Genomic DNA, 72,089 nt, shown 5'->3' with positions numbered 1-72,089 from the left:
CAAAGTTATGGGCCTCGGAAAATATTTACCCAACACCGGTCAAAAGTGTTCTTTGTTATTTACTGAGCTTTAAAACAAATTGATATGAGTCGATATTAAACAAACTAATTATAGTACATTACTACATACTACATTATTCAAAAGTGTAACTTACAATAACACGGGAATAATAAACGGAGTGCTCTCCCCCTCTCCTGACAGCCCGTCAGTATCATGCAGCTCGCGGATCAGTAATGAGTGACCAGCAGGAGAGGACTCTTTAAAGTAGAGACACTACATACTGATATACACCTGAACACCAGCAGGAGAGGACTCTTTAAAGTAGAGACGCTACATACTGATATACACCTGAACATCAGCAGGAGAGGACTCTTTAAAGTAGAGACACTACATACTGATATACACCTGAACATCAGCAGGAGAGGACTCTTTAAAGTAGAGACGCTACATACTGATATACACCTGAACATCAGCAGGAGAGGACTCTTTAAAGTAGAGACACTACATACTGATATACACCTGAACATCAGCAGGAGGGGACTCTTTAAAGTAGAGACACTACATACTGATATACACCTGAACATCAGCAGGAGAGGACTCTTTAAAGTAGAGACGCTACATACTGATATACACCTGAACATCAGCAGGAGAGGACTCTTTAAAGTAGAGACACTACATACTGATATACACCTGAACATCAGCAGGAGGGGGACTCTTTAATGTAGAGACACTACATACTGATATACACCTGAACATCAGCAGGAGAGGACTCTTTAAAGTAGAGACGCTACATACTGATATACACCTGAACATCAGCAGGAGAGGACTCTTTAAAGTAGAGACACTACATACTGATATACACCTGAACATCAGCAGGAGAGGACTCTTTAAAGTAGAGACACTACATACTGATATACACCTGAACATCAGCAGGAGAGGACTCTTTAAAGTAGAGACACTACATACTGATATACACCTGAACATCAGCAGGAGGGGACTCTTTAAAGTAGAGACACTACATACTGATATACACCTGAACATCAGCAGGAGAGGACTCTTTAAAGTAGAGACACTACATACTGATATACACCTGAATATCAGCAGGAGAGGACTCTTTAAAGTAGAGACACTACATACTGATATACACTGAACATCAGCAGGAGAGGACTCTTTAAAGTAGAGACACTACATACTGATATACACCTGAACATCAGCAGGAGAGGACTCTTTAAAGTAGAGACACTACATACTGATATACACCTGAACATCAGCAGGAGAGGACCTCTTTAAAGTAGAGCCGCTACATACTGATATACACCTGAACACCAGCAGGAGAGGACTCTTTAAAGTAGAGACTCTACATACTGATATACACCTGAACATCAGCAGGAGAGGACTCTTAAAGTAGAGACTACTACATACTGATATACACCTGAACATCAGCAGGAGAGGACTCTTTAAAGTAGAGACACTACATACTGATATACACCTGAACATCAGCAGGAGGGACTCTTTAAAGTAGAGACACTACATACTGATATACACCTGAACATCAGCAGAGGGGGACTCTTTAAAGTAGAGACACTACATACTGATATACACCTGAGCATCAGCAGGAGGGGACTCTTTAAAGTAGAGACACGACATACTGATATACACCTGAACATCAGCAGGAGAGGACTCTTTAAAGTAGAGGACACTACATACTGAATACACCTGACATCAGCAGGAGAGGACTCTTTTTAAAGTAGAGACAATACATACTGATATACACCTGAACATCAGCAGGAGAGGACTCTTTAAAGTAGAGACTCTACATACTGATATACACCTGAACATCAGCAGGAGAGGACTCTTTAAAGTAGAGACACTACATACTGATATACACCTGAACATCAGCAGGAGAGGACTTCTTTAAGTAGAGGACACTGACATAACTGATATTACACCTGAACATCAGCAGGAGAGGACTCCTTTAAAGTAGAAACAACTACATACTGATATAACACCTGAACACTCAGCAGGAGAGGACTCTTTAAAGTACGAGAGGACACTACATACTGATATACACCTGAACCTCAGCAGGCTGAGGACTCTTTAAAGTAGAGACACTACATATGATATACACCTGAACATCAGCAGGAGAGGACTCTTTAAGTAGAGACACTAACATACTGAATATACACCTGAACATTCAGCAGGAGAGGACTCTTTAAAGTAGAGGACTTACATACTGATCTACACCTGAACATCAGCAGGAGAGGACTCTTTAAAGTAGAGACACTACATACTGATATACACCTGAACATCAGCAGGAGAGGACTCTTTAAAGTAGAAACACTACATACTGATATACACCTGAAACATCAGCAGGAGGGGACTCTTTAAAGTAGAAACACTACATACTGATATACACCTGAACATCAGCAGGAGGGGACTCTTTAAAGTAGAGACACTACATACTGAAATACACCTGAACATCAGCAGGAGAGGACTCTTTTAAAGTAGAGGACACTACATACTGATATACACCTGAACATTCAGCAGGAGAGGACTCTTTAAAGTAGAGACACTACATACTGATATACACCTGAACATCAGCAGGAGAGGACTCTTTAAAGTAGAAACACTACATACTGATATACACCTGAACATCAGCAGGAGAGGACTCTTTAAAGTAGAGACAACTACATACTGATATACACCTGAACATCAGCAGGAGAGGACTCTTTAAAGTAGAGACACTACATACTGATATACACCTGAACATCAGCAGGAGAGGACTCTTTAAAGTAGAGACACTACATACTGATATACACCTGAACATCAGCAGGAGAGGACTCTTTAAAGTAGAGACACTACATACTGATATACACCTGAACATCAGCAGGAGGGGACTCTTTAAGTAGAGACACTACATACTGATATACACCTGAACATCAGAAGGGAGAGGACTCTTTAAAGTAGAGACACTACATACTGATATACACCTGAACATCAGCAGGAGAGGACTCTTTAAAGTAGAGACACTACATACTGATATACACCTGAACATCAGCAGGAGAGGACTCTTTAAAGTAGAGACTCTACATACTGATATACACCTGAACATCAGCAGGAGAGGACTCTTTAAAGTAGAGAAACTACATACTGATATACACCTGAACATCAGCAGGAGAGGACTCTTTAAAGTAGAAACACTACATACTGATATACACCTGAACATCAGCAGGAGAGGACTCTTTAAAGTAGAACACTACATACTGATATACACCTGAACACAGCAGGAGAGGACTCTTTAAAGTAGAGACACTACATACTGATCTACACCTGAACATCAGCAGGAGAGGACTCTTTAAAGTAGAGACACTACATACTGATATACACCGGACATCAGCAGGAGAGGACTCTCTAAAGTAGAGACACTACATACTGATATACACCTGAACATCAGCAGGAGAGGACTCTTTAAAGTAGCAAACACTACATACTGATATACACCTGAAACATCAGCAGGAGAGGGACTCTTTAAAGTAGAGACACTACATACTGATATACACCTGAACATCAGCAGGAGAGGACTCTTTAAAGTAGAGACACTACATACTGATATACACCTGAACATCACCAGGAGAGGACTCTTTAAAGTAGAAACACTACATACTGATATACACCTGAACACCAGCAGGAGAGGACTCTTAAAGTAGAGACACTACATACTGATATACACCTGAACACCAGCAGGAGAGGACTCTTTAAAGTAGAGACATACATACTGATATACACCTGAACATCAGCAGGAGAGGACTCTTTAAAGTAGAGACACTACATACTGATATACACCTGAACATCAGCAGGAGAGGACTCTTTAAAGTAGAGACACTACATACTGATATACACCTGAACATCAGCAGGAGAGGACTCTTTAAAGTAGAGACACTACATACTGATATACACCTGAACATCAGCAGGAGAGGACTCTTTAAAGTAGAGACACTACATACTGATATACACCTGATCATCAGCAGGAGAGGACTCTTTAAAGTAGAGACACTACATACTGATATACACCTGAACATCAGCAGGAGAGGACTCTTTAAAGTAGAAACACTACATACTGATAATACACCTGAACATCAGCAGGAGAGGACTCTTTAAAGTAGAAACACTACATACTGATATTACACCTGAACACCAGCAGGAGAGGACTCTTTAAAGTAGAGACTCTACATACTGATATACACCTGACACATCAGCAGAATAGGGCCCTGTAATAGAAATGAAAGACTGTCTTCACAGTATCAGATGGTCTCATTGTAACGTCCCTCTCCTCTCCAGGTGAGGTGGAGCTGGAGGAATATTACCCCCGCCTTCCTGGACATGGTGCGCAGCCTGCTGGATGGAAACCTGGACTCCACTCAGTATGAGGACACGCTGAGGTGAGATGTTCACCATCCACGCCTACATCGGATTCACCATCGACAAGGTCATCCACAACATCATCCGCCAGGTGAGTTAACTGAGCACAGATACTGACAACATTCACTGATACCAACGAAGGCTGCAAGGTACCACTGGTGCAGGATGGAGTCCTTAACTGGTGTTAGCATTATAGCCATTCCAATGGTTTTCTGAATTTTTTTTTGGTCCTGAAATAAGGTCTGTGGTTAACACAAGCTGAAGAAATTTAAAAATAGTTTTCATGACATAAATGTGTCATTAAATACTCCACTGGTGAATTCAAAAAACCGCGGTTGCTAACAAGTGTCTAAAATGAGACGACTAAACATCATCACGCCCAACATTAGCCGCCTTTAGCTTAGCGGTGGTGACGTGAAGTCATGCGACTGTGCTGTAGTTCCTTTATAGCCCAACATTAGCCACATTAAGCTTAACGGTGGTGACGTGAAGTCATGTGACCGTGCTGTAGTTCCTTTATAGCCCAGCATTAGCCACCTTTAGCTTAGCGGTGGTGAAGTCATGTGACCGTGCTGTAGTTCCTTTATAGCCCAACATTAGCCACCTTTAGCTTAGCGGTGGTGACGTGTTGTCATGTGACCGTGCTGTAGTTCCTTTATAGCCCAACATTAGCCTCCTTTAGCTTAGCGGTGGGGACGTGAAGTCATGTGACCGTGCTGTAGTTCCTTTATAGCCCAACATTAGCCTCCTTTAGCTTAGCGGTGGTGACGTGAAGTCATGTGACCGTGCTGTAGTTCCTTTATAGCCCAACATTAGCCTCCTTTAGCTTAGCGGTGGGGACGTGAAGTCATGTGACCGTGCTGTAGTTCCTTTATAGCCCAACATTAGCCTCCTTTAGCTTAGCGGTGGTGACGTGTTGTCATATGACCGTGCTGTAGTTCCTTTATAGCCCAACATTAGCCTCCTTTAGCTTAGCGGTGGTGACGTGAAGTCATGTGGGCTCTGTTCTTGGTCCCCTCCTCTTCTCCCTGTACACAAACTCGCTCGGATCAGTCATTAGCCCGCATGGTTTTTCTTACCACTGCTACGCTGATGACACCCAATTAATTCTGTCCTTTCCCCGCTCAGAGACCCAGGTCGTCGCACGCATCTCTGCTTGTCTAGCTGACATCTCTCAGTGGATGTCTGCTCATCACCTCAAACTCAACCTTGACAAGACTGAGCTGCTCTTCCTTCCGGGAAAAGATTGTCCCACTCTTGACCTAACAATCAACATCAGCACCTCAGTTGTTTCCCCGACTCAGACTGCAAGGAATCTGGGTGTGACCCTAGATAACAACCTGTCCTTCACTGCAAACATCGCTGCTACAACCCGTTGCTGCAGATACACGCTTTACAACATCAGGAAGATACGTCCCCAGCTGACTCAGAAAGCGACTCAGTTTCTGGTCCAGGCTCTCGTCATCTCACGGCCTAGACTACTGCAACTCCCTCCTGGCTGGTCTACCTGCATGTGCCATCCGACCTCTGCAGCTCATCCAGAATGCAGCGGCTCGTCTGGTCTTCAACCTTCCTAAATGTTCCCACACCACTCCGCTCCTCCGCTCCCTTCACTGGCTTCCGGTAACTGCTAGAATCCACTTCAAGACACTGGTACTTGCGTACCATGCTGCGAATGGATCTGGCCCTTCCTACATCCAGGACATGGTTAAACCGTACACCCCAGAACGTGCACTACGCTCTGCATCAGCCAAACGACTCGTTGCGCCCTCGCTGCGAAGGGGACCCAAGTTCCCATCAGCAAAAACACGTGGGTTTGCTGTCCTGGCTCCAAGATGGTGGAATGAGCTCCCCATTGACATCAGGACGGCAGATAGCTTACACATCTTCCGGCGCAAACTGAAAACTCATCTCTTTCGACTCCACTTCGAGCGATAGAATTATTAACAAAGCACTTATATACTAATAAAGGACTGGCTTATCTAAAGCCAGTTGAGTAGCACTTGAAATGTTTTTGCTCTATGAAACCTGATGTACTTATATGATTCTGTTTTCTTCAAGTTTGTATTTTGTTGGTCGAACGCACTTATTGTAAGTCGCTTTGGATAAAAGCGTCAGCTAAATGCAATGTAATGTAATGTTGATTTTAAAGAATTCAAAGCTATAAATAAACAGCAACAGGCTCTTTAACCAAGGCAGCCTAACATGTAAACTAGTTGTTCACACTAATCCTAATATTATCACTTAATATTAGCATTTTGTTGAACGAACGCACTTATTGTAAGTCGCTTTGGATAAAAGCATCAGCTAAATGCAATGCAATGTAATGTAATGTGATGTGACCGTGCTGTCGTTCCTTTATAGCCCAACATTAGCCTCCTTTAGCTTAGCGGTGGTGACGTGAAGTCATGTGACCGTGCTGTAGTTCCTTATAGCCCAACATTAGCCACCTTTAGCTTAGCGGTGGTGACGTCATGTGACCGTGCTGTAGTTCTTTTATAGCCCAACATTAGCCGCCTTTAGCTTAGCGGTGGTGACGTGAAGTCATGTGACCGTGCTGTAGTTCTTTTATAGCCCAACATTAGCCTCCTTTAGCTTAGCGGTGGTGACGTGAAGTCATGTGACCGTGCTGTAGTTCTTTTATAGCCCAACATTAGCCTCCTTTAGCTTAGCGGTGGTGACGTCATGTGACCGTGCTGTAGTTCAGAAATCATTAAGTGGTGTTAATATGTGAATAATTTCCTGACATAATCGAAAATCACATGGAGAAAATCCCATTGGACCACGGAGATGCTGCCTTCAGGGTCCAACCGAGAAATGCCTGCAACACTCTAAAGCAGTTCTATCAAATGTTGATGATTCATTCATCCCTAACCCCAGTGTCTCTCCGTCCTCAGCTGCAGCACCTGGTGAGCGACGAGGTGTGTCTACAGGTGGTGGATGTTTACCTGGCGGAGAGGAAAAGGGGGGCAGCGGGGGGGAACCTGTCCTCGCAGTGCGTTCGCTCAGCCTGGGAGACCAGCTACCAGTGGAAGGCTGAGAGAGTCATGGCGGAGGAGAACTGCTTCAAGGTGAGTCACGCTGCTGCTGGAGGAAGTCCCGTTCGCTTTGAGGCGTTTCTGGCGTTTCGAGGGGAAATGTACATTTGTTACAGAAAAGAGCCAAAGAGTGTTACCTCACTGCATGAGTGTAATCTAGCATATTTATCATCCACAAACAATTTGACCAAAGCTTTTTATTTTTAGATTTCAGAAGCTTATTCTCCTGGTTTTGTTCTGCTGTTGTAAGTTGATTTTTCTTTTGTGATTTAAATCTTTATTGTCACATTATACATGGCAATAACATGCTGGTGACAACAACATTTTAATATTGTAACAAAAGGCAATACAAAATAAAAGGTTAGGGATATGTCGTCATGTTATTATATTCTTGAAGATACATGTATCTATTAGCTATTGTTCCAGTCTCATGTCTTTCTGTTCAGTTGTTTTTCTTGCAATCTCAATTTATAAGTCAGTTTTTCCAACAAAAGTATTTCTTCCATATTGTTGTTGTTGTAAGTTAATTTAAATCTGTTTCTCTGTTCAGGTGATGTTTCTCCAGAACACGGGTCAGGTGACGATGACGGTCGAGCTGCTGGACACCGAGGAGGCTCAGGCCGACGACCCGTTAGACGTACAGGTAAACACACACACTGACACACACACACTGACACTGACACACACACTGACACACGCACTGAAACACACACACACACTGACACACACACTGACACACACACACTGACACACACACACACACACACTGACACACACACACTGACATACACACACTGACACACACACACACACACACACACTGACACACGCACTGAAACACACACACACACTGACACACACACTGACATACACACTGACACACACACACACTGACACACACACACTGACACACACACTGAAACACACACACCACACACACTGACACACACACTGACACACACACTGACACACACACACACTGACACACACACCGACACACACACTGACACACACACACACTGACACACACACTGACACACACACACTGACACACACTGAAACACACACACACACTGACACACACTGAAACACACACACACACACTGACACACACTGAAACACACACACACACTGACACACACTGAAACACACACACTAAAACACACACACACTAAAACACACACACACATACATACACACACACACTGACACATACACACACACACACAAACACACACACACACACTGAAACACACCCTGACACACACACACACACACACTGACACACAGACACACACACACACACACACACACACTGAAACACACACTGACACACACATACTCTCATCCACACACTGAAACACACTGAAACACACACTGAAACACACACTGACACACACACTGACACACACACTGACACACACACTGACACACACACTGAAACACACACACACACACACTGAAACACACACACACAGAAACACACACTGAAACACACACTGACACACACACTGAAACACACACTGAAACACACACTGAAACACACACACACTCTCACCCACACACACTCTGAAACACACACACTCTCACACACACAAACACACACACACACACTGACACACACACTGACACACACACACACTCTCACACACAGACACACACTGACACACACACACACACTGACACACACACTCACACTGACACACACACACACACTGACACACACACACACACTGACACACACATACGCACACACACACACACACACACACTGACACACACACACACTGACACACACACTGAAACACACACTGAAACACACACTGACACACACACACACTGACACACACACTGACACACACAAACACACACACACACACACACTGACACACACACACTCTCACACACACACTGACACACACACACACTGACACACACACACACTGACACACACAAACACACACACACACTGACACACACACACACTGAAACACACACTGACACACACACACACACTGAAACACACACTGACACACACACACACACTGAAACACACACTGACACACACACACACTGAAACACACACTTTCTAAATAAAGGGTCACATGTATTAATGTGAGTGTGTGTGTCCTCAGTGCCTGTCGAGCTACATGGAGCAGTTTGTAGGAACGGAGTCCAGTCTGTGCTCTCATGAGGGATACTTCTTCAAACCTGTGTTCCTGCCCAGGTACAACACTCGTCTCATGTTAACATGTGCATGATCAAATACTACAGCTCATGTCTTTAGGCGATAATACGCCACTGAGTTTCCTGTTATCTGCACAGAGGTTATTGAACGTTCAATGTCTGATGGTGGTGTTATCCAGTAGTAGTAGTTTAATTTATCCCAACATCAAGTTTTTAACAATCCAAAATATCTATAAAACCCAATTGTATGAAATAATAAGAGACAGTAAATAGATCCCTCACATTCATTACATAACAGTACACGTTGAAAGCAAATAATAAACTAATACAACTACTACTGTTAACTGTGGGAGGCTGTGGCTCAGTGGATGGTGCGCTGATCTTCGAATCAGAGGGTAGCAAGTTGGAGTCCCACTGCAGTCAGCATGTCGTTGTGTCCCTGAAGACTCTTCACCCCAAAGTGCTCCTGTGGGGATTGTCCACAGTATTGAGTATGTTAGTCGCTTTGGATACAAGCGTCTAACAAGTGACATGTCATGTACTGTTAACATTACCTGAGTTAGCAGAGATATGCTCCCCCTTGTGGTCACTGAGTGTATGTTCAAATGGAGGTATTGCAAATGTTAGATATTAAAAACACTGCATTTGATGATGAGTTAAACCAAAATCAGCCCTCATTAAGAACATGGAGTTAAATTAAAAACCTATTTTTGACAAAGGGCTGATGTGTGTGTGATTCACTGAAATACCACAGATCTTATAATTTAAATGTGTCGGTGTTAATCTAAAACACATGGAATTTGCACATTGTAAGAAGCATGTTAAAAAAATCTATTTCTTATACACTTGCATTGATTTGATTAAGGGACAGTTGAGCCATCATGAATCCTACGTTCAGTGTTCTCAACAAATATAAAAATGAATATTCAAAAAGTATTCTACAGTAAATAAACAGGTGTTTTCATGGGCTGCGTTCCAATAGTCCGTTTAGCTTAGGAACCTTCCTCACGGAGTGAAATGACCCGGAAGTCCCTCACTGGCAGCCATGATAAGTGCCGTTCCAATTCTCCAAATGAAAGGAAAGGAGGTTTCAAACTTCCTTTATAACCTCCTTTAGCTTAGGAACCACTGGACCTCCCTCACCGAAAGGAGAGGAGAAAATGCTGCCCCACAATGCATTGCAGCCGCAGCATTTGCCGTCACTCAACAGTCGGCCGTTCACGGAAACAACCGATTATGACGGAGAAATGATATCATGAAAGTTACGGTGCTTATTAAGCTTTTTAAAACGTATGTGGTAAGTTGCCAAAGTGCTTTGTTTTGAACGTTCATCAGTATTATAATCAAAAAGAGAAATATGAACGTTAGTTTTTACTGAAATGATCAAATAAAGTCAACCTCTCACAGTCTTTACTGAGCTGTGTGGAGTTTGTTCAACTTTTAAAAGATGTTTGAATGGTGATATACACAGTGATAGATGTTAAGGACTAACGTTTATAATAAATACATCTGTATTGATTTATCTTTCCATCAATCATACGTATTGGGATCATTTGTATTAACGTGGACCGGAGGGAGAGGGAGACGAGCAGAAGCTTCACTTTCCTTTTTTATTTCAATTCCAGCTTTGGTCCTGAAGAATCTGTTTCTCTGTTGTCCACGTTCATAAAGCATAAAGCAACAGCGTCAGAGCACAGAGTCTCTAGATGAGTTCACAGGAGTCCCTCGTTCTTATTGAACATCCATGTTGTAGTCCGCTGTATAGAGAACTGTAGTTTCCATAGTTTCCCCACAGCAGCAGACGCTCATTCAGGACGTCCGCTGGCGCATCAGAAACACGTCGGATTCTCTAAAGTACCGCAGTCTCTTCTCCTAAGTCCTTTTGAATTCTCCTATCCACTATCCCTTAACCCCGTGACGTTTCACTCAGAGGTCAAGGAATAGGAGATAGGAGGTGATTTTTGGACTATTCGACTGCTGCCCTGGTGTTTTTAATTGACCGGACTTCTTTCTGCGGATTGATACGACTGCATATAGTCCCTTTTATCCTCCTTAGCAACAGTCTGCTATCATTTGCAAATAATAACAGACCTCTGGAATCTCCGAACTGACCAATCAGAATTGAGTAATCAAGCCAGCTTTTATTTTTTGTAATTAAAATCTGTATTGTCACATCATACGTGGCAATAACATGCTGGTTACAACAGCATACAATCATGTAACAAAAGGCCAGACAAGGCAATGCAAAATAAAAATTAAATAAAAGAGTTATATCTTCATGTAGTAGATGTACTCTTGAAGATATATGTATCTATTAGCTATTGTTCCAGTCTAATGTCTTTGTTTTCAGTCTTGTATAGAGTCCATTTTTCCCACTTCCTGTTGAGTTGTGTTTCTTGCAATCTCAAATCAACCCAGCTTTTAACACATTTAATTTCTCTCTTCTCAGGAATCTGCGGCGTTTCCGGCGCTGGCAGGTGCGTCAGGTGGAGGCGATGCGCTGCCGGAGGGAATGGCACCGGCAGCTCGGAGTGGAGAACGCCGGCAGCCTGGACTGCCGCTTCAAACTCAACACTCACAAGATGGTGTTCGTCATGAACTCCGAGGACTACATGTACCGCAGGGGGGCGCTGGTCAAGGCCCGCAAGGTATGAGGACTTTAGTTTAATAACTACGAATGTGTACTTCATCTGCTTTTTAATCCCGTTTGTCCTGGTGGTCATCATTTGGTTATTTTTCAAAATCTTTTTATTTGTTTTTTTGCAGACATGGCACTTTCAGCACATTATACAAAGTACAGGACACTTTGTCTGTTAACCTCTTAAGCCCCACGGACCCGGTTCCGGGGCCGAAATCGCGTCATTTGCAGGAAACAACATCTAAGGAACCTTAATATTTAATAAACTATTAATATTTTACATCCATATAACGGGAAAAAAACTCATTTAACTGATCTTTTTCATTTTTTTCTCTAAAAAAAAACACACAATGTTAACAGTGAGCCTCTGAATTAGCCCCGAGCGAAAAATGCTAACCTATTACTGCACCGAAAATCACTCCTAGCTCCCTTATCACTTATCCTAGCTGCACATCCAACACATGATCGTAAAGACACAGAATCTAACGGTGCCCACCTCAACACTGAAAGATACAAACTCGCGACGTTATCAACAAAAACGTACATCAAAACAAGTGGCGCTAGGTAGCCCACAACGCTAACATGGCTTACCTTGGTCTTTGTCTGGTCAAAACTGGTCTTCAATGGCATTAAAACGATAACAACGATGCTATAGTTAATCCATAGGTTAATCCAATGTGGCTGTGTCCCCTTTGAAATGTTCTGATAATCTATCAGCAATAAAACTGCAATTCCGTTTTAAAATATCAGAGCAGGCCATTCCTACGCTCTGTAGCTTCATTGAATGCGAAAAGACGTAACCTTTTTTTTTAACATGAGTGTGTGCGGGACGATTCCCCTTCAATTCTATTGGCTCTAACGGTCAGGAAGAGATGTCACATGTCAAAATCCAGCAGGGCGGCCAGAGATATGGAAAATCCACCCAAATGGCCCCAGAAGAGGTTTTTTTGCTAAATCTGTCTAAAAAGGTCAAATATCACTTGTTTTGCATCAATCTTGATACAGGGTAATTATTATCTGTTGTACTTTGGATTCCTAACGCTTTTAGTCTACTAACCCATCATCCAAGGTTAGTTTCACTATAAGTACAAAATATCTTTTGGACGGACACTATAATTTACAGTTTTTTCTATGTTCAATCTGAATTTTCTTTAAAATAAAAAACATCTATATTGATTCTGACTTTTCTACATCCAACTCACAGGTTTATCATTACTTTGAGAAAAAAGATTATTAATTTAACCCTTTTAGAAGGGAAGATATGGTCATTTTGTTCTGGGAATGTCATTTTCGAGCCTGAAACAGGAAATAAAAATACCCATCCCCTATCCCCACCCCATTAGGTCATGGTCACAGAAAAAATTATAATAATACAAATAAATAAAATGATAACTCATCACAAAGTCACAGGTAACAGGAATACCAAAATTCACATTGAGTCGAATAATAAGGGATCCTTTTAGCCAGAATCTTAGCTTCTCAAATCATTTGTTTTTAATGACAATTATTTGAGAGCGTACCAACGTTAACATATCACTTTTTATTTGGGCAAAGGAAATCTTATTTGATTGACAAAAAAAAAGTGCATTTTCTGCTATTTTTATTTTAATAGTTGCTAATTATTTTCCTACAATTCGACTGATCACACAGCTGTTTGAACACTTCCTACCTGTTGGATCCTCTTCAACACTTTCTCCTTTTTCTCTTATTTTTGATTTTTCGGGGACGTTTTGTTTTGACTGGTTGTTTTTTTGGGAAGATTTTGACTGAAGAAAATGTTCCTTTAAAAAAAAAATGTAATACATTTTTGCAGTTAACTATCATCAAAGTTGCCAATTATTATCCTGTGATTTAACTTATCCTTACAGCTCTATTTGCACACTTTCTACCTCTTATCCCCTTCTCCCTTTCCTCTTATTTGGGATTTTTTTGGGGAGGTTTCTTTTCAGATTTTGGCAAAAAAAAAGTGGAAAATAAAATTAGATTTAAAAAAAAATACCTCCAATCAATAACCATAAGTCTTGTTCTATTGATCTCCACTGCAGCTCTTCAAAGGTTCAAAGGGCTTTGTTGTCATATCCAATGCAATGAAAAACATCCCAGGCTCCTCCAGGAATGAAACCTAAATATATATATATAAGACATAACACAAATAAAAAACAATAAAAATAGCGCAAGACTAACGAGCAGGAGAAGTTAAATACACGCCAGTAAAATAGAAAATAAAATACTGCTTATTGTAATAATAGATACATTTGTGAGATGCCGACAGATGACACTTTCTCCTCTTCCTCCACAGTCGCAGCACAGAGTGGCAGCCAATCAGCACGACCGCTTCGACAAGTGGCACCAGGGCTGGCTGGCCAATCACGTGACGGCGCCGGCGGATCGGGTCGTGCAGAACTGGCTTCTGGGAGAAGAGACGGACGACATGATCCCCTGCAAGACCACCTGCCTGCAGACCAAGCTGAAGGGCCAAGCTGTGAACAGATACCAGGTTCATTACAGCGGTAGCAAAGCCCCCGCCTCCCCGTAGACTCACACACACTCACTAACACACTTACACACACACACACACGTAAATGCATGGACGTACAGGACATTCACACACTAAACAGACAGTTCTCTCTAAGAAAATAACGGGACAAACACAGACAGTGAAGTAATCACGGAGAGTGGACTCGGCCCTGTTTACGGCACGAGTCGGCACAAAATGGCGACCTTCATAATCCTCCTCATCGTCCGGCTTCTCTGGCGGCACTCAAAGTTGACGGACACACAGACGAGAAGTTATGAAATCATGAAATCATTGAAATTTGTTTCAGAAAATGTGAATGTCTGTTTCTTTTTTCTCCTTTTGTTTTGTTTTATTTTTTTAAAGTCGTGTAGTTTTTAGCTTCTAAAGCCGGAGAGCCTTCTGTGTGTGGGTTGGTTGGTTAATGCGTGTTTATATGGAGAGATAATGGTAAACGTGTGTATGTGTGTGCTGCTCTCTTCCTCTGTCTGTTTGTATGCCCAGTACAGGCTCTACAACTCTAGTAATTGCATTATTACTGTACTGTATGTGCATATATATATATATAACAGGGATCCTGTATTTTTATATATGCATCTACACATCTTAAGATCACGTGGTTCTTTACAGTGTTTGCTGTCAGCCAACTCTTGATGTTTTGCATTCTTTTTGTTTTCCTTTTTTGTGTTGTAGCTAAACAAGTTATCACCAAGGCAACAAGGAGTCCTTAAAATGATTGGTTTAATATGGACGACGCAGTCAAATTATGTATCATGTTCATGATACTCAATGTTTACTTTGTATTGTCTTTTTTTTGCATACTGACATTGAAAATAAAAGCAAAATATCAGTGTTAAAATAGAATGTATAACATTTATCCTGTATCAGTTATCATGAAATAAACAACCTGGTTGTGACCTTCTTAGACGTCGACTGGCAGGACCTTTGTTTGTTGGCGTGAGAAAGATTTAATGTACAAATGCAAAACTTTTCACTTTTCAGGGGGTCCGCGGGGTCTTACAAAGTATTACAAGTTGATAAATCAATTTAGCGAAAATGAAGGCTATTAAAAAGTATTAAACGGCATTTTCCAAGGTATCACATTTTGTATCTTGTTTTCAATAAGTATATAAATGGTCCAAAGAGGTTGTGTTCTACAGTCTGCCTGAATGTAATCATGGCGTAGGTGTGTAGTGTGATTCTGTGTAGTTTATTGATGGCATCCCGTTGGGTTTGACGTCATCTGAACAGGACATCGCACGCTCACTGCTTGATAGCGCGAAGGTCCGTTTACGCCGGTTGTTAAACAACATCGTTATGGGGAAATGCAAGTCTGCGTCCAAATGGTTGGAAGATAAGGAGGAAGGACAATCAATACTGTATATAGTCAATGTGAGGTAAAGTGTGTCGCCAAGGTAACCGGTTAGAACTCCAAGTGGAGATGAGGTCTTAAAATGTGTGGAAAGGGTCCAAAAATACCGTAAATTCCAAAAATACTTAAGGGGGACCTATCATGGAAAATGCACTTTTGTATGTCTTTTATACATGAATATGTGACCCCGGCAGTGTTATAGTCAAGTCACCAATTCACGAGTCCAAGTCACTCTCGAGTCACCACTCTTCAAGTCCGAGTCACCAAGGGAGAGTCGTAGTCGAGTCCAAGTCTGAGTCACCCAAGGAGTGTCCGAGTCGAGTCCGAGTCATCATTACCTGTGTTCGAGTCCAAGTCCGAGTCACCAAGGATTGTCCGAGTCATCATTACCTGTGTTCGAGTCCAAGTCCGAGTCACCCAAGAAGAGTCCAAGTCCGAGTCACAGGTCTTCATGTATTAATCTTTGTGGATATATGTGTTGAAATGTAGCTGCTCCTCTACATTGCTTTTATCCTGTCACGCTATACTAATCTGTCGATTGAACTACTGTGACGTGACGCTACAATTCTTGTAATAGGTACTATACAAATATAAAGCTTATTACTAATATTATTATTATTATATATAAATAAACTATATTTAAAATGAGTTACCTTTTAGAGAAGTGATTATATTTGTATGCCAATATTTTCCTATGGTAAAGTTTTCGTTTTGCATTTTTATTTTGATAGTAATAAGATCGGGACTCTTATTTTGAAGGAACTTTTACCGGTCAAATCGGTTTACTAATAAAGATTTAGCCCCAGAAAGCACATGGCTACTTAGCATGCAAAATGACGTCATTCTGCATGTTAAGTAGCCATGTGCTTTCGTGTTATCGGCTGAATCTTTATTTATTGATTAGATCACGTTACTCTGATCCTTAGAGTAATGTGTTACGGAGCCTTCTCTTCAATATTGTTTCCACATAACGAGCATTTTGCGCTGCTCTTTTCCAATGTGGAAGCAGAATGTGTGAAAGCATACAGCACGATGCGGGGGGTGTCTCTTGACTGGAATAGCGGGCCCAGTATGTGAATTCACCTCGCAGGTGCACACGCCAGGATAGAGGACTCCAGAGAAAACTTCCGAGTCCGAGTCCAAGTCATCGTGCGCGAGAATTCACGAGTCCAAGTCCGAGTCGCGTCAATCAGTGTGTGAGTCCGAGTCGAGTCCCGAAAATCGGCACTCGAGTCCGAGTCCAGGACTCGAGTACTCCATCTCTGGTCCCAGGTGTGTCAGGGAACTCACCAAGTGTCAGAAAACACAACCCTCTCTCTTTTCCTCCATACCCAGATCTCTAAAAACGGGGCTGCAACGGAGCTGATACAGACGGGGTGCTCCGCCTATATGGGCAACTCTCCACCTATCAGGGGAATGGGGGGTTGGGCCACGGCCATTGCCGCTCGAAAGCGCTGGAGACGCTGTAGTACATATGCCAGGCCTGTAAGTGGCACTGTAGTCTGCCACAAAAGCAGTGAAGAAGACTTCTCACAGAATCAGCCCTTGCAAAAACAGGGCTGGAAAAGAGCAAATAGAGCGAAATGAGGCATGGCTAAAACGCATGATCTGTTTGGTATTTAGAAAAAAAAACTTCACAGACATGTTTTATATAGGTATGGCCCTACAATATATTATTCAAATATAGCATGATAGGTACACTTTAAAGTTCCAAAAATACCGCAAATGGTTGGAAGATAAGGAGGAAGGACAATCAATACTAGTCAATGTGAGGTAAAGTGTGTCGCCAATGTAACCGGTTAGAACTCGAAGTGGCGATGAGGTCTTAAAATGTATGGAAAGGGTCTTAAAAAATGTCTTAAAAGGTATTACATTTGACTTCAGGATTCCTGCATAGACCCTGTACAAACACCCGGGTTCAAATTATTATATTAACTGACCATATTTCGTTTTTGGATTGTTGAATGAACAAAACAATAGAAAACATTTTTTCCGTAATATTTTTCCCAATTTTCCAATATGTTTTCTATAATTTCCAAACTTTAGTGTCGTTGAAAAAGTCAGTGTAGTGCATCATAAATAAAAAACATTAACAGTATGCCAAAGAAAATTACATAACATACAATTACCTTTTGTATAAAAAGATATAACTTTTATGGCATACTAAACAATGATAAAACAAAAAAGTATATTTATATAATTTTTAATTGTATTTTTTTGATGTGATTGTTAAGGAATAATTTGCTTAGGTATTCAACCTTCGACCCAGTTCATAATTTTCTCCTCTCACTGTCTCCTTTCCCGTGGCATAAGTCGACGGCCTTGGGTATTGCTGCTATCTCTCTTAAGGGGGAGGAGCTTGGGTATTGCTGCTATCTCTCTTAAGGGGGAGGAGCTTGGGTATTGCTGCTATCTCTCTGAAGGGGGAGGAGCTTGGGTATTGCTACTATCTCTCTGAAGGGGGAGGAGCTTGGGTATTGCTGCTATCTCTCTGAAGGGGGAGGAGCTTGGGTATTGCTGCTATCTCTCTGAAGGGGGAGGAGCTTGGGTATTGCTGCTATCTCTCTGAAGGGGGAGGAGCTTGGGTATTGCTGCTATCTCTCTGAAGGGGGAGGAGCTTGGGTATTGCTGCTATCTCTCTGAAGGGGGAGGAGCTTGGGTATTGCTGCTATCTCTCTGAAGGGGGAGGAGCTTGGGTATTGCTGCTATCTCTCTGAAGGGGGAGGAGCTTGGGTATTGCTGCTATCTCTCTTAAGGGGGAGGAGCTTGGGTATTGCTGCTATCTCTCTGAAGGGGGAGGAGCTTGGGTATTGCTGCTATCTCTCTGAAGGGGGAGGAGCTTGGGTATTGCTGCTATCTCTTTGAAGGGGGAGGAGCTTGGGTATTGCTGCTATCTCTCTGAAGGGGGAGGAGCTTGGGTATTGCTGCTATCTCTTTGAAGGGGGAGGAGCTTGGGTATTGCTGCTATCTCTCTGAAGGAGGAGCAGCTTGGGCGCATTGTTGTTGCCAGTCTGTGACAGAGCACAAGCCGCCATGAGGTAGTTTACTGTTCAGGGACGAAGGTTCCCTGGCACACATTCTTTCCTATGGACGAGAGCTCTAGTTAGATTCAGGGTCCAGGGTCTCGCTGATGAAGAATGTTGATTATTACACTCTGAAATAATTAAAACCTCGAGCTGCAGAAAGAGTTCTTCAGAATTGGTTTGGCAACCGCTGTGTCAACTCGTGACACACCACCTGTCTCGTCAATTCTCCGGCCGAAGCTCCAAATAAACCGTCAGTGTTTGCCATCAAAGCTCCAGCTCTCCTCGTGTCTCTCTGAGTCCTGACTCTACATTGCTACAGAACTTTCCCCCACAGTGATTATTATTATATTATTATATATACTGTTTTATGTTTTAGAAAACTGAATATATTTAGTTTTTGGATTGTTTAATGAACAAAACAGACTTTTCTCCCAATTTTTCAAATATTTTCTCTATAATTTCCAAACTTTAGTGTCATTGAAAAAGTGGAAGTGTAATACTTAAAAAAATTGTAAAAAACATAAGCAGTATGCCAAAGAAAATAATATACAATTACCTTTTGTATACAAATATATAACTTTTATGAGATACTGAACGATAAAACAAAAAAAAGTATATATTTATATAATTTTTTATTGTGTTTTTTTTTAAATGGCAATTTCATTTGGACTTTGACAGTTTAAGAACATATAATACTTTGACATTTGTATATATTATTTTGTATGGCATACCATACTCAATGTTATGACATTTAATGATATGCTTTAATATGACTTAGTCATGACTTTTGTGTAAGAGAAGCAGAAAAAACGAGTCGAGAGACAGAGCGAGTTTTAAAAATAACCGTGGTTTATAAAACCCAGATATGACAGGATCACCAAAGTGTTTACAGAAATACAAATACCATCAGAACCATCGCAGGACGGAGTTTTACACGCAACATGTACAAACTGGAAAAACTGACTCTTTAAAATCACATTTAGCCACGATGTATTTATCTAATATCTGTCTTATCAAAGTACAGCCTACCAAACTACAGTACTATCATTACTGGATTAGAGAAACAACATCGAGAGAGGAAACATCGAGCACTTTAACATCATAAAGGGGGAACAACTGTACAAAATAACCCTGTTTTAGTTTAGTCACAGGGCTACACACACTTTGTTTTACAGAGAAGCACCTTTAGAAATGCTTCAGATAAAATCCAGGCAGGTTTTTTGGAGTTGACGGCATGATGTGGGTCAAAGTGCTTCTGCTTTTACAACACAGTATATTTTTTTCATGCACATTCACAGATGTACACACAGTATCACAGCTCCTCCTGGACGTAAAAGCTTTGAAAAAAGACAACGAGAAAAACAACCAATCACAGTCTCCACTTCTCCATGGATCTTTTTTTTTTTTTATACAAACACATTGTCAACAGATTTCCACATGAGTGCAGGATCAAAAACAGAAAAACCTCGTTCACCTTAAAAAATACTGCTTGTCTCGAAGTATGAAATCAACCATTGTCACGGTGGCCACAATGATCGCTAATATACATGTAATAAATTAAGAACTATGTACAATGGGGAACTAAAGCAGCATGCAGGCAAGACAACAGCCTTTGTACAAAACTATCTGCTGTGTGTGTGTGTGTGTGTGTGTGTGTGTGTGTGTGTGTGTGTGTGTGTGTGTGTGTGTGTGTGTGTGTGTGCAGTGTGTTATAATGACGCAGGAAGCTACCCTTCTACATTTTTTACATTTTTCTGGCTCTTTGCACACAGAAGCTGTTCAGTTTTCTACAAACAGAAGTATTGTCGTGCTGCAGCTGGGGGGGGGGGGGGTCAAACAGGAAGTCAAACAGCATTTAAATTAGCATCTTTAGCCAGATAGCAGGACAACACTTTGAAATGATAAGAAACAGCTCTTTACGTTTGAGCAGCTGGTTTAAAAATAACTTATAGGGCTTATAATGGATATCAGATGTACAGCACGTTTCTCCTGGTTCCTTATCTTTAATCTAACATTTAACAACACTTAAAATAGTTTAAAAGTGCTAACATGAGTGAACATTAGCGACAAACAACAAGATGTGGTGAAAACGTGTCACAGTTTATACATATTTTACTGTTAAAGAGAGATTGGATTGCAACCGACCGCATGTATTGAAAAAGACCCTCAAAGTTGCCAAATCCTCAAAATATTAACCACATTGTTTTGTTTCAAATATTGGCTGGGAATATTGTGCATGTGCATTTTGTTTAAAATCGAATAAAATTTCACATTTTTTATTAATTAATTAATTAAAGTTTTCCGCACTCTCGCGGGAATATCTCCGCAATGGAGCGAGTTTAAGTTTCACTTTCGATTGCATGATATAGCCCAGATAAACACCTTCATCACACATGTTGCCACTTGTTTGTACAATTTTCAGGCGATTTGTAAAAAACGATGTGTTTTTGGATATTTGTGGAGTTAGGTGGTCCTCGAGTGTTTTTTTATTGGTTAAGTGGTCCTTGGTATGAAAAAGTTTGAGAAACACTGTTAGAGGTACGTTTTGTTGGAGCCACCCATGTGCTACACAAATTAGCCGTAATTAGCATTAGCTTCCCAAATACGTTTTTTTAATACGTATAATTAAATAAAAAGTAGCCCATTCTGGCAACACACACTACAGTCTTAATATATAAATGGCTATTTTCTGTCATGTCACACTTTGAAGATTCATTTTGGGGAAATTAGGGATAAAATAGGCCAATTTCAATGTAATTGCTAACAAGGCTAGCTAACTTATGCTAGCTAGCCTTGATAGCTAATGCTAACAAAGCTAGCTTGCTTTGGTCGGCTATTTAAACCTTAATTAATCAGAATAATTCAATAAAAGCGCTCCAAATGTGTGAACCATTGGCATGTTAACAATTAAACTAAACATTTAAAGCATTAAATCACATAATATTTGACACATTTCTCCTCATATTACTGGGATTTCCAACGACACAGCTGCGAACATTAGTAAAAACAACAATCATAAACGAGCGTGTACAGTCTGCATGGACACATTCATAAAAATAAAGCTTTGGTAGTTAATGCAAAGTAAAAGCTAACGGGCACTTTAAGATGATTCACAGGTCGCTTCAATCTGAGGTCTAACTATGAGCTTATTAAAAACGTGGCGGAGAAAAACATTCAGAAGTTTAAAAAACACATCGACAATCATCGTATGGACGCTCTGCACAAGTCTCTCTAGTACAAACAACACAAGAACAACAGAGTAATAATGCATGTTAAAATGTATTAAATATATTACAAAGCAACTTCTCAGACATGTTTGAAGCAACCGTTTGTGTACAAGTTGTTGTTTGTTCGTGTATTAAATAAACCTTTCCTGCAGGGTGTGATTATACTCTGAGGTTAAAACTCAAGAAGAAACAAAGATGGAGTATAAAAGAATCAACACGCTGAAAGCAGTTGATTGGTTTTGATATGCTGTAGTTCTTCCTCGGGTGTTTAGAGGTTAATATCCAGTGTTTTGATTGGCTTGACTTCTCCCTGTTGATCCTAGTGTCGTTAGAAAAAAGGCGTGTAAACAGTCGTCTTTCAGCTTCAGGAAAAGAAAAGGAAAAACCTAAAGAAATACAAATATCTCAAAATTAACGTAATAACAATTCCTTTAAAAACCCAATCCCAGGCAGTGTGTGTTTCCCTTCTGTCCGTCTGTAGCTATTACACCGTGTTTGTGCTTCAGCAGGTTTATTTTCATGTGTTTCTACTTTAAAGTGTGTGTGTGTGTGTGTGTGTGTGTGTGTGTGTGTGTGTGTGTGTGTGTGTGTGTGTGTGTGTGTGTGTGTGTGTGTGTGTGTGTGTGTGTGTGTGTGTGTGTGTAGTGTTGACTCAGCTGAAGGCCTCATCATCCGTATCTTCGATTAGCACCTTTGTGTCCTTTTTTGATCTAGAAGAGGGAAAAGCATTATTATAATCTGGCATTTCAATGCATATTATTAGCATTTCTACAAATATGCGAAAGGGTACATTTGCTACCTTGAATGTGGATAAAGTTATATATATATTCAAAAGTGAAAGTAGAAGTACTGACTAAACTTCTTTACTCAAGTCAAAGTAAAGAGGCTTTGAAATGTACTTCAGTAAAAAGTACCCATAACTAGCAGCTGTTTTAAAGAGTACCTGACCTCCCTTTATATTAATAGAACAATAATGTCATTGTTAGCTAATGAATGTTTCCATGCTGAACAACGGCAACATGACAACGTTTCCATTGGTCCCTCTTCTTTAGAGAAGACCAGGAAATGATGGATACACGGATCGTGTTCAAATCAATAGGCACGCAATGACTCTAAAGAATAATGATCACGCATCAAACACACATTCAGACTAAAGGAACCAGCTGTTTGGAAAATGAGAGAAGAAGAAAGTACAGGTATTTGAGTTCAACATGTGAGAAGTAGAAAGTACAGGTATTTGAGTTCAACATGTAAGAAGTATAAAGTACAGGTATTTGGGTTCAACATGTAAGAAGTAGAAAGTACAGGTATTTGTGTTCAACATGTAAGAAGTAGAAAGTACAGGTATTTGTGTTCAACATGTAAGAAGTATAAAGTACAGGTATTTGGGTTCAACATGTAAGAAGTAGAAAGTACAGGTATTTGTGTTCAACATGTAAGAAGTAGAAAGTACAGGTATTTGGGTTCAACATGTAAGAAGTAGAAAGTACAGGTATTTGAGTTCAACATGTGAGAAGTAGAAAGTACAGGTATTTGAGTTCAACATGTAAGAAGTAGAAAGTACAGGTATTTGGGTTCAACATGTAAGAAGTAGAAAGTACAGGTATTTGTGTTCAACATGTAAGAAGTAGAAAGTACAGGTATTTGGGTTCAACATGTAAGAAGTAGAAAGTACAGGTATTTGTGTTCAACATGTTAGAAGTAGAAAGTACAGGTGTTTGTAAATCTATCAACATGTTGACAATAATCTAAATAAAGTGTGCTCTGTCTTACAGTGATGTGCCCAGCAGGGGGCGCCGCAGCGACAGGCTGTACGACCTCTTCCACGTCTTCTTCCCGGAGCGGTTGCGGACGCCCTCCTCAGAGTCCATCATCTGCTCCAGCAGCGTCTGGTCGTCTGCGTTCAGAGGAGCCACCGAGATGTCCCTGACGGCCCTGAACTCACCGCAGTTATTCAGGTGTTCGTTCTCCAGCCGGAAGAAGTTCCACACGAAGCGCCTGCAGGGAGACAGAGAGACGGTATGTTTTATAGATATATTATATATCAGGGCTGGGAGGGGCACTTTAAACATGTTTAATGTATCGTGATGACATAATGATGATACATGTATTCCATTACCTGGCAGTTATATCCTGCACAATAACCAATAATTCAATTGTATGATTTCCGAGGTTTGAGAGTCACTGTGTGTGTGTGAATGTGTGTGTGTGTGTGTGTGTGTGTGTGTGTGTGTGTGTGTGTGTGTGTGAGTGAGTGAGTGAGAGAGAGTCACTGTGTGTGAGTCACTGTGTGTGTGTGTGTGTGTGGTGTGTGTGTGTGTGTGTGTGTGTGTGTGTGTGTGTGTGTGTGTGTGTGTGTGTGTGTGTGTGTGTGTGTGTGTATGTGTGTGTGAGTGAGTGAGAGAGAGTCACTGTGTGTGAGTCACTGTGTGTGTGTGAGTCACTGTGTGTGTGTGTCAGAGTTCCCGTTAGAATATTTCTTCGCCGGTCAAAATGTCCGTTAAAGTTTAAATCTTCCGGACAAAATGAGAAAAGTGCCGGTCAAAGGTCTTCTTTCTTATTTATTGTGCTTTAAAACAAATTGATATGATTCGATATTAAACAAACTAATTATAGTAGATTTAGATTAACTACATTATTCAAAAGCGTACAGTAATTTACAATAACACGGGAATAATAAACGGAGCGCTCTCCCCCTCTCCTGACAGCCCGTCAGTATCATGCAGCTCGCGGATCAGTAATGAGTGACCTGACAGTAAAACTAAACATATCTATAACTAGTTACGGTAGTTTGAGAGGCCATTAAAATTGCTACGTGTGATATTCTAACCTGAAGTGTGTGTTGCTCCGCTCACCGCTGCATGTGATCATGCAGAGCTGCGTGTCGACTCGTCAGCAGCAGGGTTGCCAACCGTCCCGTATTAGCCGGGACGCCCCGTATTTGAGCCAAAAGGGGCGTGTCCCGTACGGGACTTTGTTTGTCCCGGACTCCCGTGTAAAGGGAAACATTACAAATATGTTTCTGTTTGCGCGCAATGCAGTGTGTCTGGCTGCGTGCCTGTGTGTTTGTGTGCTGTATCCGAAGGGCGCTAGGACCGCTCAGTTGACAGGGCAGGCACAATGCTCGCACGTGTGTGTGTGTGTGTGTGAGAGAGTCAGTCAGCTGATTGATGGGAAAATGCTGGGAAAATGGTTGGTTGAAGGATAACATTAAGTCTAATAATGATGTACCGTGCATGTTCACATCATGTATACTTTGCATTACTTAATACCATTTTTCAAATATTTTATTTTTTAACATTTTGGACAAAATAGCCAATTGTACATCGAGGTGCCCAGATGTCCCTATAGTGCCCACCTATCCGATTTGAACATGCTGATGTACAATGTGATGTAGTAGCCTAATGCAGGTGTAAGACCATTGTGTTATAGGTATGCATAGTTTTCTATGCATTTTGAGGGTTTTGGGGGGTTTGATCCCCAAAAACATTTTCGAACCCTAGGGGCTGGCTCCCCCAAAATAATTAAATAACATAACCCTAACCTAACCCTAACCATAAAACCGAAATAAAGTTTTTAAAAAAAGTAACTAAATCCGCCAGAAACCGGAAAATCTTCGCGCGCATGCGCGCGGGGGGGGACACGTGTCCCGTTTCTCCATTTCTGGAAGTTGGCAACCCTAGCAGCAGCTGATCTCTCTCTCCTGTCAGATTAGACTTCACTCGCGTTTATGTCCATATCGATCAGAGCTAGTTCTAGCTAATGATATGACTACCTGCTTATTAAAAGACACCTAAACAACAAGCGTCGCTATGCAACCGGGTGAGGCCGCAAAGTATAGCGCAGCATTATGCATTAGTTTACATGCCCACCGGAACCCCGAGGCATTACCAACAGATCAACGCACAATCAACCCATACAGGACATCTCTTTCTCCACATTAAGTAGACATTAGAATGAACTATTCTTGTCTGTCACATAAATGGCGCAACTGATGTGGTATTGCGCTAAACGGAAATTATTTTGAACGGACACTTTGACCGGAGAGATTTAGATTTGCCGGTCTTCATCATATTTGACCGGTCGTAGTCCGGTAATTACCGGCTAACGGGAACTCTGGGTGTGTGTGTGTGTGTGTGTGTATGTGTGTGTGTGTGTGTGTGTGTGTGTGTGTGTGTGTGTGTGTGTGTGTGAGTGAGAGAGAGTCACTGTGTGTGTGAGAGTCACAGTGTGTGTGTGTGTGTGTGTGTGTGTGTGAGTGAGAGAGAGTCACTGTGTTTGTGAGAGTCACTGTGTGTGTGTGTGTGTGTGTGTGTGTGTGTGTGTGTGTGTGAGTGAGAGAGAGTCACTGTGTGTGTGAGAGTCACAGTGTGTGTGTGTGTGTGTGTGTGTGTGTGTGTGTGTGTGTGTGTGTGTGTGTGTGTGTGTGTGAGAGAGAGTCACTGTGTGTGAGAGTCACTGTGTGTGTGTGTGTGTGTGTTTGTTTGTAAGTCACTGTGTGTAAGTCACTCATGGTGTGTGTGTGTGTTTGTGTGTGTGTGTGTGTGTGTGTGTGTGTGTGTGTGAGTCACTGTGTGTGTGAGAGAGTTAACTTAGCTTACTGCAGCATTTCTAGTGTTTCAGGATTTGTTGTCATTAACACGTCTCATTAATGTTTGGAGTGAAGCTGAATGGTGTCGTTGTCCAGTGTGATGACATAAAAGAGTGTCTTCAGGTGTGTGTGTCTTCTAGGTGTGTGTGTCTTCAGATATGTGTTTTCAGGTGTGTGTGTCTTCAGGTGTGTGTTTTCAGGTGTGTGTGTCTTCAGGTGTGTGTGTCTTCAGGTGTGTGTCTTCAGGTGTGTGTCTTCAGGTGTGTGTGTCTTCAGATATGTGTTTTCAGGTGTGTGTGTCTTCAGGTGTGTGTTTTCAGGTGTGTGTGTCTTCAGGTGTGTGTGTCTTCAGGTGTGTGTCTTCAGGTGTGTGTCTTCAGGTGTGTGTTTTCAGGTGTGTGTGTCTTCAGGTGTGTGTGTGTCTTCAGGTGTGTGTCTTCAGGTGTGTGTCTTCAGGTGTGTGTCTTCAGATGTGTGTCTTAAGGTGTGTGTGTCTTCAGGTGTGTGTCTTCAGGTGTGTGTGTCTTCAGGTGTGTGTGTCTTCAGGTGTGTGTGTCTTCAGGTGTGTGTCTTCAGGTGTGTGTGTCTTCAGGTGTGTGTCTTCAGGTGTGTGTGTGTCTTCAGGTGTGTGTGTCTTCAGGTGTGTCTTCAGGTGTGTGTGTCTTCAGGTGTGTGTTTTCAGATGTGTGTGTCTTCAGGTGTGTGTGTCTTCAGGTGTGTGTCTTCAGGTGTGTGTCTTCAGGTGTGTGTCTTCAGGTGTGTGTGTCTTCATGTGTGTGTGTCTTCAGGTGTGTGTGTCTTCAGGTTTGTGTGTCTTCAGGTGAGTGTTTTCAGGTGTGTGTGTGTCTTCAGGTGTATGTGTCTTCAGGTGTGTGTCTTCAGGTGTGTGTCTTCAGGTGTGTGTCTTCAGGTTTGTGTGTCTTCAGGTTTGTGTGTCTTCAGGTGTGTGTCTTCAGGTGTGTGTGTCTTCAGGTGTGTGTGTGTCTTCAGGTGTGTGTGTGTCTTCAGGTGTGTGTGTCTTCAGGTGTGTGTGTCTTCAGGTGTGTGTGTCTTCAGGTGTGTGTGTCTTCAGGTGTGTCTTCAGGTGTGTGTGTCTTCAGGTGTGTGTTTTCAGATGTGTGTGTCTTCAGGTGTGTGTGTCTTCATGTGTGTGTCTTCAGGTGTGTGTCTTCAGGTGTGTGTCTTCAGGTGTGTGTCTTCAGGTGTGTGTCTTCAGGTGTGTGTCTTCAGGTTTGTGTCTTCAGGTGTGTGTGTCTTCAGGTGTGAGTGTCTTCAGGTGTGTGTCTTCAGGTGTGTGTCTTCAGGTGTGTGTCTTCAGGTGTGTGTGTCTTCAGGTGTGTGTCTTCAGGTGTGTGTCTTCAGGTGTGTGTCTTCAGGTTTGTGTGTCTTCAGGTGAGTGTTTTCAGGTGTGTGTGTCTTCAGGTGTGAGTGTCTTCAGGTGTGTGTCTTCAGGTGTGTGTCTTCAGGTGTGTGTCTTCAGGTTTGTGTGTCTTCAGGTGTATGTCTTCAGGTGTATGTCTTCAGGTGTGTGTGTCTTCAGGTGTGTGTCTTCAGGTGTGTGTGTCTTCAGGTTTGTGTGTCTTCAGGTGAGTGTTTTCAGGTGTGTGTCTTCAGGTGTGAGTGTCTTCAGGTATGTGTCTTCAGGTGTGTGTCTTCAGGTGTGTGTCTTCAGGTGTGTGTCTTCAGGTTTGTGTGTCTTCAGGTGTGTGTCTTCAGGTGTGTGTGTCTTCAGGTTTGTGTGTCTTCAGGTGAGTGTTTTCAGGTGTGTGTGTCTTCAGGTGTGTGTAAACAGGTGTGTGTAAACAGGTGTGTGTAAACAGGAAGTAGTGTGACCCCACCTGAAGACCTCCATGGGGGCGAGCACGGTGGAAACGATGTCTCCCACAGAGTGGATCTTGGTGGTCGTGGAGAGGGAGATCTGGATCGTCCAGGCGAAACGCAGAATCACATCTTCGATTATCGCACAGTAGTAGTACGCCTGGAGACACAGGGGAGGGAGTATTATAGTATGTAGAAAAGTTTAAATACATGTTAAAGGTCTCCTATTATACTTTTCTTAGGCATATATTATAGGTTTCAGATATATATAAAACATGTCTCTGAAGTGCTTTGCTCAAAATACCAAACAGATAATTCTAGCCTCAAACCCCTCTATTTCAGCCCTGTTACTAAAGTGCTGATTCTGGGTCTGTAGCTTTAAATGTAACCAGAGCTGCTGCTGGCCACGCCCCTTTAGAGCGTCCACATGCAAGCAGTGAGCTCTGTGAAGAGAAGGCTGTCTACCAGCAGAAACTCAGTTAAATGCTGCCGTGATGAAACTCCATCATGTTCCAAACCACAGCAAGGATTATCTCTGAAACAGTACGGAGCTCAAACTCTTTCTCTCTCTCAGGTTTACCACAAGGTGACTTCCTTTTTACTTCCTGCTTCTTCACACACACTCTCTCCAGTACAGGTTAGCTCTGAGCGTTAGCATGCTAATGTAAACACAGACCATATTACTTCTAGCACACGTCTCATTGTTTCTGACAGCAACGTTTCTGATTGGCCCGTGGGTGTAAAGCCCGCCCACATTTTAGTAATGTCGTCATGACGCAGCAAATCTGGATCAGCTCCGATGTTCCCCCGTTTTTAGAGATGTGGGTACGGAGGAAAAGAGAGAGGGTTGTGTTTTCGGACACTTTGTGAGTCTCCTGACACCGGGGACACATAGTGATGTAGAGGAGACATCAGAAATTAAATAAATCATGTTTCAGTACGTTGAAACTGTCCTCTCTGTACCTTGTGAGGGTAAACGATCTCCTCCCTCAGGAAGGTGTTCTCTCCGGCCCCGCGGTCGAACAGACCCCAGTCCATCCGCAGATCCCAGATCAGAGTGTAGAGCGAGCTGATGCTGGAGAACACGATCAGCAGGTAGAAGAACATGTCAGCGTCCGTGTGGCCCTGCTCTGAAACACACAGGAAACACACGATACAGATTACACCCTCATTAAATATAATCCACGGTTTTCGTTTTTTTATAGATTCTACATCAAGAGGTTTTCTTAATCTGTCTTTGGCTCTTTTCTGCTGTCACAACGTAAATGTCCCCTCTGGACTAATAAAGGGATTCTGATTCTGATCATTACTGCAGAAACACTTTGACCACTAGAGGGAGCCCTGCTGCCATCAATACACTGCTATGATTACATTACATTTTAATAGTATGTCAGAACATATTTTAAAAAGCTAATGGTAAAGTAAGTTAACATTTTTTTGTCAAAGTGATAGTATGGCCATTTTTTTTAAAAGTCATAGTATAGTATTTTAGAAATGTCAAAGTATAATAATGTCATTTTTCTAATTTCTCTTATAACTTGAACTTGTAAGCCTTGACATCACTAAGGCGTGCATGTGTAGCATCAAAGGAAACTATTTCGATATACAAACTCTATAATGTTAGACATGTTATGTTGCAACACCACCTTTAACACACATCAATCATGAAATCAGCACCGGTTTGCCCAGAATGCAGAATTGCAAGATTCACACCCCTTATTAGCACTGCATGTGTGTGTCTGCATGTGTGTGTCTGCATGTGTGTGTGTCTGATTGTGTGTGTCTGCATGTGTGTGTGTGTCTGATTGTGTGTGTGTATGTGTCTGCATGTGTCTATCTGAGTGTCTACATGTGTGTGTCTGTTTGTGTGTGTCTGCATATGTGTGTCTACATGTGTGTGTCTGTTTGTGTGTCTGCATGTGTGTGTGTGTCTGATTGTGTGTGTGTGTGTATGTGTCTGCATGTGTGTGTCTGCATGTGTGTGTGTGTCTGCATATGTGTGTCTATCTGAATGTCTACATGTGTGTCTGTTTGTGTGTGTCTGCGTGTGTGTCTGTCTGTGTGTCACTGTTTGTGTGTGTGTGACGTATGTGTGTCTATCTGTGTGTGTGATGGGATGTGTGTGTCTTGAAGTGTGTGTTTGCAAGTGTGTGTCTGTCTGTGGGTGTGATTTGCATTGAGATATAACTCAGCACCATGAGGCCTTACAGACTCTCATACACATAGTGACTCTCTCTCTCTCTCTCACACACACACACACACACACACACACACACACACACACACACACACACACACACACACACACACACACACACACACACACACACACACACACACACACACACACACACACACACTCCTCCAGCAGCCAGACAGTCTCCAGTAGCAGCGTTAACATTTCTAACGTAGAGTTACTGCCTGCTTTATCCTCCTCTGAGCGATGGAGGGTCTCCGGCCGTAGATTAAACTCCGTCCTGAACAAAGACTCTTCTCACCGGAGAATAATCAACGATTCCCTTCAGCTCGGAGAGGGGGGGGGGGGGGGGGGGGGGGGGAGTAGTTCAGTATTTAACCCTTCAGTGTGTGTGAGGCTGATGTGTCGGTTACCCACCAGACCATTAAAGGTTAAACACCGGGAGAGGGGCATTGATTGGACGCTCAGTGAGGGTTAACTGTGGTCACTTAGTCCTGTCACACACACACACACACACACACACACACACACACACACACACACACACACACACACACACACACACACACACACACACACACACACACACACACACACGCACACAAAAATGCAACGTTGTGTTCAGCTGGTGTTAATATGTAAATATATGAAGAGCAGCAGGAGTGTGTTTGGCTCAGCAGGTGAATTAGAGTTCAAGCTGAGAGCCGTGTGTGTGTGTGTGTGTGTGTGTGTGTGTGTGTGTGTGTGTGTGTGTGTGTGTGTGGTGTGAGGGGTCAGAACATGAGATGAAGTTATGAAGCTGTCAGCTCATCTCTATTCCAGCCGAGTCCAGCAGACGTGTGTTCAGACCTGCACCGGTAATTACTCCTCCTCTTCCTCCTCTTCATCCTTCTCCTCACGTCTTATTTCCTCTCCTCTGTCCTCTTCCCTTTACCTCTTCCTCTCTCCTCTCATCCCCTTCTTCTCCTTTCCCCTCTTCTTCCTCTTGTCTCCTCCCTGTCTTTCTTCTGTCTTTCTGTCCAGTTCCTCCATCTCTCCCAGCCTCTCCTCTTCACGTGTCTGTCCTCTCGTCTCTTTCCTCCTCTTCCTCTCCTCTGTCCTCTCCTCTGTCCTCTTCTTCCTCACCTCTTTGGTTTCCTCCATTCATTTCCCTCTTCATCACCGCTGTCTTCCTCCCTCAGCTAGGTTCTGATGTAAACACTGAGGGATGTCTCTGTGCAGCTCAAACCCTCTATGTCCCCTGCAGACAGCTGTCTATCAGAGGCTTGCTCTCCGCACAGTTCTACATCCTGTTCTCCTTCCTCTGCCTGTCCATGACATAAATCCTGTGGGGTTGAATCAGCATTAAGGCTGTAACTCTGCATCTGAAACAAGCACTAAGTCTGAAGCCAGTGAACATAGAGCTGAGTCGGAATCGATCCTTCGATGTCAGGCCTTTCAATTCATCCCAACTCAAAACCTGGCTCGTGAGGAATCAGCTAACACTGACTCAATCTCCTGCTCCTTACAACCCACCGTCTGTGTTTTATAGGGCTGTACCCGAATATCCGAATATTCGTTCGTTGGAGTACTATTCGGGTTTCAATTTCGTTATTTTTTTCTCGAATGTATTGACTCTCCAATATCAACGTAAGAGCTTGTGCCTCTTCGGGGGTGCTAACACGTAACCATAAACGTTATCGTTGACTTTCTCCGTCTTTATATGTAGATATGACTTTTTCTCCATTAATCTCCGTCACGTTGTTTCCATAGCAACAACAACTTCCTGTCAACAGCGCTAACTCTCCTTCAAAATAAAAGCATGTCCATACAAAATAGGAAGCCAAGCCAAATTACACTTAAGACATATACAACTGCAACGAAAGTAACAAACACAATGCGATATCCTTTTCAATTTCAAAGAACACAAATTGGGTTACATCAACAAATAACTATAAAACAACAATACTGTATAATAACAAAAAGAATGCCGTGAATAAACCGAAATACACGTGTTGAAGCGGTTCGCTGCTGATTACTACCGAATATCCGGAGCCCGAAAACTGGTATTCTGGACAGCCCTAGTGTTTTAATGTTCATTTTTGTTTTGTTTTATTGTTCTGTTTTTGTATTAACATTTCCAGTAATGTATTTACATGTTTTTATTTGATTGTATTTACTTAATGTGTCTTTAAGGTGACTCACAACATCTGTCCAGGGACTACAGGTGAAAAATAGCATTTACAGAAATGTTGATTAACGTGAACTGCCCCTGTTAAAATAAATGAATAAACAAAGCCTCAGCAACAGGGTTTCTGATGTTCAACTGAACCAGGAAGTATCCTCCTCCGGTTACAGACAGGCCTCTGCTGGAGAACAGTTTAATAACTCCAAAAACAAGTTTATTCCTACAAAAAAGCATTATCATTTTACAGATTTAGATTTACTAACGGGAACACCCCGACTCCTTCCTCTGCATGTGCCTCCGACCTCTGCAGCTCATCCAGGATGCAGCGGCTCGTCTGGTCTTCAACCTTCCTAAATGTTCCCACACCACTCCGCTCCTCCGCTCCCTTCACTGGCTTCCGGTAACTGCTAGAATCCACTTCAAGACACTGGTACTTGCTTACCATGCTGCGAATGGATCTGGCCCTTCGTACATCCAGGACATGGTTAAACCGTACACCCCAGCGCGTGCACTACGCTCTGCATCAGCCAAACAGCTCGCTGCACCCTCGCTGCGAGGGGGACCCAAGTTCCCATCAGCAAAAACACGTGGGTTTGCTATCCTGGCTCCAAGATGGTGGAATGAGCTCCCCATTGACATCAGGACAGCAGAAAGCTTACTCACCTTCCGGCGCAGACTGAAAACTCATCTCTTTCGACTCCACTTTGAGCGATAGATTTATTAACAAAGCACTTATATACTAATAAAGGACTGGCTTACCTAAAGCCAGTTGAGTAGCACTTGAAATGTTCTTGCTCTATGAAGCCTGATGTACTTTATGATTCTGTTTTCTTCAAGGTTGTGTCTTCCTGGTCGAATGTACTTATTGTAAGTCGTTTTGGATAAAAGTGTCAGCTAAATGTAATGTAATGTAAAGAGACACACAGGATCAGTTTCTATGCTTGAAGTATTCCTGGTTTCCTGGAGTAGTGTGTGTTCAGTTCCTGGCAGAAGTGATGCAGTGAGGTGTCACACACACACACACACACACACACACACACACACACACACACACACACACACACACACACACACACACACACACACACACACCATGAAGGTTGTGAGTGGGTTATTAATGAAGGTGACACATCCAGACAGAGTGGGAGTGCTGCCAGAGACACACACACACACACACACACACACACACACACACACACACCCACCCATACCATGTATACATCACTTCAGGGGACTATACATTGACTTACATGCATTTCCTGGAGACTTATCCTAACCTTAACCATAACCAACACATGCCTAACCCTAACCCTAAAATTAATGATTCCCCTCATGGGGACCTCCCTTATGTCCCCACACGTGACTGTGTAAACAGATGTAGGTCCCCACAAGGATATTAATGCTAGGTCACACACACACACACACACACACACACACACACACACACACACACACACACACACACACACACACACACACACACACACACACACACACACACACACACACCTCTAACAGCTGTTTGACACGACCCTGCAGAGGATGCTGGGAAGGAAGCTGAGCATCATCTGTCCTGAAGAAGTTTACACTGCAGACGACAGTGAACCAAACCTGGTTTTATCGCCCCCTGCAGACACAGTGACTTTAGCCTCTGCAGACCATTTACATGCACTAAAACCTACAGTACTCACTACAGGGAGACGGAAAACCCCCAAATCATAACAGGTCCTCTTTTAAAAAAGACAGTAGTCCCAAGTAGTATTTTTGTTGCAGTGTGAACAGCGTGAAGTTCAATACAAAAAACACGGCAAAATGTCTTAATGTCGTTGTTTGTATCTGCATGGAGGTAAGCCCCGCCTCCTCTCCAGCGCATATAAGTAAACACCAATGATGCCACACTAAAACTAGAGCGAGTAACTCATCAAATCTTCACTTCCTGTCCGCTGTGATGCCTCTTAAGACTACAGAGGATAATGTCAGACTTCTATTGCATTGGAGGCCGTCAAATCATCACTTACTCATTTGGATTGAAGATTTGTCGAACGCTGGAAAGATTCACCAGATCAGATCTGCACATTTCTGTAGCAGAAACATCAAATGAGTGCACAGTGGGATATTTCCTCTCCTCTGCTCTTCAGCTAACCAGCGACGGCTCCATTATGGTGCCGGATGAAAGACAGCTTCTTACAGAATAAGACATGAAGAGAGGCCATTAGAGTGCTGGCCGGAGGAGGAAGGAGGAAATGGTTTAATGGACGCCTCTCCTACCTTCAGAAACCTCTGTCTGTCTGGGTCTCTTTCCTGCTTCATTTAATGCCAGACCACTGGCGGTCAGAAGAGGAAACATTGATTTAAACGTCTATCGGAAAGGAATAAAGTCAAGCTGGGAAATAACATTTAGCGGTTTGAAAGGTTGAAGATGAATATCGGGCATTTTGCTGCAAAATAAATATACAATCTGGCGAGTGAGGAGAAGAGCTTTCAAATGGATAAATATCTGAATCACTGCCGCTGTCTTTGAACATGAATCCCTTTGTGATATGGGAAATGAATCAGAATAATTACAGGCTAATTGAGAAGCCGTCACAGAGAGAGAGAGAGAGAGAGAGAGAGAGAGAGAGAGAGAGAGAGAGACTGGAATGGTAACCTCTCTGTGTTTTTGTACTTCTTAAATGGGAGAATGTCTCTTTCTTCCTCTCTTCCGTCTCCCCTCCGTCTGCTTCACATATTGAGTTGTGAGAGCAGAGCCTTGTTTATCCGAGTCGCTGTTTGACAAACCTTTCCCCCCCGTTTCCATTCAAAAGCTGCAGGCTGACAGGAAACACCAAGGCCAACTTTCAGCGTTTGCACTGAAGGTCACCTCTGCTTTCTGAGCACACACGGCTCAATTCAAAGCTCAATTCCAAACAGCCACACACACACACACACACACACACAGACACACACACACACACACACACACACACACACACACACACACACACACACACACACACACACACACACACACACACACACACACACATGTCTTTTTTGATGTCTTAAGTATTGTTTGTTGCAATGTTTTGGGGGCCTGGTACTTAAAATGTGCACTGCTAATTCTATGCTGTAGCTGTTGTACGTAAGAGAATAATATTAACTAGAGAATTCAATTCCTGAAGAAATTGCTAGTGGGAATGCTTTATGCTGAAAAGCTGACGCTAAACTGCTATGCTGAAATGTAATGTGTAAGAAGAAAGTGAAGAATCTAGATTGAAATGAAACATGAACACTGGGGGCTTGAATGTGTGATGAGAGAAGAAAAGAAAGTGAAAAGGCTTGGAAAAGCAGCAGAATATTTGAACTGCAAACTTCTGAACTAACTTGATGGCGAATGATCTGTCACCATGGCAACGGCATTTGATGACACCTCATAATACGCTTAGATGCGTTGATGGCTGCATCGTTACCAAACCTGTGAAGTCTTGGGCTGTTTGGAGTATTTTCACTGAAGTTATGAGAAAGCCGTGTTTCAAGGCGAGCATTTTGTTACCATGGTAACGGCATTTGAAGAAATCTCAAAACTGTCCCGTAGATGTCTTCAAGGCTGGAGCACTTTTTGAACATATTCATAGGAGTTATAGCGACATCATGTTTTATGGCGAGGGATGCGTTTCCATGGAAACGGCATATGGTGAGATCTCAGATTTGGCGTAGAGCTGTTGAGGCATGGACCGGTGATATACAAGTGAAGATTGGGGGACGATTGGACCGTGTCCATTGGACTTACAGCCTCATCGTGTTTCATGGTGAGTGGTCTGTCGCCATGGCAACGGCATTTCATGACACCCCATACTACGCTTAGATGCATTGATGGCTGCATCGTTATCAAACCTGTGAAGTTCTGGGCTGTTTGGAGTATTTTCACTGAAGCTATGAGAAAACCGTGTTTCAAGGCGAGCATTGTGTTGCCATGGCAACGGCATTTGGAGAAATCTCAAGACTGTCCCGAATCGTCTTCACAGCTGGACTGTTAGCACACTGCTACCTGGAGGCTGCTGCTCTGAGCACGTCAGCATCGTGTTCCATTACACAGGTGTTTATAGTTGAACTAACGAGCTCTGTAGAGATCACAGGTTTCCATTGTTCTGAATGAGAGATGAACCTCTTACATGTGAACGTTTTGTGGGAAGAACCGTAACAGATATCTGTGAAATTTCAAAACGTGAAGCATGTCAAGGAAGTTGAGTATCTGAAGTGTAATTGTTGTGTACTTTTGGGTTAATAATGTGGCCTTTTTGGCAGTTTAACTAAAGGTGTGCAGCTGCTACCGTGAGGCAATATCTGCCTGAAATTACAATGGGCTTCAATGGAGGAATGTTGAACGTTTTTGTCACTTCATGCCCTCAAGAGGCATTTTGTTGAATTATTTTTGCTTAATTATTTGTCATTTTTCAAGCTATGAGATGTTTTCCTACGTTTATCATGAAAAATTATGTCCCAGGAATGTAGGGTTTGGGAATTATGGCAGTTTTAAAAAAAAATATATGAAGGCACATTTCAAGATTTCTTACAGCCCGTCTACACTACAGGCATCGAAAAAGCTTGAAGCTGGGCGTGTCTGGAAGCTTGGGGAGTTTTTGCGACCAACAACGAATGACATGAATCTCCCGCCCCCGACATACAAAGCAATAGCAATGTTAACACGAAGTAAACTGGATATAAAATCCCCAAACAGGCGAAAACCTACCAGTTTCACCCACTGTCTCTGCCACCTCCCTCCATGCCTGGTTCCTCCGGTTTGTATCCCGGTAGATAGTCTGGTCGGAAAGAACCGGGTGATTTGCTACCGTAATTTCTCGTTTGGAATATGAGGAAATGAACTGCGGTCTGGCTCTCCCTGCTTGCACGCGGTTTGATTGGCTAGCGCTTGTACTGGCGGGAATTGCAAAAACGGGATTTGATTGGCTGACGCCAGCTTCGAGCAAGCATCGAGCCTCAAAAGTTGAACATTGTTCAACTTTTGACGCCGATAGATGCTCGCGATGCTTGCAACGCCTTGCCATGCTACCCACAATGCAGTTCGGCGAAGTTTGAAAATATCCTACGTCTACCCATTGAAATGAATGGGAGAAGCGTTGAAAGCATTTTTTGACGCCTGTAGTGTAGACGGGCCGTTACCCTCTAGCTGTGACATCACGCACTCTAGTTCATGTTCAAATGTGAAGAAACACTCTTAAACAAGGTCTGAACAAATGTTAATATCTCTAAAAGTAAGAATCAGATTTAAAAGTTGTTTTACACGAATAATGTCAGAAAGATTTGTAACATTTGAAAGTTGGAATGAGGTTTCTGAGTGAAAGTATGAATGAACAGTTAGCAGTTGAAGTCGCATGAAGATTTGTTGAAGTTGAAGATTTTCTCCATTGACTTCAATGTTAAAAATGTGATGTATTATGGGATGTATCTCTGGAATTATGAAAGTTATGAATGACAAAAGTAATAGCCATCGATTCCCGACCGAGCTGAACGTTTTGATGTTTGAACGGAGTTTCTGCGATGTTCAATGCGGGAGGAGAAGAGGGCCAAAATACCGGCGGAATAATAAAATGTTTGTCCGTAGAATAACAGTTAGTGGGAATGCTGTTAACAGCATTCCCACTAACTTAACATAAATAATCATAATTATTAGAAAATAAATAACAATAACATATAATAATAATTTACCTAGGAGGGTTCATGAAACACAGATAAATTGTGTTTTTTTAAATATATGTATTTTTACTTATTGAATATTCTACATTACATTTTTCAACATCAATACAATTCAATAGCAAAGAAAACAGATAGAAACAAAAACAAAAACACACACACACACACACACACACACACACACACACACACACACACACACACACACACACACACACACACACACACACACACACACACTGTTTTGAAATGTGGGTGCTTCCTTATTCTTCCCATTTTGCGATATCAACATCTTATTAACTTTATAAATAACATGAATACATTATATATTTTGAGTTCCTTGTGTCCTACCTCTGTGCGTGGCGTACAGCGCGGCGAAGGTGACGACGAAGAAGGTGGTGGAATATTTCCCAGCGTTCACCAGGTGGGGGAACGCCCTCTTTGTGTCTCGGTAGCGCCTCAAACACTGGACGAAGCGGAACCAGGCGGGCAGGCACTGGATGACGGCGCGCAGCCCGTACGAGTAGCTGTGGCACACATGACCTCCAGAGTCTGAGAGGGGTAGAGAGGTTAGGGTGTTATGGTAGAGGATTTAGAAATATACAAAACAGAAACAATTATTAACAGTAGAGAAAGAGGCAGCAAACACACTCGGCCTATTCCAAGCCTCCACTTAAACATGGCTAAATAATTGCAATTTTATAGAAACCACAAGATCAATATGCAAACAATAGCTTAAATTCAATAGTGATGGAGAACTTTAATGCACTAAAAACATAAAGACAGGAAATGTCAATATGAAAAGTGTGATTATATGGAAAGACAGTTATTAAGAGTGTTTGCAAAATTCCAAAACACACAAAGATAACAGAAAACAAATGACAGCGAAAGAAAAGAGGCAGCAAACGCACTGGGCCTACTTGAAGCCTCAACCTTAATAATGTTAAAACTCACAATTTGATAGAAAACACAACATGAAAAGTGTATTAGTGTTTGTGTTTATACAGAAAAGCAGCTATAAGATAAGATAAGATACAATAAGATGTACTTTATTGATTAAAAACAGCAGATACATGATATTTCAGGCATTTTTTGTGATTGGTCAACCAGCTTAGAGATGTCCCGCCTCTTAGCCTATCACGTACAATGTGTTGGAGCGCTAGCCAATAGGAGCGTGAGTGTTCCATAGTGATGTCACCATGTTCTGGAAGCAAATATAGGAGTCAAATGGAGGCGTTTCAGGCCATTGACATGCACTAAAAACCTATATAACACACTACGGGAGAGGGAGAACCCCATAAAGAAAAACACGGTCTTTTTTAAATTCATAAATGATAGGAATCTGAAATAAAGGAGCAGATGATATTTAGGACTCCGAGCAGTAGGGAACGTTTTAACCCAAACTATGACAGTATTAAAGATCGTGGATTAATTGGATTGTAATAAAAAGTAAAGTAGGAGGCGTGTGGCGCAGTGGGTTGTGCGTAGGTGTTGGGGTCAGAGGGTCACAGGTTCAAACCCCACTGCAGTGTAAAGAGACCACATGTACGACATCTCCGTCTGATAAAATCCATTCATTTATTTATCTCTAGTTTCCTCCTCCTCTCCTCATTCTCTTCATTATGAGAAGCACACATTGACCTCTGAGCGGCCGAACGTAAACGATCCATTAGCTGCGTGTTAATTGGCTGCTGGAGGCCGAGGTGTCGCTGTGGATGAACAGCAATTAAAAGCTCGTTCACATTTCATCCGCTGACAGGACACGTCCACTTTCTGGCTCGCTGTCAACTTATTCTGACACATTTACAACCAGGAGGTCCATGACTTTCTCTCCTGCTGTAATGGATGCAGCAGGTAGAGAATAAACACTGTTATTCATGATGTATTAGTGCATCAAAGAGCTTTTTAAGAGTGATATTTAAGCACTTTAAAAGGTACCTTAATGAAAAACATTGAGCCTCTCAAAGTATTTTCCTTAATAGCGATCAAAGTGTATTACTATGATTATTTTAACCGGTCTTCACTTGACTTTCAGTTCTGATCATGATTATTTAATAATAAGCTCACTCAGCTTCTCTTAAATGTTTAATGAAAAGCATTTATTATTGTGGTTCGGACATTAACATCAGTTTGCTTTCAGCGTAGGGCAATTTAGATTTTGAAGAGCAAGACATTTGAAAGATTAATTTGTGGTGTGTTCTATAGTTTTTTGTGAATGTAAAATGGTCTGCATTACTTCAAGATTAAACACTCGCGCTCCTATTGGCTAGCGCTCCAACACATTGTACGTGATAGGCTAAGGGGCGGGACATCTCTAAGCGGTTGACCAATCACAACAGAGCCTGCCAGCTAACCAATCAGAGCAGACTGGTCTCTGGTTTCAGACAGAGGGTGAAAAGAGGTGCTGCAGCACAGGCAGTACGAGAACAATGAAGAACTTTTTTAACATTAGAGCATGGAGACACTACATACTGATATACACCTGAACATCAGCAGGAGAGGACTCTTTAAAGTAGAGACACTACATACTGACATACACCTGAACATCAGCAGGAGAGGACTCTTTAAAGTAGAGACACTACATACTGACATACACCTGAACATCAGCAGGAGAGGACTCTTTAAAGTAGAGACACTACATACTGACATACACCTGAACATCAGCAGGAGAGGACTCTTTAAAGTAGAGACACTACATACTGATATACACCTGAACATCAGCAGGAGAGGACTCTTTAAAGTAGAGACACTACATACTGATATACACCTGAACATCAGCAGGAGAGGACTCTTTAAAGTAGAGACACTACATACTGATATACACCTGAACATCAGCAGGAGAGGACTCTTTAAAGTAGAGACACTACATACTGATATACACCTGAACATCAGCTGGAGAGGACTCTTTAAAGTAGAGACACTACATACTGATATACACCTGAACATCAGCAGGAGAGGACTCTTTAAAGTAGAGACACTACATACTGATATACACCTGAACATCAGCAGGAGAGCACTCTTTAAAGTAGAGACACTACATACTGATATACACCTGAACATCAGCAGGAGAGGACTCTTTAAAGTAGAGACACTACATACTGATATACATCTGAACATCAGCTGGAGAGGACTCTTTAAGTAGAGACACTACATACTGATATACACCTGAACATCAGCAGGAGAGGATTCTTTAAAGTAGAGGACACTACATACTGATATACACCTGAACATCAGCTGGAGAGGACTCTTTAAAGTAGAGACACTACATACTGATATACACCTGAACATCAGCAGGAGAGGACTCTTTAAAGTAGAGACACTACATACTGATATACACCTAAAACATCAGCAGGAGAGGACTCTTTAAAGTAGAGACACTACATACTGATATACACCTGAACATCAGCAGGAGAGGACTCTTTAAAGTAGAGACACTACATACTGATATACACCTGAACATCAGCAGGAGAGGACTCTTTAAAGTAGAGACACTACACACTGATATACACCTGAACATCAGCAGGAGAGGACTCTTTAAAGTAGAGACACTACGTACTGATATATACCTGAACATCAGCAGGAGAGGACTCTTTAAAGTAGAGACACTACATACTGATATACACCTGAACATCAGCAGGAGAGGACTCTTTAAAGTAGAGACACTACATACTGATATACACATGAACATCAGCAGGAGAGGACTCTTTAAAGTAGAGACACTACATACTGATATACACCTGAACATCAGCAGGAGAGGACTCTTTAAAGTAGAGACACGTATAAAGAAATATAACCAAAAAACAAAGTGTGCTTCAGAACCCTTCTTTGTTATCGTATATTTTCAGGTGTATTTTTGCTGTAACTGCAGTTTGACCTCTCCACCTGTTCACGGACAGAGGAGTTGAAAGTCTCACCCTGGTCGCGGGGCAGCAGCCCTCTGCTGTTGCTCCACTGCAGCTCGAAGATGTAGTAGCAGACGAGATACTCCAGGTCCATCAGGACGAACACCAGAGAGTTCAGCTGGTCGGCCAGCCAGAAGTCTGCAAACTCCACCCGGTGGAACGGAGCCGTGAACACGCGGAACTGAAGAGGAGGGAGAGAGTCGGTCAAAGTCAGTCAATCTCAAAATATGTGTGTACACACAGAAGGATCGAAATACTGTTCCCCACAGTCCCGAGGTTTAAAAAACTCACACATTAAAATGCAAGAACACTCAATAATTTACAAAGAAAACACAAAATAACCATTTACTTCAGTAAGCAGGATATAAAACAAAATGATGTATTGTCCATAGGCAAGGCAAGTTTATTTATATAGCACTTTTCAACACAAAGCAATTCAAAGTGCTTTACAAAAAAAGAAAGACATTAAGAAAATGGCAGTGTGTGTCTCTATGTGTGTGTCTCTATGTGTGTGTCTCTATGTGTGTGTCTCTATGTGTGTGTCTCTATGTATGTGTCTCTATGTGTGTGTCTATGTGTGTGTCTCTATGTGTGTGTCTCTATGTGTGTGTCTCTATGTGTGTGTCTCTATGTATGTGTCTCTATGTGTGTCTCTATGTGTGTGTCTCCATGTGTGTCTCTATGTGTGTGTCTCCATGTGTCTCTCTATGTGTGTGTCTCTATGTGTGTGTCTCTATATGTCTCTCTATGTGTGTGTCTCTATGTGTGTGTCTCTCTATGTGTGTGTCTCTATGTGTGTGTGTCTATGTGTGTGTGTCTATGTGTGTGTCTCTATGTGTGTGTGTCTATGTGTGTGTCTCTATGTGTGTGTGTGTCTATGTGTGTGTCTCTATGTGTGTGTATCTATGTGTCTCTCTATGTGTGTGTCTCTATGTGTCTCTCTATGTGTGTGTCTCTATGTATGTGTGTCTATGTGTGTGTCTCTATGTGTGTGTGTGTGTGTCTATGTGTGTCTCTCTATGTGTGTGTCTCTATGTGTGTGTCTCCATGTGTGTCTATGTGTGTGTGTATCTGTGTGTCTCTCTATGTGTGCGTCTCTATGTGTGTGTCTCTATATGTCTCTCTATGTGTGTCTCTCTATGTGTGTGTCTCTATGTGTGTCTCTCTATGTGTGTGTCTCTATGTGTGTGTCTCCATGTGTGTCTATGTGTGTGTGTATCTGTGTGTCTCTCTATGTGTGCGTCTCTATGTGTGTGTCTCTATATGTCTCTCTATGTGTGTCTCTCTATGTGTGTGTCTCTATGTGTGTCTCTATATGTGTGTGTCTCTATGTGTGTGTCTCTATGTGTGTCTCTATGTGTGTGTCTCTATGTGTGTGTATCTATGTGTGTGTATCTATGTGTGTGTATCTATGTGTGTGTGTCTCTATGTGTGTGTGTCTATGTGTGTGTGTGTCTATGTGTGTGTCTCTATGTGTGTGTCTATGTGTGTGTCTATATGTGTGTGTGTCTATGTGTGTGTCTCTATGTGTGTGTGTCTATGTGTGTGTCTATGTGTGTGTGTGTGTCTATGTGTGTGTGTCTATGTGTGTGTCTCTATGTGTGTGTCTCTATGTGTGTGTCTATGTGTGTGTCTATGTGTGTGTCTATGTGTGTGTCTATGTGTGTGTCTCTATGTGTGTGTGTCTATGTGTGTGTCTATATGTGTGTGTCTCTATGTGTGTGTCTCTATGTGTGTGTCTATGTGTGTGTCTATGTGTGTGTCTATGTGTGTGTCTATGTGTGTGTCTCTATGTGTGTGTGTCTATGTGTGTGTCTATATGTGTGTGTGTCTATGTGTGTGTCTCTATGTGTGTGTCTATGTGAGTGTCTCCATGTGTGTGCGTCTCTATGTGTGTGTCTTCATGTGTGTGTGACCTCTACACAAACACAGGGTGTGTATCGTGCTCTCATGTTATTTGGGATTTGACTTTTGGCAGCAGCCGTTATTGACCGAGCTTTGTAAAATGATCTGTTTCCCCCCTCAGGCCACATGTGACATTCAGGAGCCACTGCACGCCTCTCCATTCAAACACTTCTGGAAATGTCAGAGAAAATTGATGTTTTTTCTCTTATACATATCCACCCATTACCCATCTCTCTCCACCTGTCAATCAGAGGCTGTATTGATCTCTTCTACACTCCATCTGTGTCTCAAGTCCTCTGCAGAGCTGGAGGGTTTTCATTCCTTCAGCAAACAGCAGTAATCTGCAGTTCGTCCTATAATGAAATCTCTGTCCTCTGTCTGGTGTTTATGATCAGAAGAAATAATCACACCTGGCATGAACGCATTTAAAAGCACCGCTGGAAACAACAACAGATTGTTTCATCGGATAATGAACATTGCTTCTAAAGCAGGGATGGGCAACTTTGATGGTGGTGGGGGCCACATCATTGATGTACTGGCCACCAGGGGGCCGCAGATTCACTTGGAACACACACACACAAGAATTCCATGTGTTGTATGTAATTATTAAAAAATATACTAAGTCTGACATCTTCATTGTCAGACTGCTTGTCAAATGCTACCGAGGTGTCCCTGAGCAAGGCACCGTTCCCCACATTGCTCCCCGGGCGCCGTTCAAAATGGCAGCACACTGCTCCTAACACAGGATGGGTCAAATGCAGAGAAACAATTTCCCCACGGGATTAATAAAGAATATCAAATTACATTACATTACATTACATTGCATTTAGCTGACGCTTTTGTCCAAAGCGACTTACAATAAGTACATTCGACCAGGAAGACACAACCTTGAAGAAAACAGAATCATATAAGTATATCAGGTTTCATAGAGCCAAACATTTCAAGTGCTACTCAACTGGCTTTAGGTAATCCAGTCCTTTATTGGTATAAAAGTGCTTCGTTAATCGTTCTAACGCTCGAAGTGGAGTCGAAAGAGATGAGTTTTCAGTTTGCGCCGGAAGATGTGCAAGCTATCTGCTGTCCTGATGTCAATGGGAGCTCATTCCACCATCTTGGAGCCAGGATAGCAAACCCACGTGTTTTCGCCGATGGGAACTTGGGTCCCCCTCGCAGCGAGGGCGCAACGAGTCGTTTGGCTGATGCAGAGCGTAGTGCACGCGCTGGGGTGTACGGTTTAACCATGTCCTGGATGTAGGAAGGGCCAGATCCATTCGCAGCACGGTAAGCAAGTACCAGTGTCTTGAAGTGGATTCTAGCAGTTACCGGAAGCCAGTGAAGGGAGCGGAGGAGCGGAGTGGTGTGGGAGAATTTAGGAAGGTTGAAAACCAGACGAGCCGCTGCATTCTGGATGAGCTGCAGAGGTCGGATGGCACATGCAGGTAGACCAGCCAGGAGGGAGTTGCAGTAGTCTAGGCGTGAGATGACGAGAGCCTGGACCAGAACCTGAGTCGCTTTCTGAGTCAGCTGGGGACGTATCTTCCTGATGTTGTAAAGCGTGTATCTGCAGCAGCGGGTTGTAGCAGCGATGTTTGCAGTGAAGGACAGGTTGTTATCTAGGGTCACACCCAGATTCCTTGCAGTCTGAGTCGGGGAAACAACTGAGGTGCCGATGTTGATTGTCAGGTCAAGAGTTGGACAATCTTTTCCCGGGAGGAAGAGCAGCTCAGTCTTGTCAAGGTTGAGCTTGAGGTGGTGAGCAGACATCCACTGAGAGATGTCAGCTAGACAAGCAGAGATGCGTGCGACGACCTGGGTCTCTGAGCGGGGAAAGGACAGAATTAATTGGGTGTCGTCAGCGTAGCAGTGGTATGAAAAACCATGCGGGCTAATGACTGATCCGAGCGAGTTTGTGTACAAGGAGAAGAGGAGGGGACCAAGAACAGAGCCCTGAGGGACCCCCCGTAGTTATATCATTGACATTTTACAATCAAAGGGAACATCCCCAAAAAATGGGAACATCCTCTACTAAGCTCACTACACAAATATCAGTTCACAGAAATGTTATTTCATTTTTACAAGAGGCATGTTTGTATTGAACAGGTTATTAAACAGTGGAATAAAGCTATTTTTAAACTATTGGAAAGCACGGAAAATGTGTGTGTATTGAGATGAACCATTAGATGACATAAAGATGAAGTCATGAACACTAACCCAGACATTAGTCACTAACTTGAACCTAAAACACTTGTAGCCAGTCTCTGCATTCCCCTTGTTCCACAATAAGGGGAATGTCAACACGCCCGCACTCTGCTGTTCCTCAGCGCCCCCCCCCCCCCCCCTCCCGCTGAAATTATGAATGAAAAGCGTAGTAATAATAGATAACACGGCAGGGTCCGTGACAGTTTGTTTTCATCTGATTTCAAATAAACAAAGTCTTGGTTTTAAGAATATTAAACTTGTTTCGCCAAATTCAGATGATAAAAACTACTTTTAAGCTTGTAAAGCTTGTTAAGCTTTAAGCATAATTACAAGCGGCAACTCAACGTCACAGCAGGCATAACAACAGCCGGTGTTTCTTGTGAGGGTTGCCCCGGGAAACAAACACAATACACACAAATGCGTCACAGATTATTTTGCGGTATTTGAAATCATGTACGCAGCTCGCGACGTAACTAGGAGTCTAGTGGACGGTATCAGTACTACAAGTAAAACAAATTCAAAATATATATATTTTTTTAAATATATATTTTTAAAATGAATTACGTTGTTCATAAATTAATCTGAGGGCCGCAAAAAGAGGAGGTGGGGGCCGCATGCGGCCCGCGGGCCGCCATTTGCCCATCCCTGTTCTAAAGTGTCGTAATGAAAGGCATATCTACATTGTGACAGCGGCACAATATGACAACAAGGTAAGTCATAAATTGCAATAGGAGACACATATAACCCTTAATTGTTTTCCTAGGCCTCAGTGATGAGACAACGAGAGCAGCGCCTCTAAGTAGGCTCAAGTCCCGCCCCCCCTTCAACAAGGCAGCACAAGAGATTCTCAATTCCACCTCTGAGGACCTCTCCAGAGATGCATGGTTGGCGGCTGCTTGGAAGCAGGAGTGGGAGCTAGCCGGGCCCTCCCGTATCCATCGCTACATCTGGGACCCAGGAGATGGCGCCATAGGAGGAGACGACCTACCACGCCGGCAATGGACCACACCAAACCTACGAACTGGGGTCGGTCGCTTCAAAACATCAATGAAGAAGTGGGGCCTGGCAGACAGTTCTGCATGCGAGTGCGGTGACCCTGAACAGACTGCCCAACATATAATAACCACCTGCTCTTTATATAGACCACCAGCCTCTTCGACTTAGGACCAGAGATGCGGGCATGGCTACACGACAGCGAGTTGGACCTCTGACGTTACACGAAAGAAGAAGAAGTGAAGAAGTGATGAGATTTGAATATCCTGTACCCTTTGAACTTTGTCAATAGAAATTATTTTTAGTGCCTATTTTGGTATTTATTTCTTTAAGTGTGTTCAAATGCTTGATATTCCGTGAATCTGTACAACCAACGCTTAAAGGTTCTGAAAGCCAATAACAATAAATAATTGTAATAAAAATGTGGTATTGAACAGATAGATATATACGATAAGATTCAATACGATACGATCTGACACGATACGATATGAAGCTACACTATACGATCCGATACCATATGATAGAATACGATATGATACGAAATGATAAATGATAAGAAATGATACGATGCATTACGATATATTCTGAAATGTTACAATATGATAGGAGACCAGAAGAGGCGATACGCAACCATCTGATACGTTACGATACTATACTATCTGATACTACACAATCTGATCATAACACAACATCAAAATAACTGAAGAGAACATGTTCAAGACCCCCTTTGACGTCCATTTGATCTGGGATTTAACCCTGTATTTACTCTCAGATTGATCAGCAGGACCGGATACGAGTCCTTTAGGGATTGTGTACGACGGCCTTGAAAAAGAAACAGCCCCTATCGGCTTTTACGATTACTGAGAGCCAATAAAAACTGAGTATGATTATGAAGCCGCATGAGTGGAGGAGGGCTGAGGGAGCGATATTCTGAGGACGGTGGGGAGTTGTAAAGGGAAGGAGGAGGGGGGAGGAAGAGGAGGAGGAGGAGGAGGAGGAGGAGGAAGAGGAGCTCAGGGCATCAGCATACTGATAGATCTGTGCCTGTAATGATTGCACAGTCACAACCCTCCACCTCCCCTGGGACGAGGCTGCTTTCTATTATCTCTCAACCCTCTGCCCTCTGTCTCACTACACCCCCTCCACACACACACACACACACACACACACACACACACACACACACACACACACACACACACACACACACACACACACACACACACACACACACACACACACACACACACACACACACACACACACACACACAGTGCAGCTCGGCTTAGACAAAGAACAGTCACACAGGAGGGTTTTGTAAACATGAGGCTTGAGATACATATCTGAATTTTACATGCATTCATTGTGTTTGATAAAGATATAAACACACACACACACACACACACACACACACACACACACACACACACACACACACACACACACACACACACACACACACACACACACACACACACACACACACACACACACACACACACACACATATCTCCAGTAATTGTTTTCTGGGGCCTTAGTGACCTGTTTTAATATATTTGAATCCAACACTAATTAAACTCTGTGAAAGAAATTATATTTTTTTGTGTACATTTGTATTTTATGCTTGTTTTGTTTTAGGAGTATCTTGAAATGCTTCGTATCCCTAACAATGAACACCGTAATAGATAAAAGGATTCATCAAATTTCACAAATCAAACACAAAACATAATGATCTTAGATATTTCTTACGTAGACTTTCTTATCTCTTGAATGAGTTTCTGCAAAACGCCCTCACACAGTTTTGTGTTATGGAATATGGAGAAAGAGAATTGATGCTGATCGTGTTTTTCTACACTGTATAAACTCTTTTGATATTGTATAGTCGTATGATAATTGGTGAAGTTTTCTGTCAGTTATTTGAGCGTTTAAAAGTTGGAAATATGACATGGGACCTTTAAGGTAAAAACATCTGATTAAAAAGTGGGGTTACTTTTGTTTGAGTTGTTTTGTCCGTGCTGCAATTCAAATGTGCTCCGTGTTATTACCATATGCAAATCTCCAGCCCACACTGATCCGTTGTCTCACGTTGTCTCATCTTGTTTGCATTTATTTTGGTATGGCAGTCCTATAAAAAGCCTGTTTACATCTGACTCAGCAATTCCCTTTGTGTATCCATTAACCCTGACAGTTTGGCTCAGCTTGAATTAAATCCTTCCTTTTAAAAAAAACACCACGGCCATAGAATTGAATTACGCTGCGATACATGATCGTGTGTTTTGCACTGACCAGCAGCTTGAGGAGCCAGAAGCGAGACTTGTAGTATCCGGTCTTGAAGGGGTTGATGAGGAAGAGCAGCATGAAGCCGTAGAGGATGAGCGGGTTGATCTGCATGGGGAGGTAAGTGTAGTCCGAGTAGAGGCAGGAGAGGATGCTGAGGCACCACAACACTCCCAGGAAACCCGCAATCTGCACAGAAACAACACAAAGAGGCATTAGGAGGAGAAAGCACTTTTTGATTGAAGACTCATAGAAAATACATTCGGTACATCGATAGGTTAGATTGAACAGTTCAAAGGTACTAGTGTTCAGCTTAGTCTCTACTATTGTACTTCAAATGACAACAATACAATATTTAAACCACAATTACAACCAAAACAGACCATGTAGCCAAAATGTAAGAGAGTGTTGTACAGTTGTACAAATAATACATAAATAAATACAAAAGAATAATAATAAAACAATAGAAAGACAAAAAACAAATAATAATAATAATACATGACACTTATATAGCGCTTTTCTAATAACTCACAGACGCTTATCATCACAATTAACAAGGCAATCTGAATAGTTATATGCAAACCATGTTGTGATTTGTTATTCCAGAGTATAAATCAAACCCTGTGGACATTAGGTATGTTCAGCTGAATGGAATCAAATCTGCATATTTCAGAAAATGCATGATCACACATTTTTAACAGAAAAACAAAGTGGTTTATTTTCACTACAGAGTGCGAATCAGATGTTTCACAACATTTTGTTTAAACAAGTAGAGGACTAGCTCTTCTCACAAGCCCCTCCCCATTGTACATAAACCAATCAATTCAAATATAATAAACAAAAATAAACAAATTCATCTAGTCCAGGGGTTCCCAACTTTTTCCCCCGAGAGCCCCCCCAAATGACTCCTGTTGGGAGTTGCACCCCCCCCCCCCCCCCCCCCCCCACCACACACACGCACAAGGGGGTGCGAGGGGGGCAACAGACAAGGCAACAGCGGTAATTAAAGTTTAAAAGTCTCTAAAAGCTACAACTACTGTCACAAACTGGATGAATGTGAAGTATTTTGTTAAAGGAGGATGAAAGCGTAATCAAGGAGCACTATTGGAGTGACTTTGATGGCTATTGGACTCAGGATTAATTCATTTGGATTCCCGCTGTATGAAGAAATGAAAGGACTGCGTAAATGGAAACAATTCACAAAGGGATTCAACTGTTTCAAACACAGGCTCAAAGTAAGCCGGATTTTGCCGATGTGTTTCTGTGGATTCAAAAGTCGTAAATAATCTACAAAATGGAGGAGACCGATCTGATCGGAGCAACTGTGACAAATAATCCAACTGAAGCCGGAATGGACAATGGCTATGTTTTAAACATGCGCTTATCCAGACAAGCCCGGTTTGGACACTTTACGGGCAGAAGAAACATTTCTACAGAAAGAATTATAAATGTCTGTCTTTTTATGCCTTTAATACTAATTGTAATGCTTATTCAAATTAATTAATCAATTTATTTGTTATACTTTATTGTAATGTAGAGACAAGGCTTTTAGCGACAATCATGTATTGTGTAACAATTATATGTAAAAAAAAAATTATAAATAAAAATAAAAAGTCTAAATATGATATTAGGCCTCAAATCATCTGAGGCCTGGCGCCCCCCAGGTTGGAAACCACTGATCTAGTCGATACGGAATGTGAGAAAATGTATCTTTGTGATTCAATCTTTTACTTTATTTCAGAGTAAAAAACGTTCCAGTCCTGACCTCGAACAGGTGCTGGTGTGAGAGGTTGTTTCGGGGGTTGATCTCGAAGATGAGCACGTGGTTGACTCCGGCCTGCCGCCATCCGTAAGTGTTGATGCCCAACAGGAAGAGGAACTGGATCAACAGGAAGCCGCCGCGGTAGATACGCACCAGAGGCCAAATGTTCTCAAAGCGTACGAACACAGCACCTGAAAAAACACAGAGGATGCTTTCATTTGATATATCTCAAACCCTGAAAAGAGTCAGCATTTCATCACTTCCTGTTCTATCCTGAAATAAGGTGTGTGGTTAACACAAGCTGAAGAGATTTTTATTCTACAACTTGAAATACGTCAGTAAATACCCCACTGGTGAATTAAAAAACGTTGGTTGCTAACAAGAGTCTAAATGAGACGACTAAACAAAGTCATGCCCAACATTAGCCACCTTTAGCTTAGCAGTGGTGACGTGAAGTCATGTGACCGTGCTGTAGTTCCTTTATAGCCCAACATTAGCCACCTTTAGCTTAGCGGTAGTGACGTGAAGTTATGTGACCGTGCTGTAGTTCCTGTATAGCCCAACATTAGCCACCTTTAGCTTAGCGGTGGTGACGTGAAGTCATGTGACCTCGTTGTAGCTCCTTTATAGCCCAACATTAGCCACCTTTAGCTTAGCGGTGGTGACGTGAAGTCATGTGACCGTGATGTAGTTCCTTTATAGCCCAACATTAGCCGCCTTTAGCTTAGCGGTGGTGACGTGAAGTCATGTGACCGTGCTGTAGTTCCTTTATAGCCCAACATTAGCCACCTTTAGCTTAGCGGTGGTGACGTGAAGTCATGTGACCGTGCTGTAGTTCCTTTATAGCCCAACATTAGCCGCCTTTAGCTTAGCGGTGGTGACGTGAAGTCATGTGACCGTGCTGTAGTTCCTTTATAGCCCAACATTAGCCTCCTTTAGCTTAGCGGTGGTGACGTGAAGTCATGTGACCGTGCTGTAGTTCCTTTATAGCCCAACATTAGCCACCTTTAGCTTAGCGGTGGTGACGTGAAGTCATGTGACCGTGCTGTAGTTCCTTTATAGCCCAACATTAGCCACCTTTAGCTTAGCGGTGGTGACGTGAAGTCATGTGACCGTGCTGTAGTTCCTTTATAGCCCAACATTAGCCACCTTTAGCTTAGCGGTGGTGATGTGAAGTCATGTGATCGTGCTGTAGTTCCTTTATAGCCTAACGTTAGCTTTTTACTTCAAAAATTATAAAGTGGTGTTAATATGTGGAGAGTATCCTGCTGAACTAAACGTGTAAGCATCATAAACGTTTGTTTGCCACAGATATTATTTTCTGCAATAATCCAAAATCACATGGAGAAATCCCATTGTCTTTTATAGAGGGTCATGCTGTCTTCAGGGTCGGCCTAAAAAAATACGTCACGGCAGAACAGGATTTCCTGCTTTTAAAAAATCTAACATTTGAAAAGTTAATGAATATCAACGAGATTTTTGCTCACCAGAGAGAATGAAGGCGATGGCGAGGATGATGAAGAAGCCGCAGTAGAGTCCAACACGAAAGGTGGTCCAGGCCAGAGTGGGCTGCAGCAGGAAGAGAGGAAACACATACATTAATAATGGAAAAGACATCAAATAATAACACATAATGTATTGTATTTGACATATTAATACATTATTATGCAACTACAACTCTTCATCAAACATATATCCATATAGAGCTCCTTTTATCTGCTTGATTATATGTATATCATGCACACGCCTGCAGGGTGGACGTAGAGATCAATAGTCACAAAGCACATATATTTCAAAGCTGACAGTAATTAATGCATTAATAACAGTAGATATTACATATGGAGGTAAAGTGCCACTAGCTTCTGAAAGATATCCTGTTCAACATTAAGAAGGCACTTATAAAATCAATGAAAGCCTCTTATGGTTTCTCCTTCTTTCCATCCCTCTCAAAACAAACCTCTCACCTTCTGTTCTCAACCTTTACTCACCAGCAGCGTCTTAAAAACAACGATACAGTGAGACGCAGATTGCAACGGTGGGATATTCAAAGACATGGAGAGCATACTGAGGTCTTTTATAACTATCCAGTAACAGATGGAGACTAATAATGTTATGATGAGAGTAACTATGATGGTCTATTGCTTCAGTTACTTAATAGATGAGAGTAACACACTTTTGGGGGAAAAACATTCGCTGTCATTTGAATGGCGGTAAATACAGATTCTGAAGTTTTCAACCATCACATACAAAAATTAAGAAAATGATGATGGTCAGACAGACAAACTATTCGAAAATGTCCCTGGAGATCACTGATCTGCGTCGATTCTTTGTTTAATTTAAATAAATAGGGAAATGATGACGAGTGGCAAGCAGCAGACTGACACTGAGATTTCTGAGTTTCTTTTACTGTCCTTTTTTCTGTAGAGGAAGCAAATAAACCGTAACTCGGGATTTATTTGTTGTTTGAGGTGAAATATATGACTCAGCAGCTTTAAGACATGAAGACACTATTATTTCCTGCTTCGCTCTGATGCAGTATTGTCCCCCGAAAAGTTGGCGGGCCGTAAATTCGCCAGGAAGTGACATAGGTGTTCCCTATTGATTCAAATTCAACTATAAATCAACACAGATGATGGATCTCTAGTGACATTTTTTAACAGTTTGTATGTCTGACCATCACAATTGGGATTCTTGTAGATACAAAAAAGCGCGGTATTCTTAATTTTTTATGTGATTGCTGAAAACTTCTGAATCTGTAGTGTGTTTTCACCCAAAAGTTGGCGGGGGCAGTAATTTCTCCAGGAAGTGACGCATGTGTTACTCTCATCTACTTGTAAATGAACCAAATGACACACAGAAAGATGGCGGATAGTACTTCCTGTTGTGTATCAGCTGAACTGACCTGAGCCGCCCCCAGAGGAGGAACTCTGAGCCTCTTCATGGCCTTCTGACGGTCTCCTCCCTCCAGCTCTGTGGTCACGATAGTCTGCAAACACACACAACAACATATCATGAGTTTATCTGTGTTTAATAGTGTGTGTGTGTGTGTGTGTGTGTGTGTGTGTGTGTGTGTGTGTGTGTGTGTGTAGGGCTGCACCAGGCCATCCCGTTTGACCTCTTTGCCCTCCCTTATCTTGCACTTAAATGCTAGGATCGATATGATGTTATATACAGACTCAAATCCAAATAATATATACTTCACATACTGTACATGTGTAATATATACTATTTTTGATAAGCACAGATTTAGACAGATCACTATTCAGAGCAAACCTTGCAGCAAGTATGTGTGTGTGTGTGTGTGTGTGTGTATGTGTGTGTGTGTGTGTGTGTGTGTGTGTGTGTGTGTGTGTGTGTGTGTGTGTGTGTGTGTGTGCACCTCTGTCTCTGAGATGAGATGAGTGATCTTCTTGCAGGTGTAGAAAGGAGCCACCTCCACATGAGCCACGCGCCAGTCGGCCCCGCGGGGGGTGTCCAGGATCTTATCGTGCTTCTTCAGGATCTTACGGAAACCCGTGAAGTTCAGGTTCTGTGGACGACAACGAGGAAACAACGGTTAGAAACTCACTCAGAGATAGGAGGGTTTATTTCATTTCAGACCAGGGGGGAACAATACACTTACTAAAAGAAGCCCTGTTCTGCTTTTTAGGGATTTTCGGTTTCCTGTAGTGTGTTTTATAGGTTTTAGTGCAAGTAAAATCTCTTTGTTCCCTCCGGATTGAGGACTCTTTAAAGTAGAGACACTACATACTGATATACACCTGAACATCAGCAGGAGAGGACTCTTTAAAGTAGAGACACTACATACTGATATACACCTGAACATCAGCAGGAGAGGACTCTTTAAAGTAGAGACACTACATACTGATATACACCTGAACATCAGCAGGAGAGGACTCTTTAAAGTAGAGACACTACATGCTGATATACACCTGAACATCAGCAGGAGAGGACTCTTTAAAGTAGAGACACTACATACTGATATACACCTGAACACCAGCAGGAGAGGACTCTTTAAAGTAGAGACACTACATACTGATATACACCTGAACATCAGCAGGAGAGGACTCTTTAAAGTAGAGACACTAAATACTGATATACACCTGAACACCAGCAGGAGAGGACTCTTTAAAGTAGAGACACTACATACTGATATACACCTGAACATCAGCAGGAGAGGACTCTTTAAAGTAGAGACACTACATACTGATATACACCTGAACATCAGCAGGAGAGGACTCTTTAAAGTAGAGACACTACATACAGATATGGCCCAGAATAGGACCCCTTTAAACCACTAAAACCCACATGTATGTATCTGGGAATGTCAGCATTTGTTCCAAAGGAGGTTGTATTGTCCTGGTACCTGGTAGTTCTGCAGCAGGATGAGGCTGAGGTAGAACTCGCTGAATGCCAGCTTCAGGTCCTTGATGTTGTGGTGTTTGCAGCGCTCCTCCTGGGACAGGTGGAACATGGTCTTACGTCTCCGCAGGCCGGGCGGAGCGTTGCTCTCGCGCTGAGCGTCCAGAGACGACTGCAGCTCATTCTGCAGCGTGGCCGAGCGACGCTGAGCCTCGGCTAGCTTCTCTGCAGGGAGGGAGCACGAGAACATGATTCAAAAGAGGTTTTAGACAAGAAGATTTAAGCGATAGTAGACTTTATGGAGATCAGTCTGCCCGGCTGTCTGTTCCAGGAAATGAAGCGTGGAGACTCTCAGGAAGGGCTGACGTGCACATGTTGAGGGAGAGGAATCATTACCTGGGTCAGAGACATTTTAATATACTCAGAAGAGAGGAAAAGAGAGGGCAGTAAGTAACCAGTAAATGTCATTAAAAACACACACACACACACACACACACGCACACACACACACACACACACACACACACACACACATACACGGTTTTCTCTACATGTTAGTGACAGTGATCCTCGGATGAACACATGTGAGCAGCTGGAGGCGTGAGAAAGTCCTGAGCTGTAGATTAAATCTGAAGACGAGGTGACTCTTCGTGTGTGTGTGTGTGTGTGTGTGTGTGTGTGTGTGTGTGTGTATGTGTGTGTGTGTGTGTGTGTGTGTGTGTGTGTGTGTGTGTGTGTGTGTGTGTGTGTGTGTGTGTGTGTGTGTGTGTGTGTGTGTGTGTGTGTGTGTGTGTGTGTGTGTGTGTGAGGCTAATGGACCATAAAGGGACAGGTGTGGGGGGTCAGCTTTCACTCTGTTCTTCCTTTAGCTTTTAGGAAGATATTCAATGGCAGTCTGCAAACATTTATTTTCTTGTGCCTATTTGACCAAAGGGTCAAAGGGTCTTCATCGTTTTCATGCAAAGGGCTTGTAAGTGAAAGAGAGACAAATAGCGACAACCTTTCCCAAAAAAACCACTCAAACTCATTGTTTTTTTTCAAATTTTGAATAAAAATATTCTTTTAAAACATAATCAAACAATAATCTGGTCTAACCCGTGAAGTGTTGGTTCAAATTGGGTTAGAGACCTATTTCATGCTGTTTTAGGATGCTTATAATGCTAAGGTCTTTAAATAGAATTAGGTGGGTGTCGCTAACCAGTTTTTCAATATAGATAAGTGCAGCAGGTGATTTAGCACAAGCTAGCTTTTCTTTTCACTTATAAGCTGATTTAACGTCCCTTAAATGTTGGATTTGGACGTGTTTTCTTAGACGCCTTTTGATTTCTGAGTGAAAATACACTTTTGAAACATGCAGTAACTCTTCGGCCCCCTGTTGAAGACCCCTGGTTTTCTTTAACTCATGAAGAAGGAGGTCTGCAGGATTTGAGCGCAGCACAGCTTTCAGAGGTCAGAGACCCCTTTCAGAGCAGAGAGCCTGATGTACAGTCAGCACACCATCTATCTGCCACACACACACACACACACACACACACACACACACACACACACACACACACACACACACACACACACACACACACACACACACACACACACACACACACACGGTGAGTGGCATCAGATAAAGAGTGTGTGTGGAGGGTAAACACGATGCTGAGAGCAGGAGATGTTTTCATGAACAACACAGCGCTCACACACTGATGAGGATCTGCTGACCACAGATTCAACACGCAGCGCTGAGATCAACATACAATAACATCTATTCGTATCTGTTTTTATTCATATGCGCAGACACTGACATATAATATTTACTTTCGAATGTAAAAAATCTAAAGGCTCACAACTCAAGAGTGATAGGTTGAGCACTGATTCATCAGATGTCAGACAATGTGTATTTGTTAGCATCTATTTATTATATGTAGATTAAGTTCTGTCTTTTTCTATTTAACATCATATTAAAGTGAGAATGTTTGAGCTTTGGACTTCGAGAAACAGGGAAGGACGATTTTCACTCATTTGTGATATATTAATGAATGATGAATGTAAGCCGACTAACACCAACATGTACTGATTAGTCATATCATTGATTAACGGGCGTCGTACATTATAGTGTATGACGTACCCACAAACAGATTTATACAAGGCAAAGGAATGATGTCATGTCCTCTGCAGCAGGACGCTTCTGGAGTTTCTTAATAATGAAAATATGTATAAAACTTAAGGGTCAAACCTTCAGCGTTTCAGTAAATAAACCCCCCCGCTAACAAGATCTGTGCTGATTTCCATCTGGTTTATTCACTGACATGCATCTGCCCGTTACGGCTCTTTAAATGCACTCTATGGTTATGATGTCCCATCATGAAGAGCTGGGACAATCTGTCCAGTTCACCTTGGACCTCAGCTGACCTGCAGTTCCTCTGACAGCCTGTAGAGGACGTCTTCACACACACACAAACGATTTAAAGGCTTTGTTGTCATATGCCCAGCTGCAGAAACGACAGCATCATTTATGGCAATTAATCTAAAGTCCCAGACGCTTTTATTTTAACATGTATATTTTCTACTTTTTTAATGCTATTTTATTTCTATTTGAGATGTTTACATTTTGGAATGTTTATTTCTAGTCTTTTAATTTCTCTAATGTTCAATGCCTTGTGTTTTTATGCTGCTGCAACGCAAACATTTCCCAAATTGAGATCAATAAAGTATTTATTATCTTATCTTATCCTGCTCCATGCAGCAAACTGTACTTAAGACGTACAATGAAAAATAAGAGTGCAAGAGACATAATGGTGCAAGTAAATCCCAGCTATAATGGAATATACACGTATACAGTATAATGAGAATGTACATTTAATACAGTACAGTAGAACAAATACTGTTTACTGTGATACTGCCCTTCTGGAAGCAGAGCAACGACATGTTTTATGGCTTCCATCTCAGGTTACACACACACACACACACACACACACACACACACACACACACACACACACACACACACACACACACACACACACACACACACACACACACACACACACACACACACACACACACACACACACACACACACCTCGCCTCAACACGACAACCTCTGGCGACTTCAATCACACCAACACCAGACACAACATGGAGAGAGTAAATCACAACTCTGAAATATATATTTATAAACCTGATAGCTGATGCTTATGTATATTAACATTTAAAATATGATTACCCGCCACATGTTGAACGTTGAGGCAATAATAAGGTAATTAAATAAGACTTAGGATGCAGAAGGAGGGTTATTGCAAAACAAAATCAAATATTGAAATAAAAAGGTTAAGTAAATAAAACATGCATCAACTATAACATCTCAAATAGTAGTAGCTTAGGTAACAGTCTTTATATCAATATATTATGTTACACCATATGTAAAATGTTGATGTTTTATACAATGTTAAAGTTATTTAAGGTGATTCTGGAAAGCTTATTTGCAAGAGGAGCTTTTTTTGTTTATATTAAATGATAGTTTGGAATTTGTACAGGTTTTAATGAGATTGTCACGATCTGTCTGTATTGTATTTTGTCTTGTCTTGTTTCATGTTTTATTTTGAAAGGTCTTCACTTCCTGTCTTTGGTTTTCTGTCTGCGTTGTGTCTTGTTTAAATCTGTCTGTGGTTCCCTGTCGTTAGTTTCCCTGGTGTGTCTGTTTACCCGATTGTGTTCACCTGGTGTCTCTGTGTGTTCTCCTCCCTCCTCACCTGGGTCTTGTTTCTGTGATTAGTCTTGTGTGTATTTAAGTTCTGGTTTTTCTGTCTGTCTTTGTCGGTTCGTCTTGTGTCATGACTAGTTCTTCGGTGAGTGTTCTGTTTTGTCTTTGTTTAGCACCTAGCCTTGAAATAAAGGAGTTTTTCAGTTTATATCTGCATTTGGGTCCTGCCTGCTTCACACACCGTAACATACATAGTTAATTCAATAGTCTATTTAACTACGATCCCAATTACAACACTTTCACGATTTCACAAAAATCATAATCTAATTATATATAATTTTTCACTTCTGGAGTAAAATAATGCACCGTAGAAAGAATAAAATAAAACGTAAGGTGTGAAATATTATAAAAGCTATTATAGAATCTAAAAAATGACGAGTATAGGAGACATAAATATACAAAAAAGGGAATTGAATACGAACATCTGAAACCCTTCATCCTTGATTTCACAGACTCAACGATAGGTTATAAATAAAGTAATAAGTACCCGAGTAGAAGGTGTTGATTTTCAGCAGCTCCTTCTCGCAGGTCTGGAAGAAACGCTCCTCAAACTTAGCGTAGTATCTCTTCACCGCGTCTTCATCTGTGACTGGAGAACAACAACAGAGACAGAAACATTAACGAGCTGCATGATGAAAGGCACACGCATGTACACATTATAGCAATGCTGTACTTTTATACATCGTGTAAACTAGGGGGACCTTTAAGTCCTAGGAGTCAGACTTTTAAACGTTTATCTGAACAGAGACATCAACACCATGCAACAACAGCTTCCTGTCCGTCTGGCTTCAGTCTCTCTAAACCAGGGGGTCAAACTCAAATACACAGTGGGCCAACATTAAAAAATGGGTACTAGTGGAGGGACTGGTTCAATGTTTATTGCAGAACTTATTGAAATGAACTTATTGCACATTTTAAACCTGGAACTAACAAAGCTTCAATTATTGCCTATAAAAACAACATTAAATAATCAGCTGCATTCATTTCTTATGGCTCTATCTGCAGCTTTTCCAGAGTCATTTCTTATGAGTACATTTCTCCACAGGCCAACAACAGCTTCAACAAAACTATTCCCCTCAGAGAGAAAACCAAACATGCCCTGTTGTCGTGAGAGAAAGTGCAGAAGGAAGCATCCATTGAACTCAGGTTGCTGCTCTGTGATGCTAGCTCAGATACTTGGCATCTCATCTTGGGGGCAAGGTCATCAATGTTTGGGCTCAGGCTCTGAGCGGAGGAGACCCTCAGGATGGAGTGAAGGTGCGCGTGCAATATACCGAAGGGCCAGATCTTATAGGAATTAGAAATTATCCTGCGGGCCGAAATTAAATCCACCAAGGACCGGATTTGGCCCCCGGGCCTCGAGTTTGACACATGTGCTCCAAACCCTGCACGTCTTTTTGCAGGACATAATAAGTAACACAACAGCTAGAACATTACTTTAGCACTTTACTGTAATGCAGCCGGTGAATCGAGGAATTGACTACACTTATTTCACATTATCACCATATCTCATATCATTAAAATATAACATCCATATATTCCCCGGCTCTACAGGGTGCCTCACATGTTGTTTCTATGATCAGCTGACCTTCTCATCACTCAGACCCGTGTCTACATGTCGAATAAAGACCTCAGAATAAAGAGAGCAGTGTGTGTGCAGGGTAAAGGGGATCCAGTAGTGATACAGAAGCAGTGGCGATTAAATAAAGTGAGGCCTGACTGGATGCAGAGGTGTTTCTATTCAACACGGTAATAAGAAAGCGACGCCGCAGGCAGCAGCTTGTCAATATCACTGTTCACACACACACACACACACACACACACACACACACACACACACACACACACACACACACACACACACACACACACACACACACACACACACACACACACACACACACACACACACACACACACACACACACACATCTGCAGCAGTGTGTGTAAGCGCTGTGATGAAAAGGTGAGAGAAACTTTAAAGTCCAACAGCTTTACAAGAAACACAAATGAGAAACCGCCTCCACCAGCTGTGAAGATAATCAATTATGAGTTAATTAAACTGCGCAGGAGAAACACGGTGAGGTGTTCTGTAGAAGGACAAATCATAAAGGAACATAAAGATCCTGCAGCACGAGACAAAACACCCTTCACTCATTGTTAGATAAGGTATCTAAGAAGTGCCCGTTAAACATCCAAACAGGATCATTATGGAGAATGCAAATGGGAAATAGGACGACATTATGGGAGAAGTCTGTAGAGAAGAGCAAACATCCACTTGGCATCAGCAGTGACCTCGCAGTACAACGATTATTGTACGAGAAAGGAGAGCAACCATTCAGAAAGACGTTTATCCTGTATAGGAGCTCAAAGCCACTTAAATACAGCGCAAGAGAAGAAGAAAAGTACTGATTATATAGGAGGACGATAAAGCTCAGTCAGTCAGATAAAGTCAGCATGTTGTCAGTAAAAGCAAAGGAATCTAAACACGCACACTAAACGTTCTATTTCCTAAGTGTTCCTAACCATTACCTGGAAGGATGCACATACGTTGAGAAAATGAATACAACTTGTTTTAATTCAGTGTCACAGTATCTCCTCGTCTCCAATTTATAAGGTGTTCCTTTCAAATCATTGTCTACCGTGCAACAAAAAAGAAAAATAGCCGTTATTTATTCCAGATTTTTGTCAGCAGAGAGGCTGAAAAAGGCGTGGGTTGCCTCGACTTTAGAAAGAGGTATTTCTGCTTGAATTGTAGACCAATCAGCTGAATGTCTGGTCAGTGAGTGTGTGTGATGACAGAATGAATAATGGTCCAACATGCAGACCTGCAGGCGAGCAGCAGGCTGATGCTGTGATTTAAAGTAAAAGGTTAACCCTCTAATGAACACTGTGTGAAGGAGCACTGAGGGAACAGAGAGGAGGAGCAGTGGAGCATTTAACATATGTCCCCTACATATCAGTATTTGTTTAATTCTAAATGTCCAGGAAATGATTGTCTATTCACCTTCACCCCGCCTGTTTCCCCACTTCCTGTTTAAATGCTTATGTGTTAGTTCTTCCAGCAGCTTAGTAAACGAGGAGTTTTATTCAAGATCATTGTCAGCTACACTGAGGCGATTGGATGGTTTTACAGCATACATGATCTGTTAGTGACTGCAGGATGATATATGACAAGCTAGCAAAACGTTAGCTATCTAAGCTAGTTAACTTAACTAGCTTACATTAGCATTAAAATGTTAGCTATCTATCTAATTAGTTAACTAGCTCACATTAGCATTACAATGGCAGCTATCAATCTAATTAGTTAACTAGCTCACATTAGCATTACAATGTTAGCTATCTATGTAATTAGTTAACTAGCTGACATTAGCATTACAATGTTAGCTATCTATCTAATTAGTTAACTAGCTCACATTAGCATTACAATGGCAGCTATCTATCTAATTAGTTAACTAGCTTACATTAGCATTACAATGTTAGCCATCTAGCTACGGCCAAATATGTGGCTCTCGTAATTCAAATTAGAGTTTAATTGAACACCCTAGGTCAGACTTAAAGTGCTGACCTGTGTCTGGAGTTACGGCAGTGAGAGTCTTTATAAAAAGACTGTTTTACAGATTATCAGTGGGATGCATTTACACAGATGTTTCAGAGGAATACATTTCTATATATGATATGAAACACCTTCCGTTATGCTTACTGACAGAGTGTGTGTAGATGTGATATAACAGAGGTTATGAAATGGCCTTGCCCCCCGTCTCTTTGTTCCCTGCTGACCTTGTGCACCACTGGGAACATCAGTGGAGGTGTGTGTGTGTGTGTGTGTGTGTGTGTGTGTGTATTCCACATTTCAGCACACACACGTCTCTTTATGTCCATGCATGTGTGTGTGTGTGTGTGTGTGTGTATTCCACATTTCAGCACACACACGTCTCTTTATGTCCATGCATGTGTGTGTGTGTGTGTGTGTGTGTGTGTGTGTGTGTGTGTGTGTGTGTGTGTGTGTGTGTGTGAGGTGTGTGAAGTGAAGAACAAAGCCCCCAGTCAGAGTTCATCCTCACAGCTGTTTGACTGAAACTGAAAATATGTCCTGACTGCCACTCACTGTAGCTTCATCCAGGTAACATAAGCATCAACATGTCATAATCAAAAACTCCTCGTCTTCTTAATTGAAAACAGTCTGAATGCATGCAGCTTTATGGTGTTCTCTGTGTCTTTAATTGAATCTAAGGCGTCAGTGCTCATGCGAATCTGACGGTTCTCCTTCAGACACAGTGTGAGTTCTCATTATCACAGGTCTGGGTGGATCATAAGAGAAAAGGCTTTCTAGAGTCCAACAGCGCTCACAAAGGGACGCCATGGGAAAGGAGACACTCAAACTCTGTGACAAGATGGAAACACTTTAAGTCATTTTCTAAATCTATGAGTTCAGCCATAAAATGTAGCATTTATTATTTTCTAAATTTTCTAAACAGATACCATAAAACCATCTGAAAACATTTGTGTCTTTTTCACAATGCCACAGCACCATGATAAAAAACACAAAAAAGATAAATCTAGGTGTACGGAGCGGCTGAAAAGCTGCTGGTCTGAACTTCCACTTCCTTCCAAGGTGTTTATTAAACTCTGACCATATAATTAACTTTATTAGGGCCATACCATACAGTCTATGGGCCATACACATACATATCGAGTGAGGGAACAATGCAGCGTGAGATGGGCCGGAGAATCGGAGCAGCGGGAGCGGTACTGCAGTCGCTTTACCGCACCGTTGTGACGAAAAGGGAGCTGAGCCAGAAGGCAAAGCTCTCTGTCTACCGGGTCATTTTCGTTCCTACCCTCACCTTTGGTCATGAAGGATGGGTCATGACCGAAAGAACGAGACGGCGGATACAAGCGGCCGAGATGGGTTTTCTCCGCTGGCGTCTCCCTTAGGGATAAGGTGAGAAATTCAGTCATCCGGGAGGGACTCGGAGTTGAACCGCTCCTCCTTCGCGTCGAAAGGAGCCAGTTGAGGTGGTTCGGGCACCTAGTTAGGATGCCACCTGGGCGCCTCCCTAGGGAGGTGTTCCAGGCACGTCCAGCTGGGAAGAGACCAAGGGGTAGACCTAGGACCAGGTGGAGGGATTATATCTCTTCGCTGGCCTGGGAGCGCCTTGGGACCCCCCAGTCAGAGCTGGTTGATGAGGGGAAAGTAACGTTTGGGGCTCTCTGCTGGAACTGCTACCTCCACGACCCGACCACGGATAAATGGGAGAAGATGGATGGATGGATGGAAGGGCCATACAGTTGATGCATGGACTGTAACGTTGCTACTGTAAATGGGTGCTTGGATTTACTTCGAAACACGTGAGGCAGAAGAACATTTCCAACAGGCACTGCACTACTATTTGTAGTTCGGTTTTCTACTACAACGTGTTTACATGTTCAAAAAACACATTCATTTTCACATACTGTCTGTCTGAATGTTCCTCTATTCACCCTCTGTCTGAGTCTCACTTGGTGCCTATCTCTTTAGAACCTCCCCAAAATAGTCAATAGAGAGGAGAAGTCCCGCTCTTCTACTTCCGCCCCATGGAACCTTATTTCTGAAAAAGTATGCATTGAAGTCAATGGAGAGAGAAAGATTATCTTTGATCCCGTTTGAATTGTGCCACGAATTACACGTATGATGTTTGTCAATCTTAAAAGATAATTTCCGTGTCAAAAAAGTCAGTTTGTCGTAAAACTGTTGAAATAAAAGACTATGAAAAATACGCAACTAGAAAGACTACAGATCCCAGAGTCCCGGTCCCGCATGCTGGCTCTCACGGAACCGACTAACTCCCCTTGTGTGTATGCACAGCTCTCAACGTGCCCAGACTGGGAGTGATTTTCACCTCTTTTAATACTTTCCGTCTCATTCTGAAAGAAAGAAGTGAAATGTTCCAACGTGACGGCCGTCTGGGTGTGTGGAGCGAGACGGGAGATGTAGGTCATTGAGCGTTTCACACAAAACAAAGTGTTGATGATCACAAAACAGGATGTCTTACTTCAGTTTGTGGGTTGAAGGCACTCCACATGTGCACAAAAACTAAATGAAATGTCCACTTTAATATTTCTCCTGCAGTCCTAACGTGCAGGCTGGAAGGAAGCAGTAAATCTCACTTCATCGACAAATACACTGGACCTTAAACACAGTTGTGTGTGTGTGACGAGATGATGATGAAGCACCTCAGTAGAGTCAAATGGTTTTGTCCCTGAAGGGCTTTGAGGTGATTTATGTTTTCCTCTGTGTGTGTTGTGTGTGTGTGTGTGTGTGTGTGTGTGTGTGTGTGTGTGTGTGTGTGTGTGTGTGTGTGTCTTTAACCTGTATGTCAACATTAAACACCGTCCCTCTTCGCCCTCAGAGAACTGAATAAACCTGTATCTGTGAGGACATTTTGTCAGTATGATGTTTATAAACCTGACAAACCGGGGCTGAACATCAGCATCTTGCCCAAGGCGACATAAATAGGATTTTATTTATATGAGGCTGCAGGAAAATCAATATGTGGTTTAATTAGGTTAAATATTTAACGACTGTAAATTACAACCATGATAAACTGAGTAACAGCGAGCAGTGAGGAGGCATGCGTTGTGTTTTATCACCTTCAAGTTGATTAGTAAGTGATCAATTATTTATTAAGTTGAAAAGACAAACAAACAAGAGACTTTTCCAGTTTTGTCCATTTTGTATCATCATGAATTGAATTATTCAGGTTTTTTAATTCAGATCAAACAAAAAAACAACATGCTGCCGATCAAATGTGATTTATTTGTAATTTCAATTAATGAACCAAATAAAGGGCCTGAATTCTAAATAAAGAAACCCTATATATTCAATTAATATGCAATTAAACCAGCATATGTTTGCAACTCAGTAGATTACATATTGATGTCTATCTTCTATCTCAGGGGTTCCCAAAATGTTTTCCCAAGAGCCCCCCCAAATGACTCCTGTTGGAAGTTGCACACACACACACACACACACACACACACACACACACACACACACACACACACACACACACACACACACACACACAAGGGGGGGGGGGCAAACAGCGGTAATTAAAGTTTAAAAGTCTACTACTACTTCCCTGATGGCTCCCACAAGATTGCTGACATCTCGTGGATTCATCTTCTTCTTACAGACAAATGCATTTCCTAACATTCGGTCTATATGCTGTAAAATGTATTATCTTTTCAATTTACACACGGCATCTATTGCACGTCTGTCCGTCCTGGGAGAGGGATCCCTCCTCTGTTGCTCTTCCTGAGGTTTCTCCCATGTTCCCTTTAAACTGTGGGTTTTCTCTGGAAGTTTTTCCTTGTACGATGTGAGGGTCTAAGGACAGAGGGTCTAAGGATAGAGGGTCTAAGGACAGAGGGTCTGAGGACAGAGGGTCTAAGGACAGAGGGTGTCGTATTGTCATACTGATATTCTGTAAAAACTCTGAAGACCACTGAGACAAATGTAACATTTGTGATATTGGGCTATAAATAAACATTGATTGATTGATTGATTGAAAAGTCTCTAAAAGCTACAACTACTGTCACAAACTGGATGAATGTGAAGTATGTTGTGAAAGGAGGATGAAAGCGTAATCAAGGAGCACTATTGGAGTGACTCTGATGGTTATTGGACTCAGGATTAATTCATTTGGATTCCCGCTGTATGAAGAAATGAAAAGACGGCGCAAAACACATGCTCAAAGTAAGCCGGATTTTGCCGATGTGTTTATGTGGATTCAAAAGTCGTAAATAATCTACAAAATGGAGGAGACCGATCTGATCGGAGCAACTGTGACAAATAATCCAACTGAAACCGGCATGGACAATGACTGTGTTTTAAACATGCGCTTATCCAGAAAAGCCTGGTTTGGACACTTTACGGGCAGAAGAAACATTTCTATAGAAAGAATTATACATTTCTGTCTTCGTATGCCTTTAATAGCTACTAACTTGAATTTGTATTCAAATTAATTAATTATTTTTTATATTTTATTGTAATGTAGAGACAAGGCTTTTAGTGACAATCATGTATTGTAAACATGTAAAAAGTCTAAATATGATATTTGGCCTCAAATCATCTGAGGCCTGGCGCCCCCCCAGGTTGGGAACCACTGTTCTATCTAATAGTCAGACAGTAAACCAGGCAGTTCACACCTGTGCTAACGAGAGGTACAGGTGCAACGTGCTAAGAGAAAGTAGATCCAGTTCAGTTCAGTCAGTTATTGTCTTCACTTTTCCAGACAAAGAATTGTGCTGCTAGCTAGAAAAACAACTCTTGACCTACAGTATTCCCAGGGTGCCCCCCCCCCCCCTTCAATGCTAACCCCTTCTTCTGCAGATTGTTTTAATAAATGATGAGACAGCTTCCCTACGACTCTAACCCCCAAAACCACACACACACACACACACACACACACACACACACACACACACACACACACACACACACACACACACACACACACACACACACACACACACACACCCCACCCCCAACTTCTTATACTCCCATACAAGCATTCTGGGAGGAGACCCCATAAAAGCAGCACATAAATCCTTCAAGAAGCCCCTCTCCAGCCTGACAACAGGGAGGGGGAACAACAACCAACACAAACATGTTCCTCTGAATAACATCCTGCAGAACGAGGATCTGAATTATTATTTTTCTGAAGTTTTATGATACTTTTATTGTATTATTCTCTTGTTTTATCAACTGTTTCATGGCAGATATGTGTTGCTGTTGGGTTGAAAGAAGAAAAGCATTGGTTTCCTCTGTTTAAGGAGTTAAAAAAACGATATGTGTCCTTCTGCAAACCCATGAAAAGCAGTCATTGCAATAGAGTGATGCAGTGATGATGTATTTTTGAAAGCCGACCCAGAAGTAAGCAGAGCAAGGGTTCCTTTGACAAAAATGAATGGGATTTTTCCATTGGATTTTGGAAATGCGATCTCTAGTAGTAAAAAAGCTATTGCTGGGCTATAAAGGTCACCACTGGAGGAAACATCATCTCTTCACGATCCTTCAGCAGAAACAAGCCTTCGCACTCAGAGACAAATAGTATTTTCCTATTTCCACGCTCCATTTATCTCCTTTAATGACACCTCGGTGCTCTGATGGTATTACAGTTGGGGATCTGAGGATACATTACATTAGGATCGTCGCTGTATTATCCCCACTTATCTCTTCCCTCCCAGCACACAGGTGTAAATCACAAATAAAGACAATAAAAGAGAATTGGATTGGGCTAACATTTATAACTTGATTGAATACTACAAAAACAACTTGAATGTCTTCCTTTTTTCACTGTGTTCAGTTCTGTTTACCTGCTGTCTACACAATGTAAATATATACATAGTATGTGTATGAAGAGGCACAATGTGGATATATATGAACATGGATGAATTGATGCATGGGAAACCACATGGAAGACTTTATAAGGACATATCTTGGTCCGCTCTTAATATTACTTGGATTTAAAATATATAATAGGGTTTTCATCATTTGAATGAATTATTATTGCTTTGTTTTTTTATTTATTGTGAAAACATACATTTGTAATCTGGGAAAAAGTCCATCTGTGAATGATTTAAGTTTAATTGTACTTTATTTATTATTATTACTTAATTATTTTCAAAATATGTGGATGAATGGAGGCAATAAATAAACAAATAAGGTATACAATAAATGTTAAACAAGGCGTCTAAATCTAGAGAGATGTGGTAAGAAAGGAAACACAGCCCTATAACCAGCCAGATAACACCCCCCCCCCCCATTCCTTTTTTTACTCACTTTATTCCCATTCGGCCCTCCAGCCACAATTAAGTCTACCAATCATATCTCTCATGGAGGCCATTAGGACTGAAGGGGGGGGGGGGGGGGGGGGGAGATCGACTGTGGGATATTTATACTGCCAGATAAGCAGAACCCAAAAAATATATATATACTATAGCGGCAAGAAGGGGGAGTGAAAATGATACGATGGGAGAGAATCACATATTCAACACGTTCTGGGAGGTGTTAATATCTCTGCTGTGTGTGTCTGTGCGCGTGTGTGTGTGTGTGTGTGTGTGTGTGTGTGTGTGTGTGTGTGTGTGTGTGAGAGAGAGAGGTGATGGGTTTATTATCGGCAGCCAAGCAAATACATCATGAGAGAGAGAGAGAGTAAAATAAAGAGGCCAGATGGGGTGTGAGACGATCCCAAGGACTAGATGCATATCACACAACGCCCCAAAAACACATAGAAAGATACGCAAAATAAGGAGATTTAAGACCGAAAGCTTGAATGGGAGAAAGATGCATGTTGCGTGACTCTAAAAAGCGATTAAAAGAAGAAATGATGGTGGATTTAATAGTCAAAGCTTACTGAGTGTAGAATACAGTCAAAAAGCTTCTTTACTGGACGTGCCTTGTGTTATTTCTACGTTATTATATGGCTTGGATGAATACTGGATGCTGATTGGACAATTTGGACATTCCAGAGGTCTGTTATTTTTTTTATAACAGACCGTTGCTAAGGATAACAGACCGTTGCTAAGGATAGAAGACTGTTGCTAAGGGACACAGGAACACGGTATGTTCTCTGGCAGTGTTTAAAGACTGGTTAATGGAAAAATAAAATGTGAACGTCGGTACGCAATGGATCGGACTATTTATATTTAGCAGAGGCAATATGATCATTGTTAAATCAATCAAATCATTTTAAATCAATATTGTGAGGCAGGTTGTTGGTTTATTTAATATGTATACTGTGTTATTAGCGGGATAATGTGCATGGTTTGTGAATGATTACATTACATTACATTACATTGCATTTAGCTGAGGCTTTTGTCCAAAGCGACTTACAATAAGTACATTCGACCAGGAAGACACAACCTTGAAGAAAACAGAATCATGATCGTTTTGAACATCTTGGGTTTTTGGTAGTTGCCATCAATCAGAATGGAGTATTCCACAGTAACATGACTAAGTGGGAATAAAAGGACATGGAAACTTTGTGGATCAATTACTTTAGTGAGTCAATAAACAAGACATTGATGAGGAGCCGCTATAACAGGGAAAGTTCCTGAGGACAATAAGAAGTGGGTCATGTTGTTAAACGGGCTTATAGTACATCCTGTAAACAACAGTGTGTGTGTTTGGATATGGTTTGGTTTCATTTGTCACGATCTGAAACCCTCAGCATCGTCTCATCATGTTCAAAGCCCTGAGAAGATAAGAAGTACTTTATTGATCCCAATTTGAGAAATGTTTGTGTTGCAGCAGCATAAAAAGACAAGATAGTTCCTGTATCCATTAAAAGCCGTCATGTACACACTGTAATTGACTGCAGTACACACACACACACACACACACACACACACACACACACACACACACACACACACACACACACACACACACACACACACACACACACACACACACACACACACACACACACACACACATACACATTCAGGGCAGCAATCAAGGGTTTGAAATATTGTTGCGACTTGATTGGGAGTTCAGTGGAAGTTCAGTGGGACTAAGGGAGAGGTAGAAGAAGTTAGATGAGGTGGACCGACAGGAAAAGTAGGCAGCTTGTGGTCTAATTGTCAATTTTACCTACAGTAAGGTTCCTACAGAAGGAAATGACCGGGAAGTTAGCCATGAAAAGAGATGTTCGAATGCTCTAGATCAGGGGTTCCCAACCTTTATCGTGCCAAGGACCGGCAGATACATTAAAAAAAAATCGCGGACCGGTTGTCAATTTTAACTGATTGTTATATTTACTCACCAGCAGGTAGCAACAGAGGCTAATTGTATGTAACAGCCTGAACAAATACTAGAACAATATGCATCCAAAACATATTAACAACGTTTAAAAAAGAACCGGTGTCGTTTTTTGGTTTTTCTGAAAAACGGAAAACCAAAAAACCGACGTTATTCAGTTTTTAAACCAAAACGGGAAAACAGATAAATCAACGTTTTGGTTTTGTTTACGATTTACGGATAATCCAGTGA

General features: G+C 42.0%; 2 protein-coding genes across 2 annotated transcripts; one reads left to right on the top strand and one right to left on the bottom strand.

The window, feature by feature from the left end:
- Positions 1 to 4,364: 4,364 nt before the first annotated feature.
- LOC117534044 (paired amphipathic helix protein Sin3b-like) lies at positions 4,365 to 15,730 on the top strand (the record flags this gene model as incomplete). Its single annotated transcript, XM_034198071.1, is given in 6 exon segments — positions 4,365 to 4,510; positions 7,317 to 7,490; positions 8,008 to 8,100; positions 9,593 to 9,684; positions 12,094 to 12,292; positions 14,582 to 15,730. Coding segments are annotated over 6 exon segments (861 nt in total). The 3' UTR covers positions 14,819 to 15,730.
- A 4,292-nt stretch (positions 15,731 to 20,022) lies between these two features.
- On the bottom strand, positions 20,023 to 60,729 carry LOC117534046 (xenotropic and polytropic retrovirus receptor 1 homolog). The gene is made up of 14 exons (XM_034198073.1): positions 60,720 to 60,729; positions 60,534 to 60,635; positions 56,291 to 56,511; positions 55,304 to 55,453; positions 54,827 to 54,910; positions 53,412 to 53,493; positions 51,928 to 52,115; positions 50,172 to 50,351; positions 42,801 to 42,969; positions 39,238 to 39,438; positions 29,795 to 29,961; positions 28,852 to 28,991; positions 24,196 to 24,420; positions 20,023 to 23,132 (listed from the first exon to the last, which is right to left on the bottom strand). Exons 1-14 carry the CDS (start codon positions 60,727 to 60,729, stop codon positions 23,075 to 23,077), a joined length of 1,977 nt encoding a protein of 658 aa, XP_034053964.1. The 3' UTR covers positions 20,023 to 23,074.
- Between the last annotated feature and the right edge of the window lie 11,360 nt (positions 60,730 to 72,089).

The sequence above is a fragment of the Gymnodraco acuticeps genome, unplaced genomic scaffold, assembly GCF_902827175.1.
Source record: "Gymnodraco acuticeps unplaced genomic scaffold, fGymAcu1.1, whole genome shotgun sequence".
Taxonomy (NCBI): domain Eukaryota; kingdom Metazoa; phylum Chordata; class Actinopteri; order Perciformes; family Bathydraconidae; genus Gymnodraco; species Gymnodraco acuticeps.
Note: the sequence above shows the minus strand (reverse complement) of the source record. Positions and strands in the feature narration are given on the sequence as shown.

Bases quoted from the DNA above. Each gene is read 5' to 3' on its own strand.
- LOC117534046 (XM_034198073.1), bottom strand. The intron at 56,512-60,533 runs GTACTTATTACT...CCCTCCCTGCAG, and splicing joins AATCAACACCTTCTACTCGG to AGAAGCTAGCCGAGGCTCAG. The intron at 39,439-42,800 runs GTGAGACTTTCA...TACCCCTCTCAG, and splicing joins GCTGCTGCCCCGCGACCAGG to ACTCTGGAGGTCATGTGTGC.